The 72,089-nt window shown below is 31.4% G+C and overlaps 1 long non-coding RNA gene and 1 pseudogene across 2 annotated transcripts; both read right to left on the minus strand.

The window, feature by feature from the left end:
* Nucleotides 1-2,465: 2,465 nt before the first annotated feature.
* Nucleotides 2,466-59,032, minus strand: LOC120622088 (uncharacterized). Of its 2 annotated transcripts, none has more exons than XR_005658420.1 (3): nucleotides 58,961-59,032; nucleotides 31,431-31,576; nucleotides 2,466-2,539 (listed from the first exon to the last, which is right to left on the minus strand). It is a non-coding gene; the product is annotated as an uncharacterized LOC120622088 (long non-coding RNA). The 2 variants fall into 2 exon arrangements; XR_005658419.1 differs by lacking the exon at nucleotides 58,961-59,032 and adding an exon at nucleotides 51,586-51,707.
* LOC120622501 (uncharacterized) lies at nucleotides 50,366-50,484 on the minus strand (annotated as a pseudogene).
* Nucleotides 59,033-72,089: the final 13,057 nt, after the last annotated feature.

Below are 72,089 nucleotides of genomic sequence, written 5' to 3' on the forward strand. Positions count from 1 at the left end.
CATTCTTCTATGAAATAATTCCTCTCAGTCATCAGTGTTATTCTCATTACTTTTTGTCAGGCTAATATGTAAATGTTTATCTTATTTGACTATTGTTTGTTTTTCCTTGATACTGATGAGTAGAAAAATCTTATCATCTTGAAATATTTTGAAAAAAGTAAGAAATGAGTTAAAATTTTTAATAATTCACTTAATTTTTCTCTCCTATTCCTAATTTTACTCTTTCTTGTGATATTAATGAGGTAGGGTCTAAATTATGCAATAGAATAAGTAAGTTAAAGATACTTCTGACTCATCAGAATGTCAAACTGAGAACTTGTCCCAGTGGTCTTACTAAATTAATTCAGAAATTTCTATATTATTAGCCAGAATATATTTAAAAATAAAGTCAACATATTTTAATTTTTTTATTTGAAATTTTGGGTGGTCTGCTTATTAGGTCATTCAACTTAATTGTGCAGTATTTTAAAATATTTTTCTACATTGTGAATTATTTTAAAATATTTTTCTACACTATACCCTAATATAAGAAGAAAATGATGTAAACAGAGAATTTTTTAGAAAAATTGTAGTTATTAAGGAAACCAAGAATTTTTCAAAAAATTATATACAAGTCAAAACTTAATAGAAAATATGTATTAATTTCTAGGTTTGTTCCAAAGAAAACATAAATGCTATCAATAATTAAGCTTACTTTTTGATTTTGGTATCATTTTATTTTGCTGTGAGATAAATATATATACATTTTGGTCTTTTTAATTTTTTTTCTCCTTTGTCAAATAATTCTCTGTACAATTAAAAAATAAGTGGTTATACCTCATACATTTTTAACTTTGGTGTATGCATTGACCCATTTATTTACCTGAAATGTGTTTATAATGATAAGACGACATTGATAAAGCCTATTAATAATTTTGTATTCAACAAATTATATTCTCTAAGCTATTACAGGAACTGTTTCTTTTTGATAAATTGAAGTACAATAGGTCAAGGTAAATGAGATATCACTTTGCTTTGACAGTTATTGCTGGTGCGCAATTGACCTTACTGGTGATATTTATTTGGATTAAAAGGAGTCAATAAAGGTTGTTGCCACATATTCTTTTACATTCACATGGTGTGTTAGATGTAAGATTATAAATTGAAACAAAGCAGAATCTACAGATTACAATTTAGTTTATTTGATCATATAACTTCAGACTCACTTGTTAAATGGTCAGTAAATATATTTAAAGGGATTCCAGTTTTACTTATTTCATTAATTCTTTCAGTTCTCCCAATTAGTGAATACATACACCAAGAAAGGATCAAACATTGCTCATTTGGTATAAAAATATCAAAAAGCTCTCATTATTTTACTAAAAAACATTTCTATTAAGGTTAATAAGTAACAGAAGTCTGTAAAATAAAAAATGATTTCCTGAGGCAATGATTTTATGTGCCTGTAAGAATGAGATAAAATTAAATACACATGCACACATGCATGCACACACACACATTTACATATCATTTTTACACTTCAAATGTGTTAAAATAACAATTGAGATGTTTTGATGATAAATATCATAGTCAGACTTTACATTACACCATATTTCCTATTTAGCTAGGATCAATATTCTGTAATTAAAATCAAAGCTTCACATTTCCTAAGATTTTCAGTTAAGAGTGCAGGAAATATAGAAGACTAATGAAAATGACTTTTTTGACCATAATATATACATTTTACATCACAGAGCCTTAAGGTAATGGCCAAAGCCAAGTCTAAATTCCTAAACAAACAAAAAAACTCTCAAAATAGACACCCATCAAAAATAGTATGATTGACAGAATGAGCTAATTAATGTACTAATGAATTAATGTTGCAAATGTTAACTCAAAGTATTTATCATTTCTAAAATTATTATTGTACTAATTAAAGAGTTTATATTAAAATAAATGCTTGAGCTTTATTATAATGTTTTCAGGAAATTCTTGAGAATTTGAAATTAGTAATATATGAGTTAAAATGTCAAGTGATACCTTACTAAAAATGTATACAGTTTAACCAATGGATCACTTCATAATTGAGTCTTTAATTGTAATATTTAACATAGTGTGTAATCTATTTGAATTTACATCCCAATTCTTAGCAATTTGTTTTGCTACAGATTAAATATTATGCAAATTTATTTCATTTTGTTTAATAAAGACATCTTTGTGAATGATTTACTTAGTACTTCCGCATAAAATAAATAGCTTAGAAATAATAATCACAATGAAAGCTGCTAAGTTATAGTCTTAAGAGCAAATATATCATTTATAATCAATGAAAATCAATGAATGATTTACTTTATTCTACTTTTAAATGGCTTCGAAAGAATGTTAATAAAATGATAAGAAATAAATAAAAATATCTACTAAATTTTTAAAATTACCTTACCTTCAAAATCAGCATTTGGGTCTATTAGATGTATTTCTAGGACTCACCCTCAACAACAAACAGCTTCCAAGGATATGAAAACTTCATCTTAAGTGTTAGTAGTTTACTTCTTTCTCTTCTCTACAAATAAAATAGGAGGAAATTAGGCTCTAAAAGAATTGTCAATAAACAAAGTTGTATTTTAGGTAACTGCATGTGTGAATCACTGTAAATTGCTCCCACAAAAATTTAGGGATTAATTTCAAATTATGTTTGCAAACACCTGGTTATGTTCTAACTCCCTGTAAAGCCCATTCTAGGTTTGTGTCACAAATCATATTATGCCATCATATCTGTTTACGGCAATCACTACATGATGCCAAGACTTTCATCTCTTATGCCCCAGACTATAACGCTTTTCTCATCCCATTTCTCATCAATCACAGTTCTTGAAACTGTTTCATAGCACCCACTTTAACACAATATTCAGCAAGTACTGTGTTAAATGGTTGTGACCACAACCATTTTTCCTGAAAGTTTCTTTTATTCTTGCTCTGATTTGAGCATGACTAAAAAAAAAAAAAAAATGTTTCCTATGCATTCTCATCAATTGGTGGCTAGTTTTTCTTCCATATGTATATCTGTCATAATTATTGGCTATACCAATATTCATGTAGATGTTTCTTCCAACACTATTATATCTCTCCTTCCAATATTCTTATATGCCTCCATAATGTATACCATCACTTGTCTCGTTATTCCCTAGATCTGGCCATTACAATAATGAGGACATTTCGATGTGCTTAATTTAAGCACCCCATCCTCCTACCATCAGTACGTTGTAACTCACTCTCTGTGTTACACTGATTCCTACAGTTTTTCAATTTTTGAAAACCTCCAATCAGTAGAACAACTGTACCCACAATTCCTCTGCAAGTTTGTACTAGAGTTGCCCTCTTTAGGACTTTCCTTGACAATTCTCAGTCATCTTGCCTCTGAGTCACATATTCCCATATCTTTACCAGTTTTCTCAGGGAAGATTTCTAATAAATCATGTTAAAAATAACCGTATTTTACAGTCTGTTTTGGAATAACTCAATCTAAGCATATATTCTTTATTTTCTAGAAATTAAGCATGAAAAAAATTCATCCACAACATTCCATGCCTTCCAATTGGCACTATTATATAATTCACTCAGAGAAGTGCTTGTCTGTCATAAAGGTTGTAAAAATCCTGGACATCATTTTCTGTTTTCGATTTTACAATCAAATTCCCCCCTTGAATTTACTGCAGTTATGATTTAAAACCATTATGACACTGAATTTTTCAAGATCAATATGGATGTCATGTTACTTAAGTCAATATCCACTTCTCTAACTCCTTTTAGTTGACCTGTCAGCGACATTCAATACTATCAAACCCCAGTGTTCTTGAAATATTTTTTTCACATTGCTTCTAGGACTTAATACTCACTCTTGATTATGGTCCCGACTCCTATTTCCATCTGTGTCCTGTTTGCTTAATCACTTTCAATGACCCCAGGCCAAGTCTTCAGTCTTCTCTATCTTCTCCACTTTCTGCTCTATTAACTTTGAATGTTTGCTGCTATAGAGCCTCATGGTTATATTTATAATCTATAAACTTTTCTCAGAATCTCAGACTTAAATACCCCAATGCCAATTTCTGGTTCTTGTCCTACGTGTAAAAAGCTTGGAAGTTGTCACTAACAACAAAAAAGTTATGAAGTATACAATTCTTCTAATATCTATTTGAGAATTGAAATACAAAGCAGAACATTTCCCAAAAGAATGGAAAAAGAGGCAGAGAGCAAAAATTACAGCTTACTAGGAGATAAAAGCCACAGCAGAAGCCCAGTGCTGGACTCAATACTGCTAAGAACACTTAAATTATAATGTATAAGTTTCCAGAGGCTCAGAGTAGACTCGATTGAGAGTTAAAAACTGGTGGTACAGTCTTAAGAGAGGCTCCATACTTTCATGAGTTTTACCTTCAAGAGAACCACCAAGTTCTCATAATAAAGAGTGAAGAAAAATTCCCTTGTATTTCTGGAAGTGAAAGAAGGGAGTAATAATTTTTTTAAAATCCCAGAGCAATCTGTTCTCCTTAACAATAACCTGATCTCAAGGGAAATTATTTTACCAGACTTGGTTTTTATCAGTACTATTTCTACAGGTATCAGTTTTATGGGACTCTGACTGACTTAGAGGAAGGGAAATATTCTACCTAACTCCACGCAGTCTTTAAACTGGAAGAAGAGAAAAACCTGACTATACCCTTCTATAGTCTTCCTGTCTCACCTAAGTGAGGGTGGGAAAGCTGAGAAGTACTTGTAACAATCACAGCTCAGGACACAGGCTTACCAAAGACTGATATTCTTAATCACAGGAATATAGAACATTTCCCTTACACCCAATGTTACTGTATATCAATCAGTCCCTTGTAAAATAACAGCTGGTTGTAGCTAAAACAACAACAACAAAAAAACAAAAAACAAAAAACAAACAAAAAAAACCTGCAAGGTTTGGACCCCATTTTAGGAAGGAGTCCCTAGGGAAACCTGAAGACAACAGACAATACAAAAACAAGAACACTAGAAGAAATTTTAGTTACTAATGTCTATTTCTATGGCAAACAGTAAATACAACATCTAGCCAGATAAACATAAAACTTCACAATAAAGGCCTATTAATCTCTGAATCATTTGCCAAATACATCATGTCCAGGTTTCAAAAAACATTTACAAATAATTCTAAAAAATACGACAAATCAAACATGCCCTTACTTAACAGTTAGGTCCAAGAAAAGAAGATTTTATTGCACATGTAAGTGTGCACATATGTGCATTTCAATACTCTTACAGGTAATTTTATAGTGACTAATAGACAAAAATCTATTGACTCTGATGGATGAAAAATCTCTTTAATAACAATAGGGATTGATAGAAGACTGTTTTTAATTTAAAAAAAAAATAAAAAATAAACACACTCATGCACACACACACAGAGGCTAATCTAAGTGCCTGCACAAAAATAGAAATCCTTCTAAATAAAGTTCATCCACCATAGTAAATGCATAATGGATTCAAAGAACAGGACAGTCCTAATCTACTCTACTTTGTATTTTCATGTCATTTTTATTCTACTTTCCATATTTACTTCTTGTATTATTAAAAACTAGTACATATGAAAATGTGGAACATATTTCTGGGCATTCTACAAATGTACATTTATAGCATTTGAAAATAAAAATTGTTTCAGAAAAGTAGCATGCGTTCATCCATCACTGGATGTTAGAACAGTAATGTGTTCAAATTGTGCCTGATACTGAAAAATACTGCTAATTCTGCTTCCATTTCCATAGAAAATGTGATAAGTAGCTGTATCTGGCATGACTTAGAATTTTTTAAAAAGGAGAATTTCCATAGTAACAGAGTTCTGAGAAATTCAGTTACAGAATTTTTTTAAAAGCAAAATTGAGATAGGTTTGTAAAATGGGATTCTCTTAGCATCATCATAGATCATTAGCGAGGAAGAAAGGAAAGCAGTTTTTTACAAAGAATATTGAATCATTTACTTTTATCATTCTTAATAAATAGATATTTCATAAGAACATGGTTCACATTGATAGCAAGAAACATACAAAAATAAATATCTGTTAGTCAATCAAAGTTTAGACATAAGTACTCTGTTTTTATCTGCATGGATATATATAAATGATTCAATATTAAACAAAAAATAAAATATTTGACTTTTTCAGTAAATAATAGTTAAAAAGTTTATGTTTATATAATGCAATATATGCAGATTTTGAATATGTAGATTTAAAATAAATAGTGTGCAGCCTGCAATCCAAATTTAATTCATTTCATAAAAAAATCATCTTGATTAGGCTTATATTTGATATGGCTAACAATTAGTTCTGTATATGCTAAATAATTTTTTTTTTACCTATCATAAACTATATTTTAATAATTCTTTGTGAAAAATACATTTAAAAAAACTTTAAAATGCTTTTAAAATTTTTAGGCTCCATGCACATAATAAAATAAACAGGTAGTTTCCCTAAGTAGAATAACTGTATTTAACTCCAAGAAAGATGTAGCAGATACCCAGTAATACATGATGGATGTGATTTATTGAATGGTGGCTCTCTCAGTTACATCATTTACTTGTTGATTGATTGCTATAATGGAGGCACCTTTGGACCTCTATCAACATACATTGATTCAACATTTAGATAAATTAAAATGTCAAGTTCTCACCATATAGACATAACAAAGAGTTTTGAGAGAAATAGTTTCTGACTGGAGGTCAAAAAATAAATAACTATATAATGACATTAAGCTGTCAGATTTCAGTAGCACAGGAGAGCAAAGTAGAGAATAATAAAATCAGAGAGAGAAAGAGAATCAAGGAATAGACAGCAATAGAAACATTTATAGAGAATTGTTTTTAAACTGAAAGTTGGAATTCAGTCTTCAACAATATATAAGCTAAATTGTCACTATTCATTCATAATTATTTTGATGGCTTATAAACTATGTCATCCAAGCCAGAATAGAAACCGGACACTTCATTTCTCAGATATCAAAACCAGAGCTAAAAAGGAAATTACTGAAGATCACATAATTAGTTATTGGCAATCATAATTATTTATGCGGTATTTGTTATTTCCTTAATGTTGGTGTAGGCTACATTGTAAGATAAAAATTTCCCATGATTATCTTCACCAATTTTATGTAAAGATGCCTGGTGTAATGGAAAGAAACTAGACTTGACAGTATCATAACCTGAGGTTCAAATTTGAAAAATGTTGTTATTGCATGATCATGCTTACATTGTTTAAATCTTCTATAATCTATGTATTTCACTTGAAAAGAGAATAAGTTATACTGTCTATAGAGATGTTATATGCATTAAATGTCATCTAACAATTAATTTCTAACAGATATTAGATTTTTATAATATCGCAATTCCTCCTCTGTTTTGAGATCTCAATAAGGAACTCTCAGAATTTGTGGATTTGTGTTTAACCTGGGCATTCATGTATCTGTGAGGTTTAAAAATCCACATTCTTTTTGTTGTAAGTTATTTTAAGGAATTAGCTATTAGCATTCAAACTTAAAATAGTGTACCAATTCAGCCAAATTTTACATTTATGATTAGGCTACAATGATCATTACTATAAATTTTAAAACCTTGGCTTTTCCAAAGAAGTTAGAATTTCCCCCTCCACTTCAAAAAATTCTATTTTTAAAATGCTAGTTTAATTTAATTTCAAATTAAAAGCATTGAATTTTATATTCAACAGAGTTAATTGCCCTTCCTGAACCATATTACTTATTATATGTGTGACCATGGGCAGATTAATATTACCTCTCTAAACTTCAGTTTAGAGAAAAAATAATAAAAAAGAAAAAATAATAAAAAAGAAAAATAAATCTTATTAGCCATCTCATAGGGTATAGAGAGGAGTGACTAGGAGAGCTAAAATGCCAGAAACAATACCAGTCACAGTACTAAGCTCTTAAAATGAGATATTAGTCATTTAATAAATTAACAGATATATTTGGTTTTAAGAGTAACATTAGTTTACGAGAGCTCTAAAACTCTAAATTTTATCCACTGAACCATTACAGACACACACTCACACACACTCCTCCATATACTTTGTGACCATTAGCTGTTTAGAAAAAGAATGACTTGTTTAATGATACTTCGGGCTGATTACTCAAAAAACACAGAAACCATTCTAATAGTGATGCAACCGTATATTACTTAAGAACAAAACTGACAGGACTGGTTTTATATCAGGAAATTGATCTTCGATCTTAATATATAAATATAGATTCTTGTTACCTAAGTAATAATTATATGTGAAAGTTTTAATGAAATATATTGAGAAGTTTGTTATTTATTATTACTTAGTGGAAAAATTTCTACTTCCAAAATGATTTCATAATATTTCAAAAAAGTATTATATTCAGTTATTAAATACATAATATACAGTAAAATTTTAATCTATCGGGAACTTTTGTGTGTTAAACAAGGCAGTCATGATTTCTGATCTCATATAGTTCACAGTTAAAGAAAACAAATAAGAAATTAAAAATAGATTTGGTTAATGTAACGATGGGATACTTACACATTATGGGTATATCTACAGGTGATCCACCTAGACTTTAAGAAAAACCTGTCCAAGGAAGGGATACTCATACATATTAAAACCCGAATGATTATGAGTTAGTCAGATGGAGCAAGTTGAAGAGGAGTCCAGGAAGAGAGAACAGCGTGTCTGAAGTCTAGGATATAAGAAAGAACATGCTACACCAAAACATCTGCTGGAAAATCTGCTATAGGCAGAATGTGTGAGAAGTTAAAGATGAGAGACGACGCAGGAAAGGATTACAGAGTAATTTTGTTAAAAGACTTTTAAATAAATATCTTGAACTCTTTCCTAAATTCAAAAGAAGAAATAGAACAATTCAAAGAAGGGATGTAGCATGATTTGCATCTCTGTCTGGAGAACTTATCGTTTGTTTTAAGAAAGGAAAGACCAGTAGAAAGCGAAAGAATTTAAAGGCTGTTGCAGTATTCCAGTGGAGTGAAGGTGGTGGACGTTACTGATATTTATTGTGACATAAAGGATTTACATATTTGAAATATGATTATGAGTTAGAAAGTGTGGTGATTGGTAAATTAATGTATGCAGGGAGAGAGAAAGAGAAAGGGAGGGAGGGAGAAAAAGGGGAAGGGAGACTAGGGTATATATAGAGAGAGGGAGGACACAGATATTCCAAGTATAACAAGAGAGATAAATTGTTTTGGATATGTTAGGCTTCATAGTCTGTGAAACAGACAAAAAATCAGTAGACACATTAAGTCACACACATCAGTAAAACTGTAAGAAAAAAGAAACAGCAAAAGACAGACACACTGGAAGGTGATATTTGTAATGTGCACGGGATAAAACCCAAATGCTTAGAAATAGTCAAAAATCTATTAAGAACTATTTTAGAAGGAAGATTGAGCAAAGCCTTATATAGAAGCTCATAGACAGTTTTTGCATTTTAAAAAATAAGTTCTAATTCAGTAGAAGGTAGTTGAGACTTATGAAATTGCTGGAGTTCCAATAAAAGCCAAAAAATGTTCCATGGCAGAAGACAACTCTGACTATTCACTTAAAATCTGTTTAAATATTCACACCAGACTTTTCTGTAAGATAATGGTATAAATATCATACTCTTGGTAATTGGTACTGGAATTATGCTTATTGTGATATTTAACATTTTTGTTAAAACTACTTTATAATTTAACTTGGAAAAAGCTAATACTAAAAGAATCCCAAGCCTAGGCAGAGACATTAGATGACAGAGAGAAAGTAAGAACAAAAACATGATCTAGCAGGTTTACAAGACAGATAGCCACAGACCAGCCTATGTGACGTGATTCATTAACAGTATCACATTAAAAATGACAGTTTAATAATCTCTTTAAATTATTTTCATTAAAAAAATTATTTTGATTAGTGGTCTTTTACAGAAACCTGTAAGAAGATTGAGCTTAGCCTTTAGGTGGTTAAGATGGAATTGAAATGGTTTGGTTGCACACTCATGACCAAAATACAAGTATTATTACTTCAAATTCTTTTTACTCTAGCTCCAAAAATCACTGAGATCGCTTTATGAAAGACATATTTTCTTGTTTCATGTGATTTAATTAATGTATAAACTGATCCTAGAAAAGTTGAAAAAAGTAAAACTTTTTGGTGATGCTTTTCCATAGTAAAATACATAACAAGCGGAAGGCCAAAGCAGTAAAACAAGGGGTGGGAGGTGGGGAAGGAAAGATATATATTGAAAGATATATATTCACATGATGAATTCTATTTTCATTTTTATTAGAAATTATTTTATATACTTTTTCAGTAATTTTAATACACTGTATCTGGATAAATAATTAGTCAGGACATATCAGTTATTTTAAATATACATATGACTTTTAACCAGAAACCTCACTTTTAGCCTTGTAGCCTTAAGATAAAATCATGAACATTACACAAATTTAGCTTAAGTTCAGTACAATATTGTTTTTAATAGCAAAAATTGCAAACTCTCTAATGTTTCGAACAGAGCAATAATTAAATTTATGGTCTAACCAATAGAACACCATGTGGCCATCAAAAAGAATCTGAATAAGAATAGGCAATGCCATAGAGAATGTTCACATAATAGTGATACATTTTTAAAAGCATGATATTAAACACTATATCCTGTACAAATTTATAAATACTTATGAATGTTAAAATATAAAATATACTTTGAAAGTAACTGTGTCTGATTAGAAACCCATTGGGCTACTGCTGATTCTATTTGATTTGCATTTTCTTATATGTATCACCTTAATGTTTAACAACGATCTTGAGATAAGCAATAGAGGTTTATTTTTAATTATATTTTATTGAAAATCTTTCCAGTTACATAATATTAAATGTTTAAAAGATATAGAAATGGAGTAAACAAAATAGGCATATACATAGATTCATTAATATATACTCATTATGTTATTATTTCCTTAATAAAAAGATAATTTTTTAAAGTCAGACTTTTTTTTTTTATTTTGAAAACACGATGGCATAATACTCAAATTGTATTGAATTGAAACTGATATGTCACGTATATTACTTTACTAGAACATTTCTCTGATTTGGTGAAATGTCAGATTAAAACAGATATTTTACAGAAAATTGCATGATGGGGTTATTTTTTAATTAGTGTATAAATTGAGGCTAGAAAAGTTGACACACTTTTTGAAGTTCCAATCGATTTATTCACTCAAGATATTTTTGTGCATATATAGGAGATTGCTATTTGTGTTTACGTTTCCATCAGAGAAGGGAGATTGTATTATGATCATACTAGTATAAAATATGTTGGGCAAAAGGGCAGCAGAGTGTTTACAATATGTTTGCTCTTTGTGGGGCAACATTTGTTTATGCTGTGCAAACGTAAATACAGGCAAGTTTGCTAATACCACAGAGACCAGAATTGTAAAAATAAATGTTAGCTGCAAATATTTAATCCACATAAGAAAATATCAGAGATTCAATATTTCCTTATTAAGTTTCTGATTTCAGTTGCTTGCCAAAATGTAAGATTGTGTTGTTGAAGTACATGGTAAAGTTCTTTATGAGATTATTTCTAAAACCTTCAAAATTCTAATAAAGTCCAGGATTCTTCATATTGGATGTAAGCATGGCATAATTTTAGTTTTAATACATATATTGGTCATCATAAAAAAAAACAACTTTTAATACCCAGAGAGATATTTAGTTAAGAGAATATGAAATACCAGTAAACCGATTGTATTATATTGAATAACATTAATATTATAATATTAATAATAATATTAATAAATTATATACTTTATTTATTAGATTATCTCTTAATACCTTTCTAAACTTTTAGTTTTATATACATTTTTATTATTTAAATCTACTAAAATTACATTTAAAATACTGATATTAAATATGTAAAATGATTAAGATTTTTTTTCACATGATAACCTTAAAACAAGTCTCATACACATGCACACACACATACATACACACACACAAAGAGATTAGAATACGTGTAGACTCACAGAGTGATTGTAGACAAATGCCTTAATGGAAAAAAAAAGTACAATATGCCTAAAAGTAAATTGGGACCTTGTATTATCTCTGAGAATCCAAAGATTACATTAGAGGTAGACATTATATAATACTTAAATGTAATTCAGTTTATAAGCAGCTATGAAACCTACATAGGCCACAAGAAAATTTCCTCCAGTTCAGTACTATATAGCCTCTTTCTTTTTTAGCACCTCACATATGTCATAATCATACACTCATCATATGGCAGATGGGTGGAAAAAGAGAAAAAACTTCCAGCGAAGATGACAAGATTCAGTGTGCTCTCCTACTAACTTAGGAATAGTGGTTTTTCACTTTTCTTTTCTATTGTTTCTTGTGAATTTGTGTTGTCTTGTGTTTATTATCACCTAGTTTAAAAAAAAAAAGATTATTTTGTAGGTATATCAGTATGAAAATATAGATTGAATATTTTCTTTTCTCTAGCAATTATGATACATATATTGGTTAGGGAGAAACACCAAATAATTCCAAAGTCTTAAAGTAGTAACTCTAATTAACAGTTAGACTTAATTATCAAAGGAAGACAGTGGGCTTTCACGGTGTCTTAATTTTTAAAAGAGAGGTAAAGAGAGGAAAAACAGTTAAGAATTACTATATACATATTGATGCATAGTTTATTCTTTTAATTGCAAATGTTGACACCAGTAGTTTACAGTTTTGTTGAGACCATTAGCCCCAATTATTCTCTTCCAAGAAAATTTAACAAATAGTGTATTTCTATATTTTTATAATGAAAAAAAGAAAATATTAGCATTTCTAATTTTAGTTAATAGTTTAAAAATATCACAGTTATTTGTCCATATTATCAATAATTCTTGTTTTTTATATTTTTTTAAATATATTAACTAAATAGGAATATGTTTAACAGAAGAAAGTAATGTTATCAGCAGAAGAGGAGTTTTGCCTTTCTAAATGAGAAAAAAAATTAAATTTATGTTTCTATAGTTATTTAACTCTATTTATAAAGATAAACAACAGTATATAAATTGAGGAAGAGAATATTGGGTGGTCTCAATATGTACTATGAAGATGATAATTCATCCATAATTCATATTTAGGAAAATTTTAAATTATAATTATACATAACATTTTTTCACTATAATTTTCTGAAAAAATTTAAGCCTGAAAATTTATAATTATTTTCATTCTAAAGCCAGTCTCTTTAAAGATTGTTTTCTAAAAGTAAACTTTACTTAGGTATCTTTAAATGTAATTTATAAAAATATATATTATGAAATTAAAAGAATGAATAAAAAACAAATTTTGGACTTGTAACTTCAGTAACTTAATAAAATTCAATTTATCCAATAATTTAAAGTGATCAATTTATCCTTTATCATAGTAATATAATAATCAGAGAGTATCTTGAAGTTAGGTTTTAAATTTATTTGAACTATTTAGAACAGTTTGCATTGCTGTAAAGTCGAATTAATATGAAATTGATAGTTTCTCCACAGAAATCTTAATGTTATCTCAGAAAAACTCTCATTCAATTTTTTTTTTCCGTTGTTTTAAAGCAATACATTAACCAAATAGCAGTTGTTCCCAGATAAAAACAGAACTACTATTTTAGTCTTCCATTAACAGGAAAAAGTCAACAATACACAAAGTTAATGCTGTATGAAATACACTCATTAATTCATCATTCAAAAATCAATTTATTAAATAAAATTATCAGTCACTTTAATTACATGGGAAAGAATATGCTGAAATTAAGAAGTTCTTAAATATGCCGGAGTTCGGGCATTTTACTAATATTTATGTACAAAATTGAATACTCCATTTAAGATTATGAAGTTTTTTTTTTTTTCTTATCCACTAGTAATTACACTTGTAGTTGTTTTTCGGAGGTATATAACTCATATTTCAAGATTTTGATAGTCTAGGAAATATGTGGACTTTCTTGATTTTCAAAGATCTGAACAAAATTGCATAAAGCTATTAGATCATGACCAGATTGGAATATTTCCAAATATTGAGATGATAAGAAGGAAACCTGGAAATCAAAATGAAAATAACTTCACTTCCTTCCTTAAAATATCAGTAAAATGTCTCACTTTTCCCTCATCTCTCTGTTCTTTTTCTTTCTTTCTCTCTCCTCCCTCTCTTTTTTCCTCTTCCCTTCCATCTCCTCCTTCTCTTCCTCCTTTTCTTCCTCTTCTTTTTCCTACTCCTCTGACTCTTATTTCTCCTCCTCCCTCTTCTTTATCTTCCTCTTTGTCTTTTCTAAATGCATATAGATCGAATTGTTTAAACGTCAGCACTAATGAAATTTTTGCCTGTATAATTCTTGGTTGCGGGAACTGACCTATGCATTGTAAAATGTCTAGCAGCATTTTTGGCCTCAACTCACTAGATGCCAGGAACAATTATCCTGCTGTAACAATCAAAAATATCTTCAGATAATGCCTCTAATAGAGATGATTAACCAGCCTTGGCTTTATTGAAAGATCTTGGTAGAATATTTTTCACTTCTATATGAGTTCATTGTTTTTAAGATGTTAACTAAAATTGCTAAATGCAAAGCCAGATGCTAGATTGATTCTTTGTGTTACAAACTGTAAGGTCATATTGAAAGTTCTAGAGAAGATATAAGGATAAGTGTTATTTTGTTCCTTTGGTTGGGAGGCTGAGGGGAAAAGGTGAAGGGATGAAAAAGTAAAAATTAGTAGTTACAAAATACTCAAGGGGATGTAGGGAATATAGTCAATAGTATTGTAATAGTTAAGCATAGAACCAGATGGGTGATCAGGGGGATCATGTCACAAACTATATAAATGTCTAATCATTATACTGTATACTTGAAACTAATATAAAATAATTGTTTTAAAAAAGGAAATGGTTAATTAAAACAACCACCATTTTTTATATATTTAAAAAAGAATTATTAAAGAAACAGAAATTGAAAACCGTGTTTAATCCAGTCTTATTTACTGAATAACAGTTTAGCCTTTGTACTTAAACAATTTTAGTTGTATGTATGACCAGTATCCCACACTTATTAATATGTCAAAATTAGAAATATCCCTCTTCCCTTCTATATCCTTGGATTTCTTCTTGTATCCATTAAGTAACTGACACTATTTCAAAAGATCTTTGATATTATAATAATTTCTTAAATTGTTTCTCTCTTTTGGTTTCCAAAACATATTGGTAGATTTTATTTTGTTTTTCTTTGTAAGGACTTTTATAATATTCTTTGTGTTCAATACTACATTAACTATTTCTCTGCCTTAATTGCTACACTCCTCAGTTGTCTAGAAGGCAGATGAAAGCAAAAGGTGATACTGTTGACATAAAATAGTCAGAAGATGAGTTTAGGGAGATGCCTGCTCAAGATATACATAATGTTACAGAAAGTAGAATTGAGGCAGTGACATGAAAGGCCATTTATACTTTAAGTATGGAACATTATGTGACACTTTGTATCAGAATTCAAGATAGAATGCTTTCCCAATATAACATAATATTTTCAATTATGAATATATGAAGTTTAAATTTGATCTTCTCCCTATAAATTAAAACAAAGTTAAATTCTTTATCTTTTCTAAGATAACTTTTCAGTCGTTGGTGAATCATAGTAGCCACAAGGTTTCTAATTCTTTCTCTTCTCTTAATTATAATTTAAAAATGACAAGACAAATTCCGTATTAAATTTCTACTAAAACTGGATCTAACTAAAAAAATAAACAAAATCTTGGACAATACTGTTTTTAACATAGCTGAAAGGAACAATTGTGAGGGACTAAAACTTTGCTAATGCCAATCAATTGGAAGGGTTACAAAGAGACCATTAAGGAGGGAAAAAAATAAACCTTTTGGAAGATGCTTTTTTACAGCAAAGTATTTAACAAGCAGAAAGTCAAAGCAGTAAAACTGAAAGAAAAAAAGATATATAAGACTACCCTAAAGGGTTGAAAAAATAACTTTCTTTGAACTAGATTTATTGTTCAGAGCAGAACAGGAATATAGAAAAATGTGTGATTCATATCCTCAAAAAGATTAAAAATAATAGTTTCTTCTGAGAAAATAGAGCTAGCTTTCACAGGGAAGGACACATTTACAATAAAAAAACTATTAAATATTGTTTAAAAGCAAAGTTGCCAAGTTAAAAGTTGAGGCACATGCTCATTACAAAAGAATATTATTAAGCAGAAACATAAAACTGAAAAGAAGCACAAACACAACCACTAATAAATATACAATGGCACACACACCACCTATTCAGAAACATATATGTATGTATACACAAACATATACTGAAACACACATATATACAAACTCACATATATAAAAATGTACATATGTATATAAACATAGCAGATGCATAGTTGCATATTACATATGTATAAGTATATATATGAACACACAAACACATTTCACACATATCACATGCATGTACACATGTATACACAGCATACAAATATATATATACACATACCAAACTCATGCTTTAGCCAAATGACACACAGTCACACATGATCACATGTTACAAGAAACACACAAATAAAGTGAGATGATAACAAAAATATTTATAAAAATCTCTAAGGAACAAAAATCACTGCATTAAAGAAAAGTATACATATTTATTTATATTATATATTATATTTATATACATATACACAAGTACCAGAAAAATAAAATCTCTAAGGAGAAATTTAATAATTGTTGATAATTATCTCCAATCAAAACATATTAAAATTGAAAATGGAAACACAAATATAAAATTAGATTAAAAAAAACACCACTTGGAGTAGCCTAAAGTTTTTTTTTACTAACATTTGGAAGAAAAAGGACATCAAATATACTGATTTTAAAATTCTACTGGTTTACTCATTGGAAAAAATTAAAGGTTTTATTAATAAAGCAGTTAACTCTTTAATCTATTCAAATATATTTGATCCTGTAATCTTTTTTTTTGAGATCTGAAATCATTTTTCTGGACTATTTCCTGAAAATTATTTTCCCCTAGAGATGACATACTAGGCCATACATCAGATGATTTTCCTAATTGTTCATCCTTGACCACAGCTTTGTATAATCTACTCTTGCTAAAAAGACAGGATGTAATGATAAAAGGTAGATTTCTGTCTGAGAATACCTCTGCTAATATTGCATGGAAACCAAACCCGTTAGCCCAATTATCATACCCACTATTCATTCAAATATTTTGATTCTATTAGCCTGAACCATTTGTTTTCCTGAACTAAATGCTCAGTCATCAGCCTAACAGAAAGAAATTTTTTTCTTATGGCATTTGAGGTATTATGAAGCAATAAATTTTGACAAAGTCTGCACAATTCCCAAGGTTTTCCTACACCAATCCTTTTTCGAAATCACGATGAGGAGGGCATATAATAGGAATGGATGAAAGAGATGGGTAAGGAAAGATATGATACTTGGTTGTGCATAAGAAGAGGAAATAGCTCTGTCACTTATGGTTACTACACTCTGAGTCATAGTTCTTATTAAATCTTTGCTGCTATAAACACCTTTCTCCAGGTAACTTATCTTGGCACACGTGAAAGAATTTCTCTGTGTGTGTGTATATTATGTGTGTGTGTATGTATTACAGGTAGTATCTGATGATTCCATAATTATTATTTTTTAATTATTGCTTCCACCAGCACTCCATGATAGACCCTTGTCTTCTCATGTATTTTAAGATTTTTTAATTATATGATCATGTGTGATCAAACTTGTGGCAATTCTCAGAAGTCCTTTAGAGAGGAGTTTGTTTACTTTACTAGGTCTCTGGCTTAGTAAAACCAAGGGATGTTTTAAAATATCTCCTTGCCTACAGGATTGTTGGATCTGAGGTTGTTTTATTTTTGAGTAGCAAACTCACATGTGGTTTGCAGTTATAAATTTTCTAAGTTTTTTTTTTCTTACTTTCAATCTACTCACTGTTTGAGGCAGCTGATTTCTTGTGGTGTCTCCCTGTGGATTCAATTTTATTCTAGTTTACCTTTTAACTAAGGATTTAGGTTTTGAATTTTGAAACTTTATGTTTCCATATCCTTTCATTATCTCCACATAGGAAGAGCCCGACATCCTGAAAATATGGGGACTGGGGGAAGTAGTCTATTCAAGTTTTCAAAGATTTTCAGTTATTCATGGGGATAGCTGGCAGCCTCTGAGATGTTCATTTATCTGGATTCCAATTTTTGTATATTTTGTCTTTATATTTCTCTTATTTATTTCCTGTTAAGTAATAGAGTCATTTTGCTACATATTTAATATTTTGCCACAAAAGTTATTCAGACTGTCTTATTCATTGTATTTATGCAATGGGACATCCTTACTTGGTGTTTCTACTATGGCTAGGATGTAGTCCTGATTCTTGGTCAAAAAGTCCATTAGTTTATTAAAAGAATGACAGTGCTTCATTTTTTAAAATCTCTAATAATTCAAGATTCAAATGTTTCATTTCAAGTCAATGTATATGGACCCATTAAGGTCAATATATTAGACTTTAATGTCTTTAACTATAATATATTTTACCTCTTGCTACATATAAATTGAATTGATTTTTAAAAATACTTTATGTATGTGTGCATTATATTAGCTCTAACACAGGATAAAAATGATTCTATGCAGTCTTATTTTAAGATACTTTAGATGAATTCCAAATTGATTTTGGCACTCATAAGAACTAATATTGAGGAAAAGATAACTTTTTCATGTAATTTTTACACTTAGAAATCTGAAGAAATAGTCATTTGTGTTTGTTTTTAAAACAATATTAAAAATATACAAATACATGTGACACTGAATATTTAAGTATGGGGAGAATACACAAGAGAAATGCCAAAATAGTGAGAAATTTGATTTACAACATGGTGGTAGAAACAACTAATTTAATTCTTCTGAATAAGAAGCTGTAGCTAATCCTTGTATAATCTACTAAGAGCAGAAATTTTTGACAATTAGATTACAGAGGTATATATATATTAAAGAAGTTAATAAATAAAATAAGCAAATTCCCATGACATCATAAAAAGTAAAATATCACTGGTACATGTGATTTTTCCCAGTTACACCACATTCTTCTTCTCTAAATGCATCTGCAATCATAATTTCTGTGTTTAACTTGTTTTACATTAATACTTTATAATATAAACACAATATTACTTGAATCTTTGTTGTACCCTTGTGCTGCTTCTACTCACATCACCCATCTCTCCACATGAGAGATGTGTATCCCTTAATTTCTTTATAGTTATATGACATATATGTTTATCTATTGTTTTTGATCTCGAAGACATGGAACTATATTCACTCTGTTTTACTGACTTACTTATCCTGTACTCAATATTGTTTTGACTCCCTCTTCCTGATGAGCGTATCATTGCTACATAATATTTATAGTATGGATACAGATATTTAAGTCTTGATGAACATTTGGGTTATTTGTTAAGGTATTCTGTAAACATCCTAATAAATGTCTCTTGGTCAAATGTAAAAGGATTTGTCTATACCATATTAAATAGTGGGATTGCTAAATCATGAATCTTTAATGTGACTAAGGTCAAATTATTTTATAAAGTGGTTGTAGTAGTTTAAATTTGAACTGGTAATAAATGAAAGTAATTGTTAGTCCACTTAGAAAGAATTGGTACATCCAACTTACGATTTAATAGTACTGCAGATATGAAATGATAATAACTGGGAATGTTATTTGCACTAACCAGATTACTAACGTAGTTTGTAATTTTTTTGTATAGTTATTAGCTGTTTTCATATATGTTTCTTCATATTCAATTTTTTTCTATTTTTTATTAGTTTTTTTCTGGTGGGTTTGTACTTCTTTACATCCTGAAAACAATGTTATTTATTAAATGTGTTGAAAATATCTAATTCCAATATTTAAAACATTCTTTTGCTTTCTTAATGTAATTTTTAAAGAATAGAGCTTTAGATATGAACACAAAAAGTTTACCAATACAAAAGTATCTATCAAGAGTTTATATTTTAGGATATGTTTACCTGAAAAATCAAGAGGTCTTAATTAAATTATCCTATATTTTGTCAAAGATATCTTTTTTCTTTTTGCAATTACGTCATTAACCTATTCGTAATTGACTTTTGAAATCTAATATAAAGTAGCAACATAAACTATTTCATTCATAAATGGACAATTGTACCAGTATTATTTATTAAATAGCCATATTTTCATTAAAAGTCTAAAATACCAGTTCTATCATATTTCAAGTTTACTTCTGTGATTGCATCCAATTCTGGTTTTATTTTCTGTACCACTAATCTCTCATGCTATATTAATTATCATATCTTTATAACAAATTATGTTTTTTGACTGTAATTTTATTTAATATATAGACTTATGTAGAATAATTGAAAATTTTATGATATAAAAATTACTGATTTTATGTTAAATATGCTTATGTATTTTCTTTTGTCTTTAGGCAAATATATGTGTATCTCTCTCTCAAAAAAAAGTGTTTTGTATCTTGGTTAGATTTTTCCTAAGTATCTAATTTTTGTTATTATTGCAAAAATGATGACCTTCTCCTATGATTACACACACACACACATTTTACCTCTTAAATGATTTAGATTTCATTTGGAAAGTAAAACCATACAAAGATAAATCATAATTAAACATCTTAAAGAGAAAGAGAAAAAACCTTGAAAGCAGACAAAGAGAAATAAGCTTCTACCTATAGGGAATCATCAATTTAAACAACAGCATATTACTCATCTGAAATGTCTGAGGCCAGCAGAAAGTGGAACAATACTTTGAAAATGGTGAAAGAAAAGATTCAGTTGAAAGTTCTGTACCCAGCACAACTATACTTTGAGGATGAAGAGCAAATAAAATCTCAAACAAAGGAAAATTGAAATACTTTGTTGTAAAGATTGGCAAATGGAAATTTATTGAACTGAAAGGAAATGATAGAAGAAGGAAGCTTGGAACATTGAAGAAAGAAAGAACAACAGAAAGAGCAAAAATATGGTTATATGTAACAGACTATCCTCTTTATAAGTCTTAAAAATTATATAATTGATTGAATTAAAATTATAATACTATCTGATTCTCGAAACTGATATTTACAAGTGGGGAAGTTAAAAAGAACTAAATTGAAATAAGATTTCCACACTTCACGTACCCACATGCAAAATGAAAAATATTGTTACCAGTAGGCTTTGATAACTCATATGTATATATTTTAACACCAAAAGCAACTAGTAAAAAAGATACAAAGATATATACTCAAAAATACCATAAACAAATCAAGATGGAATACTAAAAATATATTCAACTAATCTAACAGAAAGCTAAGATGAGAATACAGAGTAATAGTAATCAGAGAAAATAAAGAAAACAAGTAATAAAATGACAGACTTTAGCCCTAATATATCAATAATTACCTTTAACGTAAATCATCTAAATGTATTAACAAAAGGCTAGATTAGTAGAGTGGATAGAGAGAATATAAACTATCTATATAAGAATCGTAACTGATCATAACAAATCATAAGAAGGCATTTATTTCAATGGGAATGTTTGTCTGGCCTCGTTGATGCCATCTGAAGAGAAAATCTTGTGGCAAATTCATGGATTCAAAAGCATCGTTATTCCCAAATAGGGAGCATTGATGTTATTTCAAGGATTCCTAAAGTTTACCCTTACTTTTATTCCCTACTTTATCATGGAGTATATTTAGGATTTTTATTCTTTTCCTATAGGAAACTGAGGAGAATTATCTAGAATGTTTATTTATATTGTTAATATTTTTCTTTTTAAAAATCTATTGATTGCTTCAAATGCAAGTTTATGTATAGAGTTGGTTTATGCATTTACATGATTTTCTTGCCTAAGATTCTCTCCTGTTCTCAGTAAATGGCTCCACTATCTACTAATTTAATTATGAAACAAAAATAAAGAGTATTTTTGGTCTATCATCAACCTGCAGATTTCTACAAGTTCCAAAAATAAGCTTTGTTGATTTTATATCCAAAATATACATGACTTCTGTTATTTTTTTATAGCTTCTACCTTGCTTAACCTCTCATTCAGACTACATTAGTATTCTAAATAATTTTTCTTTTCAGCTCTTGTCATATTTGATTTAATTTTTACAAAGCAGACAGAATTATTTCTGTAAAATCTAAATTTCATTTTGTATTACTCCATTTATACCTTTTATTATCTTCATATTTTTTAGAATAGCTGTGACCAATTGTATTATAGCATAATGATATGAAACTCTATTTGATCTTCAACAAGTCCTTTTTATTCATATGTGTAAACAAAGTTTACTTGCATTTCTGAATGAACAGTTAATGCTACGTATCTATCCTACCAATTATCTATTTATTGGCACTTTTTATAAGTCAGAGTTCTGCTGCCACTATGCTTCTGAATATCTCCTGAATAAATGACTTCCTGTGTACAAAACCACTGAATATCTCTTGGCTCTTATATTACTTGAAATATTTGCAATAATTAAGAATATTGACTATTTCACTATCTTTTAAAAACTCTCTTAATTTTGAACTAGGTTAATTCTGTTCCTGTCTCCTCTTCTACATTTCTGTACATACATTGTTGGTGTCCTCATTGTATTGTATTATTTTTTCTCTACTGAAATATTAGAAATTATTAAGGATCTAGTCTCAGCCTTTAATTATTACTATTATGGTTTTATTAGTAGTAGTAGTATTAGTAGTAGTAGTTGTAGTAGTATTTATATTTTATCCTTACTCTTTTTCTTTGTCAGTAGTTTTCAATCACAGGCATGTAAATAAGGACCATTTAAGATTTATTATTAGGCATATTCTGTTATACTATTCTAGAAATTGTCAATTGGCCTGGTATGTGGCTCAAGTATTCTCATTTTCATTATGTTACGTAGATGTATATAAGACTGACTGAGAACTCTTGGTATAGGTAACATTATTCACTCACAATTTAAAAGTCATCTTTGACTATTTATGCTAAAATGCAAATCTATGATCCATCTTATTTTATTGAACCACAACAACCAACTGGATGTCTCATGAGAACCTCAAATAATACATAACCAAACAAAATACATTAACTTTCTTACCCTACATGCTCACATTCAAATACACGCACACCCTAAACCTAAAAAACTTGTATTTTCCATCTTTTATTGGTTGGACTAGGGGTTAACTGTTTAATCAGTTTCCATTATAAGGCAAAGAACCAAGTTTCAGAGCATTTAAATATCATAAGCACTACCATAGATAGTAATTCATAGAATTAAAACTCACTTTCAAAGTCTACAAACTTCAATATTAGGCTTTTCTTTCCAAGTCCAAGATAATTTGTGAAGTGATTAAAAGATGATGTTTTTATTAAATATTTGTCTCCTTTTAAATTATTTGATTGTGGTTCAAGTGCCCATTTGCTTTAAAAGTTAAAGAGTCAACCAATTCCAAAAGATAAATTTCTCTGACTAAATAGGATAAGTTGCAAATTTGAAACTTCACCCAGGGTACAAGTATTTTATGAATAAGTTAACTTTTTTCCCTCTCAAACTTATTTAGAGGTGAGCACCAGTATTTACTATAACTCACACCAAAAAGTTGATCATAGATGATAGATAGATGATAGTTAGATAGATAGATAATAGGTAGGTAGGTAGGTAAACAGACAGACAGACAGAGAAGAGCAAATTGACCGGCAGTAAAACATTAAGTGCTGATTGATTCACTTGTTCTAATCTATAGATCTCCTTTCCAGTCAGTGACAACTATCTTGCAACTCATTAATTTAACTGTTTGAAGGAACTCATTTTTTCAGTTACTCAGTAATTCTGTTGCTGAAAGTGTTTATTACTTATAAATGAGAAAAGAAATCATAGTGAGTATGTGACCTCTATGTTGGCACGGTAGTGATTCAATGGAGGCATGAAGTTCTTATATTTTTCTACATTAAATGGAGGACATGAGTGGGAGATATGAAGTACGTAAATAAATATGATAACTTCAAAAACAATTATAGAACACTATGGGGGATTTAACTAATGAGTCTGTAATTAGTAAACCATAACATTTTAATTAAGGTTAAAATTTGAAAATATGAATGGTTATTCACAGGAGTCTTTCAACTTTTTTGTTATTACAATTTAATTAGTTGATATAAGTAACATTTAAAATTCCTTTAGCAAATTAGCCTAATAATTTGAAGGAAAATAAATTTACATAAAATTACTATAAAAATACTAATATAAAATTATATTATGATGGAAATATATCCTATTACTATGCACTTCATTTTGAAGAAGAAAGTTATGTGCTTAAGTTAAAGATGATAACTTCACAATATTTTTACCTTTTATATTTATATTTAAACAGGTGTTCTCTCAATCCCTTCCACTTATTTTCATAGAATACCTTTATGTTACTATTATCCATTTTGAGAGATAATTTTGAGTGCTCAGATTTGGAAAAAGCATAAAAGTATTTTGTTTGCATATTCATTAAATTCAAATAATTTTTAGTATACTCTTCATTTGTTGAGATATCCATGGAGTGATGCAAATTCAAGTAAATAAACAATAATAAAGGTAAGAACTTAATGTTCATTAAAAGTTGACTAGACATAGTTTTTTTTCTTATACAATAGAGACCTAGGACAGGGATAGTGGATAGTAGGTGCAGGGAAGTTAATGTGGGCAGAGAATGGAGGAAGACATAAATTCAAACCACCTGAATCTCAACAAGTCAGAATACCTTCTTACTTAAAATAAAGACAAGGGTCGATAAAGTCAATTCTTCATTATTCCTTTTTTCTCCTCTGCAAACCATTCTGAGTTTATCATAAACTTAAATTCTTGGCTATGTACAACATAATTAAATATAATTCTAGTTTACCTGCTTTAAACACAGATAACTGAAATGCCACTCTCATGTTTAGTAAGTTAAAAGAAATAACCCTTTATATAAAATGTGTTCACGTTTTATTTGCTCAAAATAATATAATGCTTGCTTTATTTTTAATATTTTTATAATTCAGACTCATTTCAAAATCCACGCAAAAGTGAAGAACTAAAAATCAACTGAAATTATAGTTTGCAATATTTCATTTCCATTGAGCTTTACTTCTCCACATCTGGAGAAATACAGATTAAAACTGACAACCAATGCATATTAAAATAGATTATTAACTGAAATCTGAACATATAATAAATTTTGACTTCTTGCTGGCTTGAGTATTCTTTTGAAAAGAGTTTAAAAAGCTATAAGAGAGTGACTGTGGAAAAAAGAACACTAAAAATTAGCCTCTATAATGGTAGATAAATTTGCTAAGATGAAATGTATGTACATATATTCACACACATGTATACATTATATATGTTTATATATATTTAATATTTTAAAATTAGAATCCATTTTCCATCTTTATTCCTTCTTGAGTGGAAAGACATGACATAAAAGTAGAAGCTATCCAGTAAAAACACACAAAAGTCCAAATCATTTCAGGTATACAGTAGTCCCCCTTAACTTCAGATGATATGTTCCAGCACACCCAGTTGATGCCTGAAATTCCAGCATACTGAACCCTATATACACCATGTTTTTTCTTATACATATGTATCTGTGATAAAGTTTAATTTATAAATTAGGCACAATAAGAGATTAACAATAATAACTAATAAAATAGAATTATAACAATATATTGTCATAAAAGTTAAGTAAATGTAGTCTCTTTCAGGAAGAAGGCAGTGAGACTTCAGGCTACTCAGAATGGTGGACAATTTAAAACTTATGAATTATTTATTTATGGGACTTTCCATTTAATATTTTTGAACAGCAGTTGACTGTGAGTAACTGAAACCATGGAAAGTAAAACTGTGGTTAAAGGTGTTAGGCTAATGGGTAGATTAACGTTCTCTATATTGTTGAAATCTGTAAGGTATATGAATAAAACAGCATTTAGAATGACCATAAACAGTAAAGTTATTACTGATAAATTGTATTCTTTTCTATCACATGATAATTAGGCCTTATAGGGAGGTAGTTGATACAAATGCTTTTTGGAGCTGACTATAGGTAATATGAGAACACTGAATGTATATTCTGTGAAGATACCCTTCTGTGGAATAGTACCAAAACTATCACACAAAGTTCCACCACTTACAATTTTATAGGGTTTAACAGCGAATATTCATCCCCACCCCTTATCCCTACACATAGAGCAATGCCATCAAGAGTCAGGTTTGAGGCCCTTTGTGAATTAAGACCATGTTCAATTGAGGGGTCAGAGGCTCTCAGCTTAACAACTGGGGCTCTAGAACTATTGCAATGTATTTAATGAGAACCCAGCTGCAGAAACCATAGTGAGCAATTTACATGGCATATAAATGGGGAGCTGAAGATATGAAATACAATTTTCAAGCACATTGCACTTTTAGTAAGAGCAGGTGTTGGTGACATCTTCTAGTGCAGAATACACTTGCATAGACTGAATATTTATGACACCAGATGTTTGAGAAATTAATACACAAGGAAAGTTTCAATAGTTAAGAGTGGAATGATGGCATGTAAGTAATTATGAAACAGTAAACTTGAGTTTTGAACATATTAAGGGGCCAACCAAGCTCTAATAACTGCTTTCTGAAACATTCTGATTCTCAGCTCAATCTCTCCTTTTACATTCCTTCTATACCCTAAGAATGCATTATTCTAAGCTCAATTTTGAGACATTTCTTCATCAATCTATTCAGTTAATATCTATTGAGAAATTATCATGCATCAAATATTGTCCTAAGTTCTATAGTGACAGCAATGAAAAAAAAGAGTGATAAATATTACTTTCCTGATGGGACTTATTTCTAGTGGGGGCGGTTATGACAAAGAAATTAATCTGGATATGAAATGGAGAAGGTTTTTGAGGTAACTCCCCCCATCTGGAATACAGATGGGCTTTGTAACTTCTGAAGAGAAACTCCTGAGTGTAACAATCATGTCATAGACACTGCAAGCTTAGCTATTTTTAAGTGCATCTTTGAATCTATGGACTGATACAAATCTCCCTCCTCCACCTTGGGGAAATTCTCCCTGGCTTAACAATTAGGGTCAGGCATGGAGTGAGGAGTACACATTTAGGACAAGAGAATGTCTGAAAAACAGTGCGCCTCTTAGGGTTAAGATTCTGCCCTCAGTTCTGGCTGGTACTTATAGAAATTCCTTCCATCAGTAGGACTTTAATCTTTCTGAATTTAAAGCAAAACAATACACACATATACACACACGTGCTCAGAAATAAGCATGTTATTCTATGTAGTTTCTATGAAGAAAACATTATAAAACCTAACAGTATGCCCACCTTATCAGGTGCCCTTAATACATCTGTGATCTTTAGAAAAGACCCCTGGGCATCTCAGTAGATGTGGTTCAGAACACAGAACAGTTATGCCACACGAGGAGGTGCCAAGGCTCTTTAAGGTCTGGAGTCAGATTCAATGATGGTATCAAGGGTCTTCAACTATATATCTCGGACACTCTATCTGGCCTCTTAAGGTAGCCTTTACTTCTACTCACCTATTTCAACTGCTGCTTCTCTCACATTTATTACTATATTGCATGAAATCAATGTTTGTTCATTTCTATTTTACTCTATTATATAATAACAGGAAGCAAGGAATATGTTATTTTTACATATTCCCTTAATATATAATGAATAAACTTTCTATGATAGAAATTTTATTTCATGTCTAACAATAAGTTACTAGATTGTTTCTGTATATCAGATCAATTAACTTTGACAGAATTTATTTGGGATTCTAATTCAGCAGTACTTTGGAAGATATCAGAGAGAAAGTAGAAAAAAGTAGACTGAATCTTTTCAAGTGTTTATCAATGGGAAAAGTATTATTGGCATGTCTTCATAGCTCAGTCAAATTTACTTTGTTTTTATAAAGCATGCACATTACTCAAATATACTTACACAGATATTTTTTCCTGTTTGTTTACAACTACTCAAAATTCTTCTTGATTATAATTTACCTTTACATTAATCACTGGGCAAATATTAAAATATATACCTCTTAAACACATATTGTATGCATCTTGCTTTTAGTTTTCCAATGAACTCCTCTATCTTTTATATTATTTTTTCTTTAAAAATAATATATTTTTTCTTTAAAAAAATAATATGGATGTAACAGGTATTATTCTTATTTTGGCAGATGAGAAATTTAAGCCATGAAATTAAATAACATTGAAGATTAAAAAGTATTTAGAGTAAGATTTTAGACTCAAATTTATTATATCAAAACTAGATTTCTAATTACAAATACAGAATGCAAGCTCAGTAATAGTATTGACTTAAAAAATGTATCATATATACTTTAGAATATACTTTAGTAAATATTCGCTTTCTCTATGGTTAAGGGTAATAAGCCAATTCATGACATATTTTCCTTTTATTCTACTCTTTTTTGTAAATAAAAAAAGAACAATATTTTTCACACATTATTGCACAAGAACTAAGATGAGATGGCTTAGAACACAGTGAGTTGTTTCCATCAGCATGTCAATTTGCTATATTTCTATCACCTTTACTTTTTGGTCCTTTGACATTACTCCCTTTTATTACTCCCTTTTCTTTTTTTCCCTTTATAGTAAATTTCTCCAAACATTTCTCTGTACTACTTTATTCATTTTTCTCATTTTTTTTTCTGCCATAAACTCATTTTAATCAGATATTTGTCTCTAGTAAAAATGCTCTTGGCAAGGTCAATAGCAACAGCCATCTTGGTAAATCCAATCATCCATTGTCAGAAACTTTACTGTTCAGTAGCCGTTCATACAGATGATTTCCATATCTTCCTGGCTTTTTGCTACCAGGAAAGTACAGGTTGTGTTTTTCCTACATCATTTTCAGTCCCCTCCTGTTCCTTATTGTTGTTGTTTATCTTCTCACACTGAAGAGCCTCTAATCTCAATCCTTTAACATTTTTCTATTTTATAGAGATTTTGGCAAATATAGAAAAATCATCCTAGCTTGTTAAACAGTTTTACTATATCAATTGGTTAAGTTACCAGAATATTAGTGATTGTGTCATCTCATATATGATGAAGTGATTTATGTCATTTATCATATATCTATTTATCTAACATTGCTAATAGGAAATCTTCTACCTTCCCAAACTTGCAATAATACTGCATCTCTCTTGATCTGCATCTAGCTCTTGATCTGAAGTTCTCAGTTGATGTCAGTACACTTTTTTTCTAATTATATGATGAAAGATTCTTGAATTTATATCATCAGTTCTATTTTTTCTCTGAAACTGCAGACTTTGCATCTTTTTACTAAACCATTGACTCACAACACATGGTTTTTCTTGAAAATTTGTTAACACAAATCTTGATTTCCTGAGGCAGATGATTTCACTCAGAGACCAGTTTAGTAACATATAATAGAGAGCAATTACAGAGCCTATAAGCAGTATATTGCATTGGTTTATTGTCATTCCTTCCCATCTTACTTCATTGTATATGCTAGAGAGGCAGGACAGCTAATAAACAATAAAAAAACGTGGCCATGAATGCCACAGTGGAAAATGAAGAAAGGAAAAGGAATGGAGAAAAATTGAAAGGGAGAACTCAAAATTTTGAAAAGAATAGAGGTATTTACTTAACAAAAGGTGATTTGTTAAGGACAAGTGAAAACAATGAATAAAACTGTGCTCCATAAACCTTTCTAAGAAAGCTTTACTAGGAAGTATATTTAATAACCGTAGTAAGCAAAATGACACAACTACAACCACCTCCACAACCACCACCACCACCACCACCAAAGATGTCCTAATCCCCAGAATTTGTGAATTTGTTACCTTACATGGAAAGGTAAATTAAGATTTCAGGTGGAATTAGTGTTGCTAATCAGTTGACCTTGAAATGGGGAGATTGCCTGGATTACTCAGTGTAATACTAGGGCCCTTTTAAGTGAAAGAGGGAAACAAAAGAGTCAGAGAAGTGATGGAAGCAGAGGTCAGAATAATGTGATTGCTGGCTTTCAGGGAGAAAGGGGGCCACGACATGAAAAATATGGGCAGCTTCCAGAAGCTGGAAAAGACAAATGAATTCCCTCCTAGACCTCCAGAAAAGAATGCCACTTACAAACACCCTAATTTAACTCACTGTGACCCACTTAGACTTCTGACCTCTAGAGCAGTAAGATAAATTTGTGTTGTTTAAAGCTATTAAATTTGTTAATTTGTTACAGCAGCAATAGGATACTAATACAATAACATTCAGTTTTGATTGTGTCAAATTTTCCATTGGAGAATATAAAAACAAATATTTAAAAATTAAAATGAGACATTTATTTTATCACTTTAGAGAAAATTCTTGCCCCCAATTTATTTTTATTTCAATTATCATATATCTATTTATCTAACATTGCTAATAGGAAATCTTCTACCTTTCCAAACTTGCAATAATACTGCATCTCTCTCTAGTTCTTAATACACACACATATATATTTTTAAAAAATTAGAGAGCTCTACTTGAAATACATATTTTATTGAAGGGGAAACAACTTGCTAACAGGGATATTTCAAGCTCGAAAGTAGTATGAAGCTCAGAGGCATATTACTGGATGGCTTATAAAGTAAAAATGAGAAAGTTGTTTAAACTTTACACCGATTAAGTGTTACAATGGGGTTGTTCACAAGGCAGAGGATGGGTTAAAAGTCATTATCATATATCATTTTAGGAAGATGAATAGCTTCATTTATGATTATCAGAGGCATTTAAAGAAAAGTAAGCCTAAGTTAAGCTTTGCTTCTGTTTATGAAATATACTAGATGATCTTTTGCTTATGTGGCTTAACTGGTTTTATCTGCTTGAAGGATTGTCAAGCTTAGTTTCCATTTTATTTTATTTTAATAATATAGATATACTTTTTCCCATAATGATTCAAGTGAAAAATTCTAATATTATTAATATCTCATTATTATTTTAATTACTTTATAATATTTTATATTATACTTATATCATTCCTCTCCGCCATTTTATTTTATTCATTTTTCATTGTTTTGCCATGAATAAATTAAGAGTTCATATTAATATTAGTGATGTATTATAATTACCTTAAGCCATTCTTTTCTCAACATATCAGTGTTTTAGCATTCAGAATAAAATGACTTTACTGAAACAGGTAACAAGCAAACCTCTAATTTTTATGGCAAAAAATAAGATGTCTAGATCAGTCACCATTTGCCCCCATTCTCTCATATTGGTTTACAAAAAAATAAATGTGTAAGTCCCTTTCCTGATATTTAAAAGAAATTGTATCCCTACTGAGTACTTTACCTTTTCAATCAGCATTCCTCTACAGACTTTCTTCTTTCATCAGATTAATCAGCAGTGGTCTTCTGATGAGGAATTGCAGATATCAGTTTTCTTTTATTTGAGCACACCGGGAAGAGAATACATTTGTGTAGCTGTTCTTTGGCACACTGTAGGTGATCATAAAAAGGTTTATTATTATTTGATATAATAATTTGGCAAGCCAGGCTCATGCACTTTCTGCAAGGCCATTTTTATATCTATAAAAGGTGAAAAAAGTTATTTCGGGAAACTAGGGCACCAATTTATGCTTGAAAATAAAATTGGCATCTTGAAAAATAAAACTAAATTATATCTGTGCATAAGTGAGTAATTTTGACAGATTTAAAAAAAGACATTGACTAAAATTTTCTGCAACTAATATACAGCATGAAAGAGAATAACTGCTGCTCTTTCAACTCTGACTAAATTTTAGTTGTATAAAAATAATTTTAGGCAGATGGTCTTTAACATACAGGCTGATGCTGATAAGTGGATAATAATATACATGCATTTTGAAAGTATGGCATATTTTCAAATTACTTTGATTTTATTGTCATTTCTCTGATCCATTTATAATAATTTTGTGTACATTTACTGAACAGCTTTTTGACATACTTTCTGTTTTTCTGAGTCTATTTAGTCATCAATGTGTCCTCTAGGTAGATGCGAACATAAAATAAATTTAAATAAAATAAGATAAAATAAAATACTCATGGGAATTTTACCTTCTCTCCATAATAAACATAGAAACATATGTCACTATGTTCTACAATCTTAGGGTTAATGAAACACTAAGGGTCTAAGTATCTAAGTATCTAAATATGTCTGGATGAAGGAAGAGAACAGGGTTGCATGGCGACAGTGGCATCTCTTGTTCCAGGATGGCCTCTAATGAATTACAACTCCTGGATTAGCCTCCTTTTGTAATCTCTTGTCACAATAAAATTGAACTGGCCCTGACACTCACTTCAACCCACAGAAAGTGCAGAAGTAACACAGTGCCAACTTTGGGACTAAATCTTAAGAAGGCATGACAAGCAGCTTCAGCTTTCTTATTCGTGGGAGTCTTCAGCTGCTCAATAAGAAATGCAGCTTCTTTATTTTAGACACAAGTGGAAAGAGTGCATGGAGAAGCCAAATAGAGAGGAGTGGCCCTGTGATTACATGGAAAGAGAGCCAGCCATCGTAACATCCCAGATTATCCTAATTTTCTAGCCCATCCTGCCTCAGTGCCAGGCAAATAAATAGAGTCATCTTGGACATCTCAATCACCATTTGATTATAATTGAATGAAAGCCCTAAGCAAAACAACAGAACTGCCAAGTCGAGTTCAGGTAATAATGCATTATTGTTTTGAGTCACTAAGTTTTTGTGGTAGATTCAACAACCAATAATCAAAGCAGTGATCCATGAACACCGCCACAGGGAAGGAAGCCTGGTAACACAGACTTTTGGGTCATTACTTGGCTTATATCATTTTTTCATTTAAAAAGCCCTACCACATCACCACTAATAATATTGAGTTCCTATTAGAGATAAAGAAACTGAAGGGTTTTTGTTTGTTTATTTTTTGTAAGGTATTAGACATGTTGAACCTTCCAGTTATTGAGGACACTGTGAATTCATTCACATAATGCATAAAGTGGAAAAGATCATATCACACTTCTGCTAAATTTCTCCATGACTTTCCTTAACACTCAAAGTTAAATCTAAATCCTCACCTTGGCTTGTAAGACTCTGAATGATATGTTTCTCTGCAACCCCTTTGGCTTCATTTCTAGTCTGTTCCCCTACCCCACACCCTTTCCATGTAATGCCACTAAAATATATGAGTAAAATAGATAACCCATTTACTTACTAAATCAAAAAATAAAAGATTTCAGTCATGACGTCGGAATAGGTAAATGCTGTGCTTACCTCCTCTCACAACCACATCAAAATTACAGAACAACCATCACTGAGAATCCCCTGAAGTCTAGCTGCAGAGAAATCCTACAACCAAGGATATATAAAAGAAGCTAAATTGAGACTGATAAGAGGGGCAGAGACTTGGAACCAGCTGGTCCCACACTTGCATGTGGTGGTTAAAAATCAGGAGAGTTATCTGGGCTGCTGAGGTCTCCCCTGTGGAGTTAGGATTCCCAGCCCCACACCCATATTTCCATACCAGGGTTCCAGTGTCAGAAAGAAAGATCCTCATGGCATCTGGCTGTGAAGAGAAGAGACGTTCCCATGGCTTCTGGCTGTGAAGGCTGGAGAAAATTATGGCCGAATGAGACAAAGCACTGCTGGAGTCTCAGCCATTCCTCTTAAAGGGCTCATGCACAGATTTACTTGGTGATGGACTCACTCCCTCTGAGCTCCATCACTGGGGCAGCAGCTCGAAAGGAGCCACAAACTATAAGAAGGAACTGAGTTGTCTAGCTTCAGGGCAAAAGCTGGAGAGGTAGCTTTCTCTCAGACGGAAGTCCTGGCACAGGGCAATGTTTCTTTGTTGAGCCCTCCTCCACCTAGTCTGGTAAAATTCCCATGCACAGACTTAGGCAGTTGCTATATCTGAGTCTCCATCAACCTGGCTAACACTGGTCTCCCTACCCTGGTGATTTCATGAGACCCTGCTCCACCAAACTCAAGGACCAATCCAACACTTCCAGTGACTTTTCCATACAAATGGCCTGTCTTGGCTCATTTTGTGAACTTAATTGAAATCAAATTGACAAATTCCAAACAAGAAGCAGCTGGCCTCAGCATGACCCAGACCACTTGCTGAGCAACCCCAAGTCCTGCATTAGTGGCAGGTAGCCTTGATTCAATTTATCCTCTCTCAGGCACCTCCAAGCCCAGCACAAATGGCAACCATCTCAATATCACATTATTGTTCATAGTAAATGGCTCCAGGAAGGGTACAGGCAGTGATTGAACTTGACCTGCACAAGAGCCCCTTCCAAGAGGCCCAGAACCAACACATCCAGTGGCCAGCTTCAGACTACACTAGAGCACTGCCTAACCACCTCCTTAATTGACACACCTAAGGAGCTGACTCAGGAAGGCACCTGAGCCCCACCAAAGTAAATCCTGCTCTGTAGGGTAAACCCTTGCATAAAAGTTCCTCCAGTATAGCCATGGCCAGTCCTCAAAACCAATCAGCCTGTGAGTCATTGCCTCCAACTGATGTGCAAACAGTAATCAAGACTTGACTACAACAAGGAGGGCACACACAACCCATACAAGAAACACACCTGGAGTACCCAGCTTGGGTGACTAGAAAGATTGTGCCACTGGGCCCCAAGGACACCTACTACATAGGGACTACATAAGACTGGGAGACATAACAGCTCTACCTTATACAAAGAAACAAACACAAAGAGGGAGCCAAAATGGGGAGACAAAGATACATGATCCAAGTTAAAGAACAAAACAAAACTCCAGAAAAAGAAATAAAAAGAATGGAGACAAGCAGTCTACTAGATGCAGAGTTCAAAACACTAGTTACAAGGAGGCTCAATAATGTCAGTGAGAATTTCAAGAAAGAGATAGAAAATATAAAAAATGGAAATAGAAAACAGAAAAAAAAGAACCAGTCAGAAATGAAGAATACAATAACTGATATAAAAAATAAATTAGAGGGAATTGACAGTAGATTAGATGAAATAGAGGATAGAATCAGCAATCTGGTAGATGAGGTAGCAGAAAACAATCAGAACAGCAACAAGAGAAATGAATTTTTTAAAAATTAGGATGTTTAAGGGGCCTCTGCGACAACATTAAGCATGTCAGCAATCACATCACAGGAGTAACAGAAAGAGAAGAGAGAGCAAGGAATTGAAAACCTATCTGAAGAAATAATGATGGAAAACTTCCCTGTCTTGGTGAGGAAAATAGACATACAAGACCAGGAAGCTCAAAGGCCCATACCAAGATACAACATGATTAAAATACCAAAGGATAAAGGCAAATATAGAATCTTAAAAACAGCAAGAGAAAAGCACAATATGACTGTTAACCGATTTCTCAACAGACAATTTTCAGGACAGAAGGGATTGGCATGAGATATTCAAAGTGATGAAAAGCAGAAATTTACAACCAAGATTACTCTACCCAGCAAGGCTATCATTTAGAATCAAAAAACAGAGAGAGCTTCCCAGACAAGAAAAAGCTAAAGGAGTTCAACACCACCAAACCAGAACTACAAGAAATGTTAAAGGGGCTTCTTGAGGAAGAAAAAGGAGGAGGAGGAGAAAAGGGAGAAAAGACAAAAAAATATATATATATATATGTATATATATATATGAATAATAAAATGACAATAACTATATATCTATCAACAGGTACTTTAAATGCAAATGGTTAAATGCTCTAATCAAAAGACATAGGGTGGCTAAACAGATAAGAAAACAAGATCCATACATACAGTACCTACAAGAGACTCACATCAAATTGAAAGACACGCACAGACAGAAAGTAAAGGGATAAGAAAAGATAATTCATGAAAATGGAAAAAAAAAAGATAGAGTGGCAATATGTATAGCAGACAAAGTAGACTTTAAAACAAAGGCTATAACAAGAGATAAAAAGGACATAATAATCCCACTTCTGGGTATTTTTTCGAACAAACTCAAAACACTACTTTTAAGGGACACATGCATGCATATGTTCATTGCAGTGTTATTTATAATAGCTAATATATGGAGGCAACCTGGATGTCCATCAATGGATGAACAGACAAAGAAGAGATGGTAGGTACACAGATAGGTACACTGATAGGTACACAGATGTCGATTATATTATTTTGTTATATTGTATGTATATGTGTTTATATATATAATACAATATTACTCACTCATAAAAAAAGAAAATGGAATCTTGTCATCTGCAAAAACATGGGTGGACCTAGATGGGATTGTTCTGAGTGGAATAAGTCAGACAGAAAGACAAATGCCATACGATTTCACTTTTATGTGGAATATAAAAAACAAGAATAATGAACAAACAAAGCGGAAACAAATTCATAGATACAGAAAACATTTTGAGGGTTGCCAGCTGGGAGGGCAACTGAAGGGATGAGTGAAAAAGGGGAAGGGATTAAGAAGTACCAGTTAGTAGTTACAAAATAGTTATGGGGGTGTAAAGTATAGCACAGAGAGTATAATCAATAATATTGTAATATCTATGTATGATGTCAGATGGGTACTAGATTTAACTGGATAATCATTTTTTAAGTTATATAAATGTCTAATCGCTATGTTGTACACCTGAAACTAATATATTATTCTACATTAACTGAAATTTAACAATTTTAAAAAATATTTTTAAAAAGGCAAGTTGCAGGAGAAAATACACACTGTTATATCACTTTTGTAAATCTTAGTTACTTGCTCAAGAACACTATTTGTTGTTTAGGCATTCATACATATATGGTAAAGTATGAAGAAATGCATGGGGATGATAAACAATCAATTCAGAATGATAATTATCTCTCAGAGAGAGGGAGAAAGATTTGTTCCAGGAGGAGGTAAGAGGCTTGAACTTTACTCGTAATGATGTATTTCTTAGACTGATAGGTACAGAGGTGTTTGTAATATTATTTTATATATTTATATTTTGTTTCCATGTATTTCACACATATGAAATATTTCATGAGTTTTTATAAAAAGAAAAAAATTAAAAACACCAAAATTGACAAATTTCTAAGCGAGAATGGAAAAAAATCAGAAATAAATTTGGTGATTTTCTAGGGAAAAAAAAAGACAAAAATTAAAATTAAAAGAGGCAGAAACCAAGGTAGGAAAAAAATGGCGTAGATGATAAAGGCTTTGTTCATCCCTCTTATGGCCAAATCAAAGTTGTGACAGAAACAGAACAAACAGCAAGCAAAGTCGTCTGGGATCTAGATGAACAGAAGCACTACAACTAGGGAGAGAAATAATTAATCAACCTGCAATGGTAGAAGGTAGGAGGTGGGTAAAGACGCAAGGCTGCCCGGTCTCTAGTGGCTGAGTGGGACAGAGGTTGTGGCAGCAGCAGCTGCAGACACCTCTTAAAAGGGGCTGGATCCAAAGCATACGTTTGCGATGATGAACCGGCTTTCTCTGAGCACCAGCAACGGGTAGGGCAGCACGGGGGCACCAGGGACTTACAGGGGGACATTGAGTTGTCAGAGTGAGGGCAAGAGGCGAGGATCTCTCCTGTGTAGAAGTACCAGTGGTATCCATTGTTACTTTGTCAAGCCCTCACTGCTCCCAGTGTGTGGACACAGCGCCACCATAGCTGAGACATCATCAAACCGGAAAACAGAGGTAGCTCTGCCCAGTAGAATGCCTGAAACTATGCCTCCCCCAACTCGCAGCCCCACCTAAGCCACATCCAGGTGTGTCCTTGGCAAGTCAGGTGCTCTTTGCTGAGCAGCACCAAGACTCACACTAGTCACAGCAGGCCTCAGTTTCTGGTGTGGCCCTTTGAGGCAACTATAAGCACAGCATCTGTGGATTGCTTGCTGAATCTTAATAGGTGGCCCCGGAGGGGCACAGGCTGGGGCTCAACTTGGCCTGCAGCTGAATCCCTCTCAGACTGTACCACTGAACACCTGCTTCACAAAGCCATGCTAATAAGACCGGGAGACTTAGGAGCTTTGCTTAGTCCATAGAAACAGACATAGAAAGACACCCAAAATGGGAAGACAAAGAAGCAGAAACCATATGAGAGAATAGAACAGAACAGAGATCCAGGAATAATGGAGTCAGGCAATCTAACAAATGCAGAGTTCAAAGGTCATAAAGATGCTCAATGAACTTAGGGGATATGTAGATGAATTCAGTGAGAACTTTAACAAAGATATAAAAAACATAAAAATGGAAATGGAAATTATAAAACAGAACCAATCAGAAATGAAGAACACATTATCTGAGATGAAGAGTATATTAGATGGAATCAACAGAGTGGATAAAGAAAAGGATCAAACCACCAATGCAAAGGATGGAGAAGCCAAAAACACTCAATCAGAACAGCAAGAAAAAAGAAGTCAAGACTATAAAAATAATTTAAGGAACCTATAGGACACAAACATAAAAATATCTGTGTCATAGGGGTACCTGAAGGAAAACAAGAAGTTGAAGAGCTATTTGAAGAACTAATGATGGAAAACTTTCCTAACCTGGTAAAGGAAATGGACATAAAACCCTGGGAAGTTCAGAGAGTCCCAAAAAACCCAAAGAGGCTCACACCAAGACACATGATTAAAATACCAAAGGTTAAATACAAAGAGAGAATCTAAAAAGCAGCAAGAGAAAAGCAGTTAGTTATCTACAAGGGATCACCCATAAGATTGGTAGCTGATTTCTCAAAAGAAACTATGTGGGGCAGAGGGCTTGACACAAACTATTCGATATGGTGAAAACCCAGGATCTACAACCAAGAATGCTTTATCTAGCAAAGCTATCATTTAGAGTCTAAGGACAAATAAAGAGCTTTCCAGAGAAAAATAAGCTAAGAGAATTTATCAACACCAAGCCAGTATTACAGGAAATGTTGGAGGGACTTCTTTAAGAAGAAAAACCATGTGTCCAAAACATGAATAAAGAATGGTAAGAACTACATTTCTATCAACAAGTACTTCAAATGGAAAAGAATTTAGTCTCCAACCAAAAGATAGAGTGGCTGAATGGATAAGAAAACAAGACCCCTACATATGCTGCCTACAAGAGACCCATTTCAGATTAAACGACACACATAGACCAAAAGGAATGGGATGGAAAAAGATATTGCCTTGATGGACCTAGAGGGCATTGTGCTGAATGAAATAAGTCCAATAGAGAAAGACAAACATCGCATGATTTCACATACATGTGGAATCTAAAGAACAAAATAAGCAACAACAACAACAACAAAAGCATAAATAAACTCATAGGTACAGATAATATTTTGAGGGCTACTAGATGGGAGGAGGGTTGGGGGGCATAGCGAAAAATTGCAAAGGGATTAAGAAGTACAAATAGTTACAAAATAGAAATGGAGATATAAAGCGTAGCATAAGGAAAATAGTTAATAATGTTGTAATAAATATTTAAGGGGGGGAGAGGGGAACTAGATTTAGTGGGGTGATAACTTTGTGAGTTATATAGATCTCTAATCACTATTCTGTACATCTGAAATTAATATATTATTGTATGCCAACTATAATTTAAAAAGCTCATTGAATTGTACAATATAAATATGAGCAACTAATTGTCTATTATATTTCAATAAAGCTGAGTGGGGGTTGGGGGAGAGGCAAAAAGTGAAAGAGAAAAATTTCTATGCAAGTGATTACAAAAGTTTCATAAGCAACAGTCCCACATATTTTCACACACAAAATCTATCAAACTTTCAATCAACAGTTAATCAGAATGGTTCAGGAGAAAGGGAGAGACAGAAAAAGGAAGAGAAAGAGAGGGCTATAAGGAAAGAGGGACAGAGCAAGAGAGGAAAAGAAAATTTAGTCTTTCTCAATTAAAAAAATCAGCATAATTACAGGAAATCTGGGCAAAAGGTGATATTACAAAAAGAACTTTAGCATGAAATTTTAATTCTGTGTTATTCAAAAATACTAACTATAGTAACTAACTATACTAGCTATTTTACAATGTCTAATTTCAAAGTATACGTTTTGTTGACCACATATAATGAGTAGTGGAATTTCACAGTTATAGAATATGCATATCTTCAGCTTTTATAGATACTCCCAGTTTTTCAATAAATTTCATTATGTTTTCATACAGTAGATTCTGCAGTGAAATACTGTGTAGTAATGGAACCCATTCAGATGAATCACAAAAACATTAAATCTTATAATAACAGATACAAGAAAGAGTAAGAGTTATAGAAACATTTTTAAAAATATGAGTATTACCAAAACTGCTCTTTGCTATTAGAAGACAGACTATGTGGGATGGCTATTGTCCTGAAGGGAACATGGGGGACTTCTGGTCTACTAGTACTGTGGTAATATTTTATTTCATGATCTAGGTGCAAGTTAAATATTTTTAGTTTGTGCAAATAATGAGCTATACTCTTACATATCTAACTTCAATAAAGAGTTTAAACTTTTAAATGCCTATACACGTACATGTATATTTGTGTGTAAATACTTCAATCAAAAGCTTTTAAAAACCCTAAATTGTTTTTGTAATGAATAAAGTAGTTTGTATTAGAAAGTATTTTACTAAAATTTACTAATATCCATGTTAAGTCAAAAAAGAAACAAAAATAAAGATCCCTCTCAATGTCAAAAAGATACTTTATAAAGTTAATATTATTTCTGATTTTTCAATAGGCTTAATTGTATTATCTGAACTCATGGTAGTGAAATATGTTTTGGAATTTAAAAATTTGGGTAGGATATGCTTTAGAAAAATTATACGATGGCCACTTATCTATGAGGAATACTTTGCAAGAATCCCAGTGAATGCCTAAAACCACAAATAGGACTGAGCCTTATATTTATTATGTTTTTTCTATAGGTACAGATTATAAAGTTTAATTTATAAATTAAGCATAGTAAGAAATTAACAATAACTAATAATAAAATAGAACAATTATTATTATACATGATAATAACATTTATGTAAATGTCTCTCAAATTATACTGTACTCACCCTTTTTCTTGTGATGATGTGAGATGATAAAATATCTATGTAATGAGAGGAAGTGAGGTGAATGACGTAGGCATTGTGACTTAGCATAGGATACTATTAATGTCAGAATGTGGATCACCACATAATGATGACATTATGTCTTCTACCCACAAAGTCAATGCCTTTTCTCTCTCACTAAGTACTTATGCACTGTGGCTGTAAGTTTTACAGTTTGAGGTGCAATAGCAAAACTAGCATAAATTTCTTTTTCCCTTTTCACAATTTCATGGATAAAAGATTCATTCTTACCATAGATCAGGGGTTCCCAACCCCTGGACCACGTACCAGTACCAGTCCGTGGCTTGTTAAGAACTGGGCTGCACAGCAGGAGGTGAGTGGCATGCAGGCGAGCAAAGCTTCATCTGTATTTACAGCCGCTCCCCAGCGCCAGCATCACCATTTCAGCTCCACCTCAGATCATCAGGCATGAGATTATCATAGGAGCACTGGTCCCTGGTGCTAAAAAGGTTGGGGACCCTTGCCATAGATCATAGCAACCTCAGCATATGATATTTTTCTTTCCTTATTGAGAACTTTCACCTTTTCACTTAAAGGAAACATTTTATAGTTTATCTTTGTGGTAGCCAAACTGCCAGCGTTACTACTTTTGTACTTTGAGAACATTATTTAAAATAAATAAATAAATAAAGGTTACTTGAACACAAGCACTGTGGCACTGCGGCCCTCAGTCTGAGAGCTGCAATGGCAACTACCACAGGACTCATGGGCAGGCATGTCTACAGCGTGGAGACACCGGAAAAAGGGGTGAGTTACATCCTGTGCAGGATGATGAAGCCAAACGATGTGCAATATACAACTTTTGAATTGTTTATATCTGGATTTTCCATTTACTATGTTTGGACTATGGTTGACCACAGATAACTGAAACCACAGAAGGTGAAACTGCAGCAAAGGAGGGGGACTACTGTATGTACGGTCCCCAGCAAAAGTCACAGTATCATGTATTAGTGAAACACATTTACATTTCTACATTGAAATCTATGAATATCTACAGAAAGTATGGTTTTTAAAAGACAGCAAATAGCCTTAGGACGGCTCACAACTTGTCATGTTTTGGCTGCCAAATGAGCTATAATAAAATTTCCATTTCTCAGATCTTCCAAAAGTGAGTCAGAAATAAAAATGAACAGAAAGTAAAATGACTAAAATGTGTAAAATGCCAATTTATGGAACTCATAGCTATGATCACTACATATAAAAAGATGGTCAAACTCCTTGATATTTACGTAATCATACACTAAGGTTAAACCTACTGATTTTTACTAATATTTTTAAATTTTCAATGTTCAAAATATTCAGTATATCAAATGATGTGAGAATATAAACAATTTTATATGCTTCCATAAATAGTGTAAATTGACAAAAATATATTTTGATGGTGGAAAGAGCCTTCCAATTTGATGTTTTTATAGTAAGCCTTCATTCACTGGGTGTATATGCACATGGAAATTAAAAAGTAATGTGACATATCTTGGTTACTTACAATATACAGTCCTAAACCTTTGGGTTTAAATATCCTAATTAGATGTTGGAAGTGAACAACAATAACAACAACAAAACAAAGAAACAAATGGGAAGTGGTCCATCTATTTTAAAATATTAAGCTTTCAAATGGTATAACCTATGGGATATATGGCAATATTAATGTTCAAAAAACTTAACAGATTTCTTTAAATTATATCAAAGCTGAAAGGCTTAGCAATGGCTAAAGCTTCTGTTTATTTCATTGTACACTAAATTATTCCAGGACTAGATATTGTTAATTATCTCATTTAGTCGAATATTTAAAATTTTTTATTGTTCAAACCAATTAGAATTATTCTACATTTCTTTGATACATAAACATAATGCAAAGACTAGATGAAGTTCGTACATTGTCCTGGTTGTTTTTTACTGATTAAGAAGCAAACAAACAAACAAACAAAAATTACTGGCATTGTTCTACAAAAAATAGATGCCAGAAAATAAAAATTATTACAATGTTAAACTACTTAAAATAGAAGAGTTATTACAATGGAAAGTGACTATGAGAAAAAAGTAAAATTTTCAGTACATTTTGAAAAGCTCGGCTCAATGAAGTACAGGATATTTACTTATAGTCAAAGTAGATCCATTTTGGAATGTTAAGTTACAATTTTAAAATACCTTATAATTATTATAATATATTAATTATATTATAGTTATATATAACAATTATTTTATAGTAATTATAAATAGAAAACTGCAATGCTCTTATCTTTAAAAAGATGACCTTAGACTTTTGACAAGTTTTGAGTCTGGTGAAATGGAACTGTCAGAAAACTTAAATTATTCATGCCATCAGAGGTTTGAAGAATTAAGCAAGTACACAGAAAACAAGATCAGAACATGCACATCTTATTTGCAAATCAAATAACAAATTTCATAGAAAAAAATTAATTAGAATTATTCTAACTTCTAATAGTGGAGAGTCTTCAAAAAAAAATCTTGACAATTATAAATAATCCCAATGCTAAAATAAAGAGGAGTAACCCAAAGAGGTGAAATGCCTCTTGAGAGATTTCTCTCTGGACAGTAAGGTAAACATAAAAGTAAACATGAATTCACAACCAAAGAAGACTAAAAAAAGAATGATACATGCACCTTTTAAAACAATGTCATATGGATTCACTTTAGAATAACTGACAATTTTAAGTAGGTAATAAGTACACAAAATGTCTACTGAGCATAAATAAGGGTGAGTCATTAAACATATTTTAAATAAGCACATATTAAAGTATGGCTTGAGACAATGTAGGCCTACTCAGATATACTACTTCTCGACTTCCACCAAGATAATAGATTTTTGAATGGCCCATATGTAGCAAACAGTCAAAAGCCAAAGTTAACAAAAAATAAATTAATAAGTAATAGTATAATGGAGGGAGTATAGGAAAAGAGAGAGGAAAAGAGAAAGAAAAAAGCAAATTGAAAAAAAAATACTATTTGTTTTTAGTATAAAGGCAGTTGTTTTCAGTAGGACAACAGGGACTGAGAAAGGTTTCTGAAGGATTGATCGAAGTAAATTTCTTGCAATATAAAGTTATACTTTGTGTAACTTTGAAAATAATTGAGTTGGAATTACAACCTGTCAATTGTTTAGTATGTAACCATTTCTCTTATCAAAGGTTTGTGATCCTGAATTAGTCTTTTAAACAGTTTTATAAGTTCTTCATTAGGATTATCAGAATTATATTTTTGTAACATTCTATTGGTTGTTAAAAATTATAAAAATAATTAATACTTAAGCAAATTAAGAACTTTTATATGATTTTAAGCTGTTTTATATGTTTCTCTTGAAACAAAATGAGTCAAGAAATCAAATAAGATAATTGAAACCATCACTTTGATTTCACAGTACAGTTTTTGCATTTATATTTTCAAGCATCAAAAACTCAAGATAACAAATCTGCATGAAAGATAAGCTAATAAATTTATTAATTATTTACCTGTTTACATGTCTATTATTGATTTAATTCTTTTTTGCCAAATATTTTTTATCTCCTAAAAGCATTAATGAGCAAATGGAATATTTTTGACTTGATATAGGTTATTCCTTTATTTTACTTTTCATTGCTTTGAAGATAATGGGAAGACAATTATTCATTATTTTCTCCCTGTGATATAATAAAAGCATAAGTTTTATGTAAACTAACAAATAGTATGTGTATACTTCTTTTTTTTTTTTTAAGCAAAAACAGGGACTTTATTGCAAGAATACTGGAATATCTTACAGAATCTTAGGAATAATTAAACCAAGGCTCAGAAAGGGTCAGAACTATGGCAATTGCATGTATTTCTCCTGCAAGAGATGTTTCTTCTGGAGTATTACAATGTGTCTCAGCTACCAGCAACTTCCAATAACATTGTTGCTCTTCTGGCAACATTTCCAGTTCATGAGAGAGAGAAACTGATGGGCTCACCTTAGATCAGATGACAGCCTTGAACTAATAAGCTATGGTCCAGGGGACTCTTTCTTAACATTGAGATGATTGTCAGGGTGGAGGCAAGGAGAGGACGTATCTGTGCATGTTGGTAGCTCCTCAGAGAAGGAGAACCCTGCATTGTGGAGTCACCACAAGAGAGGCCCACCACAAACAGACACTGATCCCTCAGGACCATTGTGACATGAGTTTCTGTGTCACAAAGCTGAATAAACAATGTGATCCAATATCACTTTTTTTTTTTTTTTTTTTTTTTGCTGTGTACTTCTTAACAGGGCTACAAATTAGCTTCAATTAACAGATTTTTTACTCTTCCCAGTTCTAATTCAGTTGATGTTCAGTCATCAGGTCAAATTAAAGTTTGTATGGCCTTTAATAGTACTTAATATATATTCACCTCCATTTTCTCCTTTGATTCAAAGATTTCAAGTAATTTGTTTCTGAGGTCATGATGTTTTCAGATTGCAAGTCTGGGGATGTAGGACTTTCTGATGCTAAATTCTCACAACTTTGTTTTATACCTTACTTAATATCTTCATGGCACATAGATACACAAAATGTTTAAAATTCAAAATTAGATGTTATTGCTATTAATATTTCCTTAACCACCCAATCACAAAGGTTCTTAGCAACTGTCCTTGTAATGCTTAGCTCCTTCCTGCTTCAAGATCCATCTTTTCTATTTCACTCTTACTATGCATATTTCCCATTGTCCTTTTAATTAGAAGTACTTCTATGGTGTATAACTTAAGTGCATCCACCTAATCCCATAGAGTCTTATCTTCATCTTCAATGTATTTATTAAGATTTTATCTTAGATGTAAATTCAGCTATCGCCCCTAAAAATTGCAACTCTCTTTATAATTAACGCCAAGGATAATGTTAATACCTCTGTTTCACAGAAACAGAATAGAAGATTCAGTAAACTTAATTTATACACAGACACATTCAACTAGAAAGGACAACTTTTGAAATAACTGGCACGTCTCATAGGTAATCTAGCAGAATAAGGATAGCTAGGTTGCACTGTGTATTCAACTGAGTTTAGAAACTATTTTTTTTTTTTTTTTACAGGAACTCATCTTTATAGCTGTGTGATATCTCCACTGTAGTAGAAAGTGGCCCAGATTTAGGTGTGGAAAGAAAATGGCTGGATTGAGCCAGAATTGAAGTTTTGCCAGATCTGTAAACCAGACACAGTGGTATTGATGAAAACATTGCCAAAGAGGTCCAATAAGTGATACACCTGTACTACATCAAGAGAGTGGGGGAGGAAAAAAAGATAGGTGAGATAAAAACACAAGAATATAGCAGAGAGGGTTGTAAAAGGGATTTGGATGGTTTGATAAGATCAAGTAACAGATTTAGTAGCAGCAAATTATTTTACAATTTGGAACAATAAAAAATTGTGCTTAAAGACCACAGAGGTTTAATTTAATATTTCATAAATAGATCAGTTGTTTCTAATGAAAAAATATAAGCTACCATCATAGGTTGTGTTTACTAATATATTCTAAAAGTTTAAGAAAATCGAGGATGAGAAGATTAAAAAACTAAAAGCTAAGATTTTGCATGATATTTAATGTGGGTAAAATCAGAATTGCTAATTTACTCTGGGATCCTCATTCCATTGCAGTTAAAAATATTCTAGAATTAAGCAATCGTAGATAATTTTATCCTCCACAATCTTAATATTGTTACAGGTACCTTAAGTAAACCTTTACTTTTTATATCTGACAATAATTTATCTTTATCTTATCTTTATGCCATTTAGGATATCTGAATTCTGGGTGAAATCTCAGGTAAAGATGTTTACTTGGGCCAAGTAACAAAATATGTAGTTGACAGCCACAATATGCATACAGGTCTAAAACAGAGATAAAAAGGAACATTTCTACAATAAAAAATGTGATAGTAGTCATAGCCAATAACATCCATTATTAATTGTTCTGAAAGTCTATTTCTAATATTTAGCACTTCTATGCATACAGAAACAAGAAAGGTTGCATTTGCTTTCCTGAATGCTGGCATGTCATGCCATTCTATTCTTTACATGGATAAATTGTTTATTTAAACCAGAAAATTTATCCTGGTTCTTAATCTAAAGTAGTATGGAAGAAAGGGAAGATTTTCTTGGATTTCTTGTTTATTTTTAAAAATTTTTGTAATCTTAGCTCCCAAATGTCTCCCTTGTTTACTAGGATGGCAATTGATGGACACTACATAGGCTAGAGTCAATTACAGACTTCTCCTGCTGCCCAATTCTACCCCCAAGCTGGTTTACTTACCTGTTTATCATCCAATAGAAAATGTTCGAGCAACTTATTATATGTTTGGAGGTACAATATTACATCATCTCGTATGATCCTGAGTAGCTGAGTTCTAGCAGATACAACTAAGTCAATTCAAATCTGCTAATAATAGTCAAGTTAAAGGATCTCATCATCAAAGTCCAGTGATCAGAACTTGATTTACTAACCATAAGAATTTAAGAAAGGTGTCTTGTGATAGGTTTGAATTTTAAGAATGAACTCATTTTTTCATGCATTCCTTCATTCCTACATTTTTTTTGTGATATCCCACCATCTTAATTATGTGTTTAGACTTATGATGTTCTTTGGCCAGTAGAGAATAGAAAATTTGATCTAAGCAGAGGCTTGAAACTGGTTTTATGTTTTTGCTTCCTTCCTTGGACCCCTGTGAACACCATGATAAAGGCCTGGGCTACTCTTTTGATATATGAAACACTGTATGGAATAAAACCTAGTCATTTCAGTCAAGGCTTTTCTAGTCCAGGCTCCCCAGTTCTCCCAATAGGACATCCAAAAATGAGCCCAGTCAAGATCAACAGACCCACCTGGCTGATGGCAGGTTTGGGAGAAATAATAAATGCTTATTATTTTCAATTTAAAAGTTTGAGAATGATCTATTAAACAGCAACAGCTAACAATTAGAAGTTATTTATGCCAAATAGTATTTTAGAACATTTTTAAGAATTTATCATTCTTCCAGATAGAATATCCCTTCCAAAATGGAAAGTTGTTATAATACAGAGGAGAAGGTGCACCAAGGATGAGTCTGTAAAGTTTGAGAAGTATAACAATAAGAGAGGACCTTTTTTTAATGGTTTATGCTTTACTCTGAATGTCCATTCTATTCAGAGTAAAACATATATCACAACTATATTCAGGATGTCCACTTTCTGACTGTGTGATACCCAGACAAGAATCGGGAAATCAACTTAATATAAATCACTCCAGATACATTGGCTAATTTAAAGATGATCCTCAAGTTAAAAACTGCTGAATCATCTTTATCTGGAAATCTTCCAAGGTAGTGTCCAAATTAAGATAATAAAGAAGACTATGAGTAGGAGATCCAGTCTTTGAAGAAATAAGTGACATAGTCTTGATTAATAATGTGCAACAGATTGCAGAGTTTTAGAGATAATATGTGGTTCAAAGCCATGAAAGGGATTGTCTGGAAGTGTTTCTCAGTAATAAAGGCTCAGATTTCAGAATAAGTTGTAAAAGGAATAGTCAGTGAGAGTGCATACAAAAGTTTAAATTCATGTCATGGAAATAGTATATAGTAATGTGATTCAGGAAGTAGAAAGATAAACATTCTACTGGAGAAAAGAAAGCCCAAAGTAATATGGGGAAGAAATACGGGAGAGAATAGATGGTAGCAGGAGTTCGTCTATTTGACAGTGATGTAGGGTTAAGTCCCTGAAGAAGTTTGGATCCAAAGTCCTGATCTTAATGCACTGCACTCTATTATCTGCAGCACTGGAGTCTGAGCTCATCTCTGCCACTTGTTGTCTTGAACAAATAGCACATATTGTTTTTCTCAGTTCTCTTATTATATGTTATAATTATATTAATAAATAAAAACAGTGACAATTCATGGATTATTTTTGGTGGGGTCTAAGTAAAACACGTGAGTAGCAGTAAGAAGACTCTAAAACAATAGGTCAGTGCCCAAAGTAATTACTACTCAATTATCTAGAATACACCTACCGACTTCATGGTCTACATAATTCAATTCAAAACATCATTATAAATTGTTTACAAGGATATCTCATCTATCTCTAGACCACTCAAAATAGTTAAAAAGGAAGGAGAGAAATATTAAATTCTCAAATACCTAGATTCTACTACATATAAATAACTGTGTTGATCCTATTATACTTAAATCCAATATGAATATTTTTTTAGGTAATTAATTATGATAGGGGACTATAACGACTTTGAAAATTGTAAGCGGAAGTAGCATAGATTTTAATTTGTATGTGAAAGTGATGAATTGATAAAGACAAATGAAACATTGATAATTCTGAGCAGGAGACAATTTTAAAAAAAGACATACACAATCAAATAAACCTCTAAAGAATTACAGGTTTTGAATAAAATAATTCTTTATATGATACTCTGAATTTTGAAAATATATTTGAGGATAGTTAGATAAGGTTTTTAATAAATCTTTCTTTAAGTACATATTCCAGAGGAGGAGCATATTAGCTTAACCCATTTTATTAAATTTGATGACACGAATTGCTATTAATAGAAAATAAATCAAAGAAACTACAGTGTAAAGTAAATCTAAAATCCTGTGGAGCACAAAATTAACTGAGTATGTTATTGAACCTGTAGTTTTAATGCAAATATCAATCATTCAAATGTGCAAAAATCACTGCTGTTCTCAGGGAGCAAGTCATCAATATAACCTACACCTATTAGAAAGATGTCCTAGCACATCATCCAAAGACCATAAATGAAAACTTTATCTCATGTTCTTATATATTTCAAATCACAAACCCTGATTTAGTATTTTAATTCTGATGGTTTCTAACTCATTGGTCTTTGATAGAAATGTATTTTTGTTTTCTGTGTTTACTTTATCAGAATTTAGACTCTGAGTTTTAAAGCAAGTAAAAGTGAAGAAAGACAACTTAACAAAGTGATTTTATAATTTTGAGATAATTTCAAACCTAAAGAAATCTTGCAAGTTTATCCGAAAAAGTATAGTCGTCACCACATTATCCAACTGTTAAATTGTGATGTTTTCTTAATTATTTTCATTTTCTCTATATATAGGCATGCACTTTGGAATTATGTAAATATTCTTTTCATTAATATTCAGCCCACAAGTTTTAATTTTTTTTATAGTTTTATTTATTTATTTTTTAGGCGAGGTGAACCTTGGTTGATCTCACAGATTGCAAGGACTTTGTCAGCTTACAATCCCTTATTTTTTTTATTTTTTACACCTACAGTACTTGGTCTTCCTAGATGGTCTCCCATCCAAGTACTAACCAGGCCCGACCCCACTTAGCGTCCGAGATCAGACGGGATTGGGCTTGTTTAGAGTGGCATGGCCATAGACCCTCAAGTTTAATTAACATTCATAGCTAATTAATGTGTAAATAAATTATTATTATTATGGTTTAAAAACATTATTTTAATGTTAGTCTTTCTTAATCCTTTAATAGTTAATATTCTACTGTAATGGAAGCTATTCTTTCTTATATATGTATCATTAATTTATAATTTATTCTTATTTATTTATTATCTGGATGGACTCGGGAGTTTCGTTTTTAATTTTAGTGGGTTGTAATCTTAAATGCTAGTATTTGTTTTGATGTTCAATTTGTTCTTGATTTGTCTAGATGGAGCCCCTTCGATCTAGCTCATGTATCATTTTGACAATGTCCCTTAATTTTTTGACAACTCCCTTACTTTCTGGCACAACAGGATGCTGTATTTGTGGCTCATACTTTCTCTGCCTGAGATATAAACTCACCATCCATTGCTCCAAGTTACTTTGGTTATTTTTTTGAGGAATGGTATTGGTATTTAGAAATCAAAATCAGGGTTGAGATAGTCTCATTGTCACTGATAGTTCCAGAAGACATTGTTTCTAGGCCCTTTCAGCAAACAGAGTTATGGAATATCCACATATATGTGCATACAAAGACACATTTATGTTTCTATACGTGTCTGTATTAAATTAATAAATTTATACTGAAAATCTGATCTCCAATATAAAACCACAACTTCTTTCTAACCTTTTCACATTCCATATTTTTCACTCTTCTCCTACAATGAGAAAACTATCCCCCAACATCAATCTACAATACATAGAAAGTTTTTCTAGAAATGTTAAATTAATATTACTGTGAGAATTAGTCCTACTAAGTAAAGTTTAAGATTATTTTTATAGTTACTATTATAGTTATTTTTTGAATATTCATGAAACAAATAACTATTCTTTACACCCCACTGCAGATAATCTTTACTTTTAGTTATAACTATAACTGAAGAATAATTCTAAAGCAAGTAAAATCTAGTTATTAAACCATCTACAGTTATCTGGAAAAATATAGATGCATTTCTCAACTATAACTCTGAGGAAAAGAAGCCAAGCACCAAGAATACATACTGCATGATTTCATCTATATAAAGCATAAACACAAGTAAAACTGACCTGCAATGTCAAGACGTCAGGAGAGCTGTTACCTTGGGGACTGCTAGTGGTAGTCAGGGAACACAAGGGAGCTCAGATGCTGAATAATCTCTGGGCCATGACTAGAATGCTCGTGACATTGTCAGTGCCCGGTGGAGGAAATATAAAAAGAAGACAATTTATGAATTATATACTTTTGTGTATGAAATAAAAATTATTTAATAAAACATTTAAAAGATCAAGTATATCTGTTTTTCATTAATTTTATTCCTTCCAAGTATATTTCTATTTAGCTTAATGGCATTCATAATCATAAAAGTAGCCAAAATTTTTGGAAAATATATAAAATTTTAGAAAGAATATGTAGACGATATAAAGGTAATAGTCTTAGTAACCTTAAGCTGCAATCAAGTTTTATATATTTTTCATAAATGTGGACAGATTTGGGATATTTTTTTAGGTTCAATACTTTAATGATTTGTGCTAATCAGGATAATTAACATTAACTTCCTTAAGTGATAAATGCTAAGATCTCAGTGGCATAACAAAAGCAAAGTATATTTCTCATTAAAGAATACTGGTTTAGTTGATCACTTTACAAACCATCTTCATTCTATGCAGTAACTGTTCTTTCAGAGTATTTCACAATTGTGGTTCCACCATCTAGTGGCCACTATCTGCACTGCACGGGGAAAGAAGACGGAGGGCAGACATACTGGTTTTATTCTCCTCATCCTGGAAGTCACAGGCTCACGATTCTTTAGCCACATGAATTCTGGTGATTTCAAACTTACTTTGAGGGATTCTGGGAAATGTAAAGGGGCACTGAAATATTTGGTGAGCACTCAGCATCTCTACCATAATCTTGTAGTTTGGCACTAAATATGTCTTTGCTCCCTTTTCCCCTCACACACAATTACTTCCAAAAACGAAAAATAAAAAATAAAAAATAAAATGTCTTCAGTAGCTGTGTCCAAGTAATTTTTTATATAGTGATAGTAACTAAACAGTTGATATACATTGATGAAGCCAATTCTCAGTTCAAAATTAGCCTCTAAACAAAAGATGTTTGCACCTCTAATTCTTTTCCTTTTTTTTCTTTACTCTAAAATAACTCCTTTGCACCTCCCTCAATTAAAAAAATTAGAAACCATGAATGAGACTTCAAGATCATGAGAGCTTCACCCAATGTTCCAAAAAAGCCCAATAAGTACTGAGAGCTAAATTTTATTACAAAGTCAGTGAAGGTATAATTTGTACCTATTTCATGGTAGTAGTGATCTGCTGTTTGTCACTTTGTTATCAATTCGTACTTATGACTTTCTGATATATCTCTTTTTGAATATAGTTCTACTATGTTCCTTAAGAAATATTGGAAAGTTGTATATAAACTAAAGTGTTATAATATTATATATTTCATAAACCAGCTGATTCACCTGCAAAAATGATTAAAGCCTAGAGAAAAGGGAACAGGTGCACTTCACATATCTCTATTACCTCTACTGATATGTTTTGATTAGAGTTCAGAATACTTGAGAGGACAACTCTAAAAATATGTGTAATTTTGGTTATGAGATATTTTTATGGTTTAGCTGAATCTACGTATAGGTCTGGGACTTGACATGAATCTTCAAACTGATGATTCATCTATATTTCCAGGTCCATTATCTCTTTAAATGACTCCTCTTTCATTCTATAAATTCATTCTGTTTTTTACTATTAGATGTATGTTAGATCTATATTTATCTTAACCTCTTTTGGCTGATTCCTAAAATTCTAACATTAACTTTATTAATTCTTTCCATAGTTTTCTTATGGAAAAACTACATTTTCTTAATTCATAATTACAATTTGTATTAATGAACATGTAGAGCTTATAAAGTACCTTTAAACTGGTATTCCAAGATCATAATGGGAATTGTTGATAAACTTTTCTGCCCTTCATGAAGTTCCATTTTTAGAAAAAAACTTTTTAAACTATTTATATTTTAAAAATATTTTATTCATTTAGATTTTTGATCCATCTTTTGCCTCAAACCAATTATATATTATTTATATATAAAATAAAATAAAATTTAAAATATTCTTTTTTTTATTGTTTCAATAGCTGACTACTCGACTACTAGCTCATATTTCAGTAATATTTTACCTTGACTTATAACCTATAATTTTAGTTCTCCTATTTTTTGTTTTGTTTAGTTGACCTAGAATGTCACAGGAAATTTAATTTTTCTGGCCTTCATATCATCAGTCTCAATATGATATTATTAATCAGAATAGATAATGTTAATTATAGTAATGCTAATAATAACAGTAATAAAACAATTACTATCACATTGCCTGTTCTCATTACCACATTATGCTCTTTGTGTGTGTACCACCTATAGCATCTGAAGAATTAATGTAGAAGTTTATACATTGAATAATTCCTGCCTTCAGGGATTTGATGAACCAGGCCAACAAGCCAGATAATATAACACAACAGATAAAATAATAGCTGTTATTTTAATGCATTTAGGTAAGCAGTGTAAACAATGCTTCTTCTGTTAAACTGTACCTTAGTTATTATTATTTTTTAAATTATTTTTCTCTCAGGCTACTTGCATTCTTTTCTTTTACCAGTAAAGAGAAAATACATGGAAGGAAAATGGCGGCACTATGAGCAAGGCCAGAATAACAGAGCAGTGGGGTGAAAAAAACACAGCAAGGTGGAGAACACCGATGATGAAGATCCTCCCACAATCAAGAGTGTAGGAAATTGTGGTTTAAGAGCATTATAAAAATGAAGGGACTTCTTCAATGCACATGGTAGAAAGGTGAAGAAAAATGTGTCTTTGACCTGTGAACAAGAATTTACTCACTTTTTTGAAGCGTGGTCTAAGGGAAATATAAGGGAGCGAATATTCCTCTGATGTGAGAACAAGATAATAATGGTTCTGTCTGCAAGGCCTACAAGTTTCTAAAAATTTTCATCTCCAGGTTTGTGTTTTCTACATCTCTGTGATTAGGCACTTGAATCCAATGGCTACTATCAGTCATTTTTTAATTCTAAGGGTTTTGTCTACTTTACTTCTCTAAAAGTAGTTCTGAGGTTTTGAAATGTTAGATGAGAAATTCTAATATTGGCAGAATTTTATTTTGCTAAATGAATGATGTTGTATGAGAGGAATAAAGATTAAGATTAAAATGGAAATCTAAATTATTTACCAAAACATATGGTTTATTATTGGCTTCTGTTTAATTCCTTTTTCAATTATGTTAATAGCAATAGAAATGAAAATATAACGCAAGGCCTAAGAGGCAAATGTCAATAATAAAAACCAAATATAAATCAAACGACATATACAAATCCAGTAATCAAATGTCTCCTGAAAAAAAATCTTCCAGATCACTAATTAATTAATGAAAATGTATTCTGTATGGGACTGTACCAATCTGCTTTACAAAGGAAACTATGCTATGAACAAAATCTTAAACTGTAGTTCAGAAGAGTCTGCAATATACAGTAAATTTAGGTAATAAAAGCTGTCTGAAAAAGAAACTTAATCTTAGCAACTTTTATCTCTTTAAGAATACCTAAAAATAGGAATTGTGTAGGTGTCTAGGGAGCTTACCCATCATTTTGACATTCCTTTTTTAGACTCTCTCATCGTTCTTTATTGAACCTAAATGTTGCTGATTATTTATGCGTAATTCTCTTTGGCATTTTTCTGAGACTGTGGTTTACTACTTGACTTTCAAAATCCATCGTTGTTCTAAGAACATGATAATTTCACTGCACTCTGACTGAGAAACCTGATTATAACTTCAGTTAAAATGCACAGTTAAAATGGGCTTTTGTAGTATATACGATTATATATGTACATAAAGTGAAGATTATTGTGGCATTACATTTTCAAGCTATTAAAAATTTTATGTGTATTTGAAATGAAAATAACCAATATATTATCAATTAAAATTGTTGATAATAAAATTTCAGAATTAATACATAATTCATGAACGTGTGTATTTTTATGTTAAATCTTAGAACCAAATTAATGTGAGCCAGCTAAGTCATAGGGTTTTTGTTCTTAGTAATTTTCTTTTGCTGGAGATTTTTTGATTATTTGCTTTTAACTGTTATCTAAAGGTAGCATCGATTTCTCTGCTTATATTCTAAGGTAATTTATTTCAACAAGACATTATTTTTAGTTTTGTAGTAATGCTATTAAGAATCCTTCTTGTACTTTGGACAATAGCATAGGTAAATCTCTGTTCTCTTAGCATGCACAGAGAAGTAAGCAAAAGCATACTTCTTAACAAATTGAATAGAGAGATGAAAGGTGACAGCAGTTTCTATCCATAAGAGTAGTTTCAAGAATTAAATAGAATTTTAACTAAATTATTTTGCAAAAGTGATGCTTTTCATGTTAACTTAGCATTTTGGAGTTGTTATTGTGTTTTTGCCAATAATAAATTGGCAGTAGAGAGTTTAACATAATTTAAACATAAACAGGAAGAGAATTCTTGAGACATATTTAAAACAAAAAGATTAACACATAAGGATTACCACAAAGAAACTACCAAATGAATCAATAAGATGTATTCATGTAAGCATTTTAACTATATGAATGTTCATAGTTCAATTTTATTGATATGTCATCATAACATATATATGTATGTATGTATGTATACATATTACAGTATATGTATTATGTACATGTGTATATATATATTACAGTATATTATCCAGGTATATAAAATAATATGTAATTATATATACATACACACATACAAAATTCTGTAGTTTGTAATTAAGGGTATATAATTTTTAAAAACTATAAACAAATTACAGCTCTTATTTAAAATATTTTTAGCTTGATTTAAATGCTATTTTGCGAAAAGTCTGTAACATAAAAATCAGAGAATATGAATGAAAACTGCATTTTTAAAATCTCATTTTTGTTGCCTTTCTATGCACAGTCTCTGGTCTGCTGCAGTCACATGTACGGCAACTCTTAAAGCAGAAAACCTCAGGCCGCAGAAGCAGCGGGTGGGTTCAGAGAGGCCAGATTAACTGAATGCAGGCTCGCTTTTCATAATGATAAGCATGGCCCAACAAATCTGCTGGCACAGATAGGGAACACAGCATAAAATAAAACAGGCAAATAAGATAGGAGAAGAAAACTAATAATGAATTAATTCAATAACTTTATAGTATACAAGGAGAAGACTCCCACAAAATCTAAGAAGAAAATAGCCTTGAAAGATATTCATGTTGTAAACAACAATAAATTTTATATATTTGTTTTACTTCTGATCTAAATTAAGAAAGCCTGTTTTATGTAAAATAATATAGAAATAAATATTAAGAAGACTTTGAAAAAATACATTAAACCGAAAACTAAGCCAGAAATATCTAGTTAAACATGATAGTTACATCCACTATTGTCTTTGTCTCTTCAAACAAATAAACAACAACAAAAAAGTCAACAAGAAGTGGGAAACTATAATCTAAGAGAAAACTACCTAAAGAGGAAACAACAAGAACTAAATGATACAGGAGAATTCTGAAAAATAGAAAACTGGGTGGCAGAGTAGTAATAGACTTAAAAGAGCAGAACACGCAGGCTCAAGGGCCTGTGGCAGCAATGAACACTAATAAGAGCAGAAACAGGTTGCCTGTCACAGGATGAGCTTTCTGGAAGCAGACATTGAGCACGGTTTATGGTTTTACATATGTATTAGAGATTAAGGATCAACGTCTGAAAAGTGGAAGAGAGGAAGTATGAATTGGCTAAGGGAGAAGATGCAGCATGATGCAGACTGAATAAGTCCTTGGCCAATCCCACAGGGAGTTCTGGAACATACATAGCCATCACAGATTTCATGTGGTGGGCCAAAATGGCCAGATCTTTATTCCTTTGCCAGAACCCCCGAGAGGGTTGAATTGAGGAGAGTTTGTCTTTGTGTGAGATGGTTCTTGTTTTAGGACAACACTCCTTTGGTCTTTCACATTTCTTCAAGTCTTGCAAGGAAAATGGACTGACAGTCTTGATCTATTCAAGTGTGTCTTCAGAGCAAATAGCCTTGGAAGTTAGACACAGTTAACTACAAGGCAGAGGTCGAATTTGTTTGCTGTTTAGAAAGAAAAAGACGATGTTTCCTTTCCAAGCACAGAGTGGGCAAGTTTGCTTCTAACCTCTAAAAAATACTGGGGTTTCTAGAATTCCTTAGCTATTATGCAATATCATCACCTAGGCTTTCCTCTGTATCATTCCAGTAAGAATCTGGGAGCAAAAGGAGCCATTATGAACATAAAGCTAATGCTGCTTGCTGTGCCATGAGGGATAAAGTTCTTTATCTTTGACACAGAAGTCTTAGTTGTCTTCTAGCTTCCATGAAACTGTGATGGCCTAATGTTAGCTTAAAAGTAGGATAAATTTGGGACCCATCACGGTTCTTGAATTTTGGATGATGAGGATAGAATGCTGATAGAGACAAGCCTTCTAAAAGAGAAAGTAAAAAGACTCTCCACAAGCCAGATTAAGACATAAAAGAAGATTGAATGGAATTTTATGTCAGATGCTCTGACTCATGGTGAGTGACTGACTGGGGGAGAATAAGGGCTCCTGCTGAAGAGTAAGAATCCTATTTGTTAATGGATTATTAGAGGTCGAATGACAATAAGGACAATTGAAACAAGGTGCTCAATGTATTTGGATAAATATCCAGAAGTGGGATTGCTGGATCATAGGGCAGTTCTATTTTTAATGTTTTGGGGAAATTCCATATAGTTTTCCTCAGCAGCTACACCATCTTGTATCCGCATCAATAGTGTTCTGTGATTCATCCAAAAGAATTGAAATCAGGATCTCAAAGAGAATCTGCACCCCGTGACAATTGCAGTACTGCTTACAATACCCAAGATAGGGGCACAACCTACATGTCCACTGACATATGATAAATTGATAAAGAAATGTGGGAAACAATTCAGCCTAAAAACCAAGACAAAAGAAGGAGAAAATTTGCAATATGAGAGAGAATGGATGTATCTTAAGGGCATCATACTAGGTGAAATAATGAATATACGTTTAAAATCTGTTAAAGGATAGATCTCATGTTAAGTGTTCTTATCACAATAAAATAATTTTTTTTTTTTTAAAGCTGCCAAACTATTGCTTTGATTTTAATTACTATCCCTTGGGTGGGAAGAGAAGGAATTAATTATATCACAGCAAGGGAGTGAGTTCGTGAGGCAGCAAGCCTCCCTGCAACACGGTTGCAGCTGCGGAGTGGGAGTGACCAAGGCTGATCTATAACTTTAGGCGCAATCAAATCAAAAATCTGCTTGGGGAAACTGTGAACAACTCTCACACTGCTTTAAAAAAAATGAAAGTAAATGTGCTTTGCTTACTGTTGCAGAGCTGTTGTCTCTCTCCACACGCTGTAACACCCCTTCCTCCCCAGCCCTTCAGCCTTATCTCAGGAGACACTCAGATTCAAATGATAGGTTTTGAGCAGGGGTCACAGTAGGGGATGGAAGAGAATATAGTTGATAGGCGGGGCCCTATGTGGATTGGTTTGTTTTGCTAGAAAATCTTGTTTTATTTGCTACGGATACTACTAGCAGCCATAGTTATGCTTATATAGTATATGCCCTTCACTTTTGTGTCATGACACTGCCTGAGCTTACAGAGTAAGTGGTAAAAGTAGACCTGAAAACAGTTCTTACATCAATATGCCTAGCAATTATTAAACCATAAAAGTTAGACTGTATAGAGCACATTAGTATTTATGGAGGTGAGTCACCTCTCACCAGGGGTAGGTTTCAAATATGTGATGCTATTATTTTTTAATAAGAAATGGTATATTTCTTCTTTTAACTACATGGTCGATTTTCCCATAATTTGCTCCTCTAGTTACAAGATGTTAGTCACTTCGATCTCTATCATCTCTGTTACAGAAGCATTAGAAAAAGTGATTTATAAATAATTACCATTATCACTGTATATTTCCATATATTTCACCTGATAGTAAAGAATAATTTTAATTTATACATTTGCTATATTTGATAAAATTTAAAAGAAAATTATATTTTAATGCGATTATAAATTTTTTTAATTAAAAACCTCACAAAAATCAAGAGAGATAGAGAAATAATTGAGAGAGAAGGAAAGCATTAAAAAGCATTTAATGTATTACAAAGATTTATTTTCAAGCAGTGATGTGATGGCAAATGTTTAAAAACCTTCTTGAGAGATGAAAAATAACTCTGATTTATGGCATTTGCTATTTCTATGGTAAAATCTACTACCAAAGTCACTTGCAAGCAACAGACACGAAATTAACTGGCTTACATAATTCCCAAATATTTAACAATGGTCTTTCACTCTGACTTGTATGAAATAACTCTAACATACCTTTGAAACTTACACGTACTTTTAAATAAAATTACACTTAATATTTATACTTTAGTAATGCAACTTCAGTACACATTTAAAGTATAATAAAATTAATGCATTTGAGTTTCTCCAATATCAGGAAATCCTCCATGTTTTAGTATATTCCTTATATTTTATAAATTTTTTGAAAATATTTAAAACAGCAGGTAGCACAAACATATAATGTAACTAATTTTCATTGCTACTTAAAAATATGATTTACTATAATAATATACATAATAGTCTCATATCGCCTGTTTTTTTCTTTATTTATGTGATTTTGCTCATTAAAATCTTCACATGGTTTTGGTAGATGCTCTAAAAGCTCTGCCTTGACTAAATTATAATATTCAAATATAGTTAAGATCTAAATTTAGAGATTATACATGCAATTCATTTACACTGTTTTCCCTTGTTCGATTTCTCAGATAATTGGCAGACAACCACAGATGCAGTCAGAATATTCACCTTTTTATCACAAAGATGATGCCAACAGCAGTTTTGAAATCTCTTCATATTGAGTATTACATATGTAGAGCAAAAAGACTCTGCTGTCATTTCAGTATTATCTCATCAGAGCACTTGAATTCCTCAGCAGGTATGCCATCTGCTCTCAGGCTTTGATTCTTTACAATTTTAAATACTCTAATGCAATGCAGAGCTTGATCAATCTTTTAATTTAAGAGAAACCTTGCCATCTGTCATCAGATAGAAAGCCAAGAATATAATGCCTTTTGAGTAGACATAATACTAGTCATAATATCAGTTTGCTACTATCATACCTTTTTCAGATTTTTAAAATATTTTAAATAATTTGCTTATTCATTAAATAGGGCAATAATAACTGCAAATGAGTAATGATCAGTTAAAGGTGTGGGATACCCAAATTGTGGTAAAAGTTAAAACACATTTATAAATTAAAAATCAACTGTTATTGAAATAAGAAGTATTTTTAAGGAGTAAAAATATTCCCTATAACGCTTGTGTACCCTTGAGTGTAGAGGAGACTCTTACGGACTTGACTGACTGTAGACCATTTACTTAGAAAATGCATATGCATAAAAAATTTTACTTTCTCCCTCAAAAGTTTTACTAAGACCCAAGAGCCATCTATGAACATTAAATTAAAAACAACTGCACAATAATGTTTACCACTGTACTATAGATTCGGATTAAAATAATATGGATTTATTTTCCTATAATTAGGATATGTTGCCACTCAGGACATATAAATAATTTTAGTACAACGTTTCAATATGAAAACAATGTTATGAGAAAAAAAATTTTTTCACATTAAAAAAATTGATTTAAATACTAATTTTTAAAAATTCAGTCTAACTTAGTTGACATGCTTTTAGAAAGTAATTGCTGAAAAACTACGTAAGATATAAGATGGCATATTGTGAAAATAACCAGAAATTCCTCTCCACATGTAACCATTCTTATGTAATTCTCACTTTAACAGGAGAAATTAGGCCCCCATTCTTAAAATCTGAGCTGGCACTGTGACTTGATTTAGCAATTAAAACATAGCAGAAGCAATATTTTACTAGGTGAGTTTGGGCTAGAACAGGCGTTTCATGCCTGTGCTCTCCTCGTGGCTGGTCTATCATCTGAACAACAACAACAAAAGATAACCTTCTGGAGAATGAGATGCTACAGTAAGTGGAGATAAAACATCTTAGCAGAACCATCATAGACAAGCCAGCCACCTGACGATCCAGCAGGGAACTCAGACGAGGTCAGCCACACCTGGCCCAGGTAGTCAGAACTGATGCAAGGCCATTATTCACCTCTGAAACCATCAATTAAAGAAATGGTTATTGTCTTAGGTTTACGAATTATGTTTCGTTTCTTGAAAGCTAACTTTAAAACCAAATAAAAGCAAAAACCAAAATATGAGGAAAAAACATATTTCCAAATGATGTATGAGCTAGTAGTGAGCCAATAATCACTAGTACATATTGTACTTCTACCTCCCATACAAGTTACACTCTAATATTTTCTTCAGTGATATATTTCCTTTAGTCATATCTCTTTTTATTACACATACCCAGGAATTATTATTTCCAGAAATGTGATGTTGTTTGAGTAAGGCAGGTGTCTGCCTGTGCTTTTTCATATAGAGAACTTGTGTAGTCAGGATGCACAGGAAAAGGAGACGATTTTCAGTATTTACAAAGAATTAAATTCTTGAGTAATCTATGTGGCTCAAAATTTTAAAAGGAAAGAAGTAAGGAAAAAAAGAGAGAGGGCAGGAAGGAAGGAAAGAAGGAAGGGAGGAATGGAGGGAGGGAGAGTGAATATCTTTCCAAACTTATCTCTTGTTTTGGTAACCTTTGATAATGAATGCCCTGTGTTGAATTTCCCAGTCCCATCCCCAAATGACAAATTTCTATTTCTTTGATTTATTTATGCCAATATCAGGGTCATATCTGTTATCAAATAGAGATTTTCAACATAAATTTAAAATATAGATTTGCACTATAATCCCAAATAATAATACATCAATAGAAAAATGTACTCTATTATGTAAATGAAACATTTACTTCTTACATTATGCATATTTCACATTGTGATGCTTATCATGAACTCACTATGGATAATATGCAAGTTACTTAATCAAAGATTTTAGTTTTACTTTTAAGAAATAATTGTTATAAAATATGAAAAATAGAAAAGTTTATAAAAATATTTGGGAAATATCTATTAAAGTAATGACATGATTAAATATTTTAAATCATATAACATTAATAGCCTGAAATAAAATAAAGGATGATTAGAAGGCAGCATAAAATAAAAGTTAAATAAAAAATGTAAATAAAAGCATAGTCTTTTGACCTCTACAAGAGATTTGTACATATGTAAAATGCAAACAGTAATATAGGTAATTTATAAGAAAATAATAGTAAAAAGTGGAGAGTAAAGAGAAGAGGTAAAATTCATTAAAATATATATATGTATTTCATAGAAAAAAACGATGACCTCACATACCAGTGATTGATGTAGTTGAATAATAAAGATGAAAAAAATGGGTATGAGTGGTAAGTAAAAATATAAAAAGTGGTTTGTGTTGAAGAAAGCTGGTTTACACATCATTTTCAAGGCAAATTAATGAAAATATACCACCAACACTTACTCATAGCCTAGTGGACACTAAATTAACAATAAGAGAAGGTTGTTACTATACTGGTAGGGTGAGGTGGGCAGCTGGTATATCAATAATTATTGTAAAAATATATGAAACATCATCTTGATATTTTGAAAAGTTATAGAAAACCAGAACTCTATCAGCTTTGTGTTTTTATGTACCTATTAACCAATAATTTCTGCCTGCTTTAATTTACTAATGTACTAATCAATCAGACTAAATGTAGGCTACCAATAAATGAGTTTGCCCTGGGTGCTGCCTAGGGAATTTTTAATTTTAAATAGCTCATTAAATACCATTAATTAGCCATTAGTTCTTATTTTGACCAAGTACCAATCTTTACAGAATCACTAGAGATAAGCAGAACATTGTTCCAGTCCACCTGTCAACTCTGCCATACAGAACCTACCTTGAGGATTGTTTCTAAATTGCTGAATATGATTTTTTTCTGCATCCTTTGTACTATTGATAGAATGAAATTAAATGACACATAACAATTATTGTTATCTTTCAGTGAGGATTGGATATTGATTGAAAGATTAAATTTACCAAGCAAATGTTGAAGCCTAAATGTTTTTATAATCACACCTCATAGTGACTACTTTTTTATTTCCTTCTACTATAGAAATTTAAATTTATAAAAAGTTGATTCAATAAAACAATTAAATAATTATTATCTAACTTTACTTCCTGGTTTGCTAATCACTCTCCTTTAGAAAAATGTCCTGAAGGGATTTTAATTCAATCTCCCAATATGTCTGACCATCAGAGTATAATTTATTCTGTTAAATTAATCAAATTAATCTTATCAATTAATAGCAGTCACATACAAGTTGGACTAAAATTGTAAAATACATTAGTTTCAATCACATTAGTATTTTTTTAGCCTTTCAAACATGAGTGGTCCTTGTTTACAACAAATATTCTCCTGGACTTGGGAATAAATCAAGAGCAAAACTCACTTAAAATTGGATCCCAAATCTCTAGTGGGCATAGCCATATTTACTCTTTATACTGCCTAGTTGTACTGAAATGGATTTTTGTATGGTCCTCTTGCCACCTATGGTCCTCTACTAAGATCCTCTACTAAGATCCTCTACTAAGCAGTCCATAGCTGCTTTTACTCCCAAATGATAATGTTAGTAAACAGAATGATTTTTAGTTACAATGTGAGCTTCTGAAAGAAATTGAGATATACTTTTTCTACACATAGATGCATTTCTTCAATACTTGTGTGGTCATTTATCTTATGCCCCATGGGACAACTTTCAAACAGTGAATGAAGGCATCTACTTGCTGGTTTCTATCCCTCTCTAAATTTTAATGGCCATCAACATGATCATTTGACTTTCTATTTCTACTCTATTTGATTTTCTCTTTTCAATTTCATGAAGCTTACCGTAACAAAGAACTTCACATTTTCATCAATTAGTGGCTACTGCCCAAGAATCATAAAAAGCCATATCATTATGTTGTTACCATTTAGTACTTCAAGAAACACCAATCTTAATTTTGCCCATTGTGTGAATCAATGTTTTCTCTTCCCATTCAAACAGCACATCAACTGTTTGCAATGAAATTGCTTTTTTACACCGAATACTATTTACCTTTGATCTACCTTCTGTAAGCCATGCTCATTGTCTGGCATCTTTCAATAACCGATTACTCTATGGCTATGAAATTAAGTAACTCGTGAGGGGGATCTAATGCTTGCCCAGCCAAAAGTCATTGCAGCACCAGTTCATGTAGTCCCTTCCACTCCAGTGGTAACCAATGCTAGATATTCTTGAATACATCATTTCCACTTAATGAGGGAAATCTACGCATTCGTATTACTGTGGGAATGGAATTTGTCATAACCCAATAATGAGGGTTATTTCAGCTCAAAATATGTTATATTCTTCCATAGTAGAGGAAGTTTCAATGAAAACTTAATAATAAGCCAACAAACCCCTTTCAAATGACATATACTTTGAAACTGCATCGAATTCAAGCTCTGGATGGTGAGCGACATCACGGGCTTTTCCAAGAGGCTCCAGTCAATGAGGTATATGTAACAAATTTCTTATAATTAGTTCTGACTAATTAACTGGTAAAATTTCCTAATTGCCACTCTTCTCCACCCCAACAGGCATCCTATATTGTTTTAAATTTACTACTTGAATGGGTTTTGGTAATTCCAAAGGTTCCCATTTTGCATGCCATATTAAACAAGATGAAGAGAAGATATGCACTACCTCTTTCCCCAACTGTTTGATTAAAGGAAGGTTTCCCCATTCAGATATGCCATGTATTTCATTATTACATTTTGATGAGGGTGAGGCAACAATTGTGAGTGGTTTTCTTCAAAAACCACCCTATGAGATACAGTTTCATCTTTAAGTTGTCTACACTTCGCATTACGTCCTCCAAATTAAATCAAATTAAATTAAATTAAATTAAATTAAATTAAGTGACATTTCATTTAATTATGATATTTTCTAAATATTCATGAGCAGGTTTAGAATAGTTTTTCTTTACTTTAAACATACTTGGAATTCTTTGGGCTTCCTGATTTTTAATTATTAAAAATTCTGGAATATACACACCCTATTATTTCTTTGACTATCACCTACTCCCAATTATCCATCTACTTTTTCCAGCAATCTAATTAGAAATTTAAAATCCTCTTCCTCTAATATCTGTGCTATCTCCTCTCTCTTTAGTAGTTCCACTTTATTTTTTTTTCCTATTTTGCATCATTATATTTAATTTATTCAGTTTTATTGTCAGGTTTACTAATTTCATATCCATTTGTGATCAATCTTGATTTTAAAGCATATATTTCATGCCTGATTCTCTTTTCCATATTTTTGTCTGGAAGTTTACTTGATCCTTTTAAAATTCTGTCTTGTCTTTTGTTTGATAGTGTGTTGTATCGTCATATTTTTAATGTTTATTTCTATTTCTTTGAACATGTTGCACTTGTATGTTTTATATGCAGTAACAAACTGTTTCAATATTTTTATTTTTATTTTGGCAGTCTGATTTTGCTCTATACTTATATATCTATGATATATATTATTTCTAATTCTTGCACATGGTGACTTTTAAATAGATTTTAAAATTTATTTTTCATTAGGTAATGTATCACCTGGTACTGCCTCACAGAAATCTGAGAATACATTGTATTTCAAAAATTTTCACGTTGTAAATTCCATGAAGTAATTATAAATTGAGTTCATTTAAATTACAACCTATGCTTTTCAGTTTTAGGTCACTCAGGTTATTTCAAGTTCACTTCAAAATTAACATAAGTTTGTAATTAGGTATTGCAGGGAATTTTTATTTTTCCTTTTTGCTCCTTTCACCAAAAAACAAGCTAATTATGGCATTTGGTAGAGTGTTTTGTTTTTCTAATTTATCCATGGAATATCATAAACTTTAAAATTGTTGAGTGATGTGTCATTTACCTGAGTGCTAGGCTTCCTCTGTTGTCCCATGCAAAGCATCTTACAGCATCTGTGCAATGCCTTAAATGCAGTTCCAAAGGCAGTCAAAATTCAAAGATATCCCAAGTTCGATGACCATTCACATCTGTGAATTTGTGATTCATTTTGTTTCTGGTTTTCAAGAAGTTCCCATATTTTTCTGCCAACTGGTCAGGGTTTTTTTTTTTTTAATATGTAATTATCTCAAAATAATGTTATTTATTCAGTAATTTTAAGTGTTAACTTCTTGCTTTATGGAATGTACTTTTTTACATCCTACAAATGGAAGTCAAAGTAAAACTCAAAGCCTGCACCTCTTCTTTTGCGAAGCTTTCATGATCATCAAGGAAAAACACAACCAATTATGTCTTCTTTACACCAATATCATTTCTTATACATATAGTTCTCATAGGAGTCATCATACACTATATGTATAAAAATTCTCTCTTCATGTTTTTAAACTCTTAAGCATCAGGCATAGTGCTTGGCACATAACAGATTGTGTGTGTGTGTGTGTGTGTGTGTGTGTGTGTGTGTGTGTTGCAGCTCTCTAGTTGTAAGCCTTAGAAAATAACCACGTAGTGAATTTAGACAAATGAAAGAAGAATATAATTCCTTAAAACTATCACAAGTATAGCTGTTAATAAAATAAAATGCATTTGCTTAATGGTATGCTAAAATATTGAAGAATAGTTGAGTCCATGTATCAAATGCATTATAGTACATTATAATGCTTTATAACTGCAACCATTTGTATAATATTAATTAAATTAATAAATCCCTGGTACATGAAAAGTTGCCACACCATTTTTAGATATTGCTGATAAATTAATACTCAAAATGCTAATCCTCTACAATCAAACTAAATTGAATATGTGCTATTCATAGGCTTTTAAAATTTATTAAAATTCTTATTATAAATGAGAAACCACAAAATTAATTTTAGGAGATGATTTATACCAATAAGTTATTTTTATGGTGGCTAACATACACACTTTTTCTGAACAAATTGAAAAAAGAAAACTGCAGATAAAATTGTCACTTAGATAAAGTGTTTGCAATGAGTTTTTGTGTGTACTAGAAAACTGTTTTATATATGCTTGTCATAATGCTGTGTTTGCAGTTCAGTAAATATATGGCTTAAGCCAAATAACTGTGTCAGCAGTTGATTACGGATCAATATGTTCACAGTACTGCTGAGTGCTGAATTAAGAGAAAAAATTCTGTTTCAGAGACGAATAGTAATGACTCAAGAAAACTGTTTTGTTCAGGATATAGATCTGATATTATATAAAACAGTGTAGCATGTAGTATATAATAACTATTTTTAAATCAGTCTGTTCATTTAAGTAATCAGTTTTGAAATCTTATTTGATTAAGATTTTATAGCATATATTATATCAAATATATTTAGGTGTAGTTTTATGTAATACCCTTCAGTTAAAAGCAGTCATCAAAATGTTGGTCAAGATGTAATTTCTTAACAATATCGATTATAATATTATGATTTTTTTTTTATTTTGAGGGTTTCAATGTTAATATGCATATTATCACAATTCATTGAATTTACCAACTGGTGTAAAATGTTTCTTATGCTACACTGTATTTTTGTGGTTCAACTAACTGGGCTTCTTAAATTTTTCATGAAACTAGAACAGTTTTACTTTTGCAACTTTAATCTATTGAATTTTCACCTTAAAATATTATGTGAATCATTATACCAATAAAACACACCATGCTGAATTCATATGTGAATCATAATATATTTAAATGAATACAGTAAATGTTTTAAATAGCATGTACTATATTAGTAATTAAATATTCCTTTATAATTAATTTTCATCTGTGAGTATATAGTTTTCTTTTTCCTAATGACTTAAAAAGAAATTTTTTCTCATAATAATAGGTCTTTAATTATTGAAATTCTTTACAATTTTATATGGCTTCCTGATTATTTGCCATAACTTAAAGAAGTTTATAAGTTATGTACTAAGTTATTTGATTCTTAAAACAAATAAGAGACTTTGGAATTATAATTCTCACAAGTATAACAGCTAGTTCTGAGATGATAAATAACTTATATAAGGCATTGATGTTAATAGCAACTGAGATGAGATTTGAGATGCGGTCTTCTGATGCTAATCTTATACATGGCCATTTCACTAAACTTAAGTGAGCAAAAGTACTTAAATTTGCATGTTTGCCATAGGATGCTGCTAGAGTTAGTTTATATGAAATAAGTTATACATAAAGTAATGTCATGGACAACTTGAACATGCAATTCGTCTCTCATGCTTTGCACTTAGCATTTAGATACATAACAACTTTTGAAAAAGCAATGGTGTTGCATGGGGAGGCTGTTCCTGTTGTATTAGACTAAGAATTGCAGATTGTAACCTGTTGAATGAGGAGGGACAAGCCACCCACACTCTTGGCAGGTAGCTCCCTCTGCGTCTGACCTCCCGCTTGGAGGAGTAAAAAAAGTTCTGTTTCTGAGACGAATAGCAATGATGACTCAAGAAAACTGTTTTGTTCAGGATATACATCAGATATTGTATAAAACAGTATAGCATGTAGTATATAATAACTTTTTAAATCACAGTCTATTCATTTAAGTAATCATTTTTAAAATCTTATTTGATTAAAATTTTATATTATATCAAATATATTTAGATGCACTTTTATGTAATAGCCTTTGATTGAAAACACATTTTTAATACATTCACACAAAGGAAGTAAAAGCATAATATTTATTACTAACACATACCAGAAGCCAATGAGAAGGTGCGGTAGAGAAGCACAGTGAGCTGGGTGAATGGCAGTCCTCTGTTCCAGGTCATGAGCAAACAGGAAAGAAAGAGAAGAAAAGGGTAGCAAGTATTCACTACATTTATAAGGTGGTTAGGAAGTAGGCCATTAACTTTTCCAAGGCTCAACTATAAGTGGTTCTTTTAAAAAAGTGCCTTAGGAAAAGCAAAGCAGGAACTTGAAGTGGGAAGACTAACAACGTAATAGTATGTATTTTTATCATTCTTGGGCAGTAGCTATGAAGCTCAGAGTCTGGACATTTAGATAAAATGTCCTAAATGTCCAGACTCTGTGTGAGCAGAGTTGTCATAACTGTAAAATGCTGACGCAGCAACTCCAAATAGCTGTTTTCTCATCACAGAGTTGATAGTAAGGCTCTATGGCTTACAGTGTTAAAGAATAAATGGGAGTTGGTAGGATGGGAAATGTCCCTTTATCCTCAGTCATCCCTACCTTCTATTATTCTGTCTTGTACAGAATTGGCATATTGCCACTGGTTTTATAGCATGCTTGAAAGGCTGAATTTTTCTCAAACTAGGAAAGGCTGAAACCTAAGATGTTATCTACCTAGCTGAATCACATCACTATTTTCCTTCTAGGGCCTTGTCATGTCACTTGGATGCTGCTACACAGCGCAAGTAGTCTCTACTGCTCTGAGTCCCAGAGAACTCTTTTTCTCAACCAGTAGAAAACTCTTTTAAGGCAATCTTTTCTTTTTATATTTTTGAAATCTAATTTATTAGTTCTGAATTCTTATTTCTTTTTTCTATCTCAGGTGGAATCTGGAAATGTTGATTAGGATGTCATAAAGGCAATTTCTGCTTCTTGCCCTCCCACACACCTTCCCTGAGACAATGGAATACAAAGACTAACAGTATTAGCTGAACAGAAAGTGATGATGGGGATTGGATAGGAAAATGGTCAAATGCAAGAAGGAAGGAAAATAAACACATTATCTCAAAGTGATGTCAGCCATAATCTAAATAATAAAACCAATGTGTGGTAATAATAAAATGTCTACTAAATTCACTTACCAATATTTAATCGTTATTATTACAAAATATGTTAGAAACATACTCAGGTTTAATTAAACTCCTCATATCTTTCTGATCCTAAATTGTATATGTTATATGTCATGCTGTTGACATTATTAACGGGTACATGGTGGGTTATGAAATATGTGATTCTTGCAGTTTAGTCATAAATGAGTATAATTTCCTTAACAACTCATTTTTATCATCTCAAAACAGACATTTTCTTACTTTATTGTGGATCCTATCAGCCATAATGTTCATGTTTTATTTCACTGTTATGGTGTGGGAGAAATGTCAAAAATATTCTTTAAGATTATATTTACTATTTACTAGTTTTTATTTACCAATTTTTATTTTAATATTGACTTATAGATAAACAATTACTCTGCAAGTTCATTCAAGTAAAATGTAAAGAACCCATTTAGAGCAGAAGCCAAAAAATGCCATGATACCTTACTATAAATTTGTCTGGAAAACTAATATAGGAACAAAATTTCATTCCTAACATAATCTATGCCAATACATTTGTAGAATTTTTATAGAAAATTACAAAGAACTAAAACTCTAGTTCATATTTATTGCATTAAAATTCTACCAAGTCCTGAAATAAATAAATAAATAAAATTTAAAAACCTATTCACAAATATGTGTCCAAAGTTATTTAAAATAATAATTGTACCCTTCAAAAATTTATTAAATAATTGTAGTAATTTTGTGAAAATACAAAGCCAAAACTAGTCATAAATTGAGGCACTAGGTATAATGTAAATAACACATCTACATATCTACATAGAAAATAACACACTTTTTACAGTCTTTAACACATTTAATTCTTCTTGAATAATATATATTCTAAAAGTCTTAAAAATGAAAAACAATGAAAAATTTTTGAGCAATAATTTTTTGTTCATGTGCAGTTTTTAAGTTATAAGAGGGAAAGTTCTTGGGGCTTAAGTTTCTTGCTAAGGCTGGTATTAGATGTGAACATTTGACAGTCAGAGAGGTTTCACTCACAGCCTCTGGGAATTTATGAAAGAGCTAACAGAAGTGAAATATACAGCCTTTTTTTATAAGAAACAAAGGTCAATTTATACCAGAGGTATAGTTGAGTAAAGAAGATAGATCTACCTGGAAAATCTTTAAAAAATCGAAAAAAAACAATATAACTACCCTGCTTTTTTATTGTTTTGAAGTGATTTCTTCCTCAGAGTGAACAGCTAAAGTTTCCAACAAAATAAATTTTAAAAATTACATGTTGAGAAAGTATGATCACGGACTCATAATACAACATATTTCTGTGAAATTTTATAGCATCAAAGATAAAAAGATGCTCAAAAAAGAAACAAAAGAAGTAACTTAATAACAAACATGATACTAGTCTTGGGCGTCTTATAATTAATGTACAGCCTTAGACAGGAATGATGTGATTCCTTCAAATTCAGTTAGACGATTGTTTTGAATTTAGATTCTTCTTAACAACCAAACTATCAATCGCATGTAAAATCTAAATAGAGACATTTCAGACATCCTTGTGTTCCCTTAAAGTGATGCTTAATTAAAATATGGGAGTCAAGCATAAATAGTTGATACATGACAAGCAGGATTAGAGGATCAAACCAGATAAAGTAGTAAAGGATAA

This window comes from Pteropus medius, unplaced genomic scaffold, assembly GCF_902729225.1.
Source record: "Pteropus medius unplaced genomic scaffold, Ma_sr-lr_union100, whole genome shotgun sequence".
NCBI lineage: Eukaryota > Metazoa > Chordata > Mammalia > Chiroptera > Pteropodidae > Pteropus > Pteropus medius.